Raw genomic sequence first — 53966 nt, forward strand, 5'->3', positions numbered from 1 at the left:
CTTTAGAAAGGTGCTATCAAAATGCCTTCTGTGAAACACGTGCCTCTGCTCATCTGCATCTGAGAAAAGTGTCAGTTTGGTGTGAGCTGTGATTGTATTATCCAGTGTGTACCACCAGCTTGTGCATTAAAGCTGTCAGGAATTTGTGAAGCCGTCTGTAGTACTCTCATCTTCACTAAATAATAATAAATAAAAAATTTTTAAAAAGCTTAACTTTCCAGAAAGAAGTGTTGTCTGCTGAAATTAATTTAGTAGATTTAAAGTAGATTTAGCTTAGGTTTGAGACACCTAAGCTTTGTTGTGTTAATTTTTTCCTCTTAAGAAGGGTCACACTCTGGATTTGGTACTGTTCTGGGTTGTCGTGGTGTGTGAGCTGGCTATAGAAAATATTGGGCTCTCAGATCATTTTTTTTATTATGTTTGATGTGACTCTTGTTGGGCCTACTCCGGGCCCCGAGTCAGTAGGCCATCATGCTCCGTCTATAACCGCACTGCCGGCCTCTGTTTTCAGAGGTCGAGTTGGTGGTCGCCTTTAACACTCGTAATGACTCGTTTTAGAGTGACGGGTGGAAGAACAAAACGATTTAAGAGTGTTCTTTCGGTGGCTGTTGGTTTAATGAACTCTTTATAGGTAGATTTTTGATATGAACTATGATTTGTGCAATGTATATTCAATATTGTTTGTGTATTATGTATTGTCTGTATGTCTTACCTTTTGCTGCAAAAGTAAACAAACACAAACAAACAGCCCTGGCTTAATGACGAAAGTTGGTTTCTTAGACAAAAATGAAGACAAGCTGAGAGGAAATGGAAAAAAGACAGGCTCCAGGTCTCATATGAGAAACTCAGAGGTTGTATGGTTTCATATCAACAGTTTGTTAAATCGGTCAAGGCGAGATATTTTTCTGACTTAATCTCTCAGAATCATCATAGACTGAATGTTTTATTTCGGGTAAAAAATGCAGTCTTGATTCTTTTCTGTCCCACTGTTGTTGATAAGTCTGGGAGAGCTTGTGAAAACTTTTTGCAATTTTTTATGAATAAGATTACTGCTGGGGCACACGGTGGCTTAGAGGTTAGCCTCACACCTCCAGGGTCCAGGGTTCGAGTCCCGCCAGGGCACACTCGATGTGTGTGCGGAGTTTGCATGTTCTCCCCGTGCTGTGGGGGTTTCCTCTGGTTACTCCAGTTTCCTCCCCCAGTCCAAAGACATGCATGGTAGGCAGATTGGCGTGTCCGTAGTGTATGACTGGGTGTGTAAGTGTGTATGTGATTGTGCCCTGCGATGGACTGTCACCCTGTCCAGGGTGTACCCCGCCTTGTGCCCGATGCTCCCTGTTATAGGCTCCAGGTTCCCCGTGACCCTGAAAAGGAGTAAGCGGTAGAAGATAGATGGATGGATGGAAGATTACTGCTATTAGAGCTAGCCTCTCTAATTCTGGATCCTGGTCGTCTTCAAGCCTCTCCTGACTCTCTTAAGTCTGTCCATCTAAAACTCCAATTTCGAAAAAGTTGGGAGAGTATGAAAAATCAAAAAAAAAAAAAAAAAAAGCAAACAAAAATAGTCATTTGAAAATTCAATTCACCCTGTACCATATTGAAAACACATTATGAACACATTATTGGGGGGGCAGTATCAAGGGCTTGCCTTAATGTGGTTCTCATACTATTTATAAGGGAGAACCTTTTCTGTGGAATTAGGGAGCTCTATTTCTTCCACGCAACGTATCTCTTCTGGGGATCCTCAAGGTTCTTGTCTTGGCCCTGTGCTGTTTTCCCTATATGTGCTCCCTTTGGGATTAATCTGTCAAAAACACAGTGTGGCATATCATTGTTATGCAGATGATACCCAGTTGTATCTACCTCAGAGATGTAATGATAACTCCAAACTTACATCTCTGCTTGATTGTTTGGATGAAATACAGGTGTGGATTGTATCCAGTTTCCTGCAGCTTAATGAGTCTAAATCTGAAGTGGTGTTCTTTGGTCCATCGAAGTTAGACAAACAGCTTTCTCTACATCTTGGCCTTTTAGCCACCAGTGTTAACACGCAGGTGAGGAATCTTGGTGTGATTTTTGATTCTGAGTTGAAATTTGATAAACAAATTACTGCCATGGTAAATGGTAGCTTTTTTCAATTGAGGGGCATTGCCAAATTGCAAAACTTCTTGTCAATTTGGCAAGATATGGAAACTGTGATTCATGATTTTATTTCATCCAGACTGGATTACTGTAATTCTTTATATCTGGGGCCAAGAATATGCTTTCACAGAAGCAGTTTGTGCAAAATGCAGCGGCTGGACTGTTGACTGGCAAGTGAAAATGCTCCAGTATTTCTCTGGTTTCTTTGCACTGGCTTCCTGTTGATTTTAGAGTGCAATACAAGGTCTTGCTAATGTTTTAAAGGTTTACACAGACTTGCTCCAGAATATATTTCCAACCTGTTACAGTATCATCGTGCTGCCAGACCTCTAAGAGCATCTCAGAGTTTCCTTTTAAATGTCCCAAAATCTTGATTGAAAACTAAAGATGATCATGCCTTCTCGGTGGCAGCGCCACACCTATGGAATAGCCTCCCCCTGCATATTAGATCCTGTGACTCAATTTAATGTTTTAAATCTATGTTTAAGACACGTCTCTAATCTGTTTCATTTAATTGTCCTTAGTTGCATGGAGACTGAATAGTGATGAGTTTTGTGTATAGTTTATTGTATGTGTGTACTGGTGTTTTGTAATTTTGGGAGTGTAAAGCACTTTGGTCAACTTGTGTTGTTTTTAAATGTGCTATAGAAATAAATGTTGATTGATTGATTGATTGATTAAGAAGAGCAAGTCATTGCTTTTGATTGAAAAGCTTTAGTAATGACACCATGGGAACAAATTAACATGAATTTACGGATATCAAATATATAGATAGGCCAAAACGGGCTGTCTGAAAAAGTATATGTGTAATTTCTGCCTTACATGTCTTTTTGAATTTGTTAATAAGTTTCGCAACAGTGTTGTTTGTGTGATGTGCTTGACATGTTTCATGTTAAATCCATTGCAACCTTGTGACAGTTTCCAGATCCTGCAATGAGAATGATTTCAATTCAATACTTTTGTCAAAGGCATTCTTAAAGGCTATATATATAAATATATATAAACGGAGTATGAAAACTTTGGAATACATTTTGTTAAAAAGACTTGCTCGGCTGGTATTACAAAAACATTCCCCATACCATTACACCACCACCAGCCTGAACTGTTGACAAAAGGCAGGTTTGGTCCATGGATTCATACTTTTGACACCAAATCCTGACCCTACCATCTGTGTGCCATAGCAGAAACTGATATTCATCAGATGTGGTGATGACATTTTTCCAATCTTCAGCTGTCTTTTTTCTGTGAGCCTATACCCACTGTAGCCTCAGATTCCTGTTCTTAGCTTACAGGAGCAGCCCAATGTCATCTTCTGTTGTTGTAGTCCATCTGCCTCAAGGTTCAACATTCACCATAATTGCAATGTGTGGTTATTTCAGTTGCTGTATCCTTCCTGTCAGCTCGACCCACTCTGGCCATTCTCCTCTGACCTCTCTCATAAAACAGGTGTACATGAAAATCACAGGAGATCAGCAGACCAGTTCTGGCACCAACAACCATGTCACAGCCAAAGTCACTGAAATCACATCAGATTACATATCTATCACATTTTTGCTTCGTATCAAAGTTAAGAATTTAATAATGAAAGAGCCACTGGTGGAAATAGTACTATTAAACATATTAGCCTGGGCATCACTGGAATGGTTCTGTGCTGGGTGGAATGCTATCTCTCTGACAGATCCTTCAAGGTATCATGGAGGGGAGATATTTCTGAAACTCAGCAACTCACAACTGGTGTTCCACAGGGGTCAGTTCTGGGTCCACTGCTCTTTTCTATCTACATTACATCACTAAGGCAGGTGATTGAGTCTCATATCATTGCTATGCTGATGACACCCAACTCTATTTGTCCTTCCAGCCTGACAATCCATCCGTCTCTGCACACATCTCTGCTTGCCTGTCGGACATCTCGGTCTGGATGAGGGAACACCATCTTAAGCTCAACCTGCAAAATCTGAGCTTCTTGTCATCCCAGCCTGTCCCTCAATCAACCACAACCTCACTGTACACAGCTCAGCTCAACCACACTCAAGCCAACCTGGACGGCCAGGAACCTTGGGGTGATTCTTGATGACAGCTTGACCTTTACAGACCACATCTCATCAACTACATGGTCCTGTAGGTTCATCCTGTACAACATCAAGAAAATCTGACCCTACCTCACTGAACAGGCCACACAGATACTAGTCCAGGCTCTTATCTCAAAACTGGACCACTGCAACTCACTACTTTCAGGCCTCCCAGCCAGCTCCATCAAACCCCTTCAGATGATTCAGAATGCTGCAGCACGCCTCGTCTTCAACCAGCCCTAGAGAACCCGTGTCACACCCCTCTTCATCTCCCTCCACTGGCTTCCTGTAACTGCCCGCATCAAATTCAAGGCCTTGATGCTCACCTACAAGACCTTTTCTGGAACAGCACCCTCCTACCTCAACTCTCTCCTGAAGGCTTACATTCCCTCATGCAGTCTGCGATCGATTAGCGACCGACATTTATTAGTTCCCAACCAGCGTGGCGCAAGGTCCCTTTCCAGAACCTTCACACTAACTGTTCCTCAGTGGTGGAATGAACTTCCAAGCTCAATCTGGACCGCAGAATCTCTCACCGTCTTCAAAAAACAGCTAAAGACCCACCTCTTCCGTGAACACCTAACCAACTCATTAAATAAATAAATAAATGAATAAAAAATTTGCACTTACAATGGATCTTGTATGGTAGAACTACTTGTATTGTTCTCTGCTTGATATATCGTTTTGCTTGTATTTTTCTCATTTGTAAGTCGCTTTGGATAAAAGAGTCTGCTAAATGAAGAAATGTAAATGTAAATGTATTACTTTGTTAACATAAGTCCAATAAGTAAAAAGTAATGGAGTATAAGCAATTTGGCTATTACTACATAGAATTTACTCGTTCACATACAAGAAATGGTTGGTATCCTCAGTGCTTTAATACTCATGTATTCATAATAGCATATTGTGTGATTTTCCAGCATGAACACAGTTCTTGCACTAAACGTTGTTTGGTCATCTGTTATTTTCATGACATCTACATTTTAAAATCTGATATGATTATATATCATTGGTAGTTTAGTTTGTGCTACAGGCAAGCTGATGTAAATATGTATACTATACAGTGCCCTCCACTAATATTGGCACCCTTGGTAAATAAGCAAAGAAGGGGAATTTTTTTTTATTTTTTTTTTTACCTTTTGTTCACAAAAATACTCTGCTTTCATTGATATAAAACAAGTGTAAACACAACACAGGTTTATATAAAAAAAACTTTGCTAAAAATATAGGTGTGCAACAATTATTTAATTATTTGTACCCTTTTAGTCAATACTTTGTGCTAACTCACACAAAGAGTGGTTTTCTGTGGCTTTCTATGGAAGGTAGTCATGGCTGAATAATTTCCTGTTCCTAGGCACCCAGGTGTACTAAAAAATTTAAAATATCAATGGGAATATAATTCAAATATATTTTTCACATAAGAATTCATAGAGGTGCCAATAATTGTTTAACAGAGATATTTTAATAATCCTGTGTTTGCTATTGTTTGATATCCATGAGAGTATAGTATTTTGCGAATTTTCTGAACAAAAGATAAAAAAGTTAAACAATAAAGATAATTTTTCACAGCCTTCTTTGCTCATATTTACCAAGGGTGCCAATATTAGTGGAGGGCACTGTATATATAAATGACAGGTTAAACGCGTTGTTAATGGGTTTTGCATGTTTATAATCGATTTTAATAGTCTCGGGCAAACTATGTACTAGGACGGATCTTTCACCTGTTAGCGGAGGATGATATTGGCTGTCGGTTTGTTTCACTTCCCACTCTGAGAAGAACACTCAGAAGAGTGTGTGTGTGTGTGTGTGAGAGAGAGAGAGAGAGAGAGAGAGAGAGAGAGAGAGAGAGAGTGAGTGAGTGAGTGAGTGTGTGTGTGTGTGTGTGTACGCTTCACTGAGCAGGGCACACTGCGCTTTGTTGCCCGTGGAGGCGGAGCTAGGCACTGAGGTGAAGCTCCGCATGACGGGAGTCGCATTGTGCGCCGAGATTTTGAGGAAAATGCATAAAAACCAAAACTCGACACCTAGGAAGCGGAAAAGACAAGGAAACGGACTATACTGAAAGAGAAAAGAAGCATTTAATTAAGTGCCTTTTTGTGTAAAAAATAAATGATTTGAAACTAGTAGGGAAGGAAGGAAGGCGGCGACAACAACGAGCGTTCTATTGTTATGGGTAAGTTATTATTATTTTTTTAAATTTAACTTGTGGTCCAATTTGTTATGTGCTATTTATGTGATCTGACAAGCAAGTTTATTGTGGAAAAGTTAACTTTCACATGGCGAGTTTTTGTCACGCTCTTTAGCAGGCAATGAACTAAAACGTTTCTAAGCAACCTGTTGTCTAGGAAACGCTCTCACAGCGTTATTCATTGGTGCTTCAAGCCCCGCTTTATATGAGCGCACGTGCTCGCTATGTTTTTGAACCAAGGACTCAGCAATGCATAGGAATGCAAAGGAAATAGCACATGCCATATAAAATGTTACCCTACAAAATAAAAAAGCCTATTGGGACTATCCTGTGACGGTTTCTGATGCTCCTCCCTGTTGCTCGTTCTCTGTCCAAAACAGTGAACAAAACAACCAAAGTTCATTATGCTTTTAAATACTGCATCAGAAAGTCAAATATATTATTATATTAGTCTAAAGTGTCTAATAAAGCGCATTAGAAAAGTGAAAAGTGTTATGGGCACTCTCCTCCAACTCGTTTGTTTTTGTTGTTGTGTTTAGCGCTGCTCTGCGGTTGGACGGCCACGGTGTGGTGTGGACAGCGCATGCGCAAACATCATGTTTCCCGCCGGCCGGCAGGTGCGGGACGCGGTGCATTGTTGTAAGATTTCCCGCCAATATTGCACTCGTCCCGGCCTCCTGGAGCGCGAGGACACCGCGAGCCAGTCTGAACTAGCAGTGATTAATGATGACTGTAGAGGCGTGTGAGCCAGAGAAAGGAGGTGCAGAGAAAATACTGACTGAAGTTGTGCTGCCCAGATGTGAATTATGGCAGGAAGTTTGGGGTTCTGACTACCTTTAATCCCCCTCCATAAAAATAAAAAAAGCAAAAGCAAAAAATTGGGGACAACGTTCTTCTAAATTCACTAAATTTTCTATTAAATGAAAAAAACATGGTTCCCTAGCCAAGTAAGAAAACACCTGTTACCTAAGTTACAGATTCTGACACCCCTACTTTCTGATGACCATACCATTTCATAACTGACAAAACAATTATATCCTATAGACACAAACATTATTTGTGTGTTAAATAACCTTCTGGTAGTCTTAGTCTTGCCATTTAAATGGGACTTAGGCTATATAATTTTGCCTAAGATATAATATGTGTTAGAATCACGTGTCACTGTAGCCTGTCACTGTAGCCTGTAAGTAATTGTCTCAATGAATGTAAAGACTCCTTGTACTGTTTCATATCTGAGACTATTCAGTTTTAATTATATGTATATTTAATGGTGGTCTATTAAAACCTGCACATTTTACAATATGGACAGATATTACACAGGGTGGCTCTTTACGTGTTGTTCTTGGCAAATCTGTTTCTTATATACTTTATAGTTGGTTTAATTTGATATGTACAATAACGACATGACAGATTTACTGGGAGAAGTTGCCAAGGAAATCTGTCCTAGATGTAAAAGTCAGTGATCATTAACACATGGTCATCTTTCCACATTTTCCCTTTCACTTGTTCTCACACACACACACACACACACACACACACACACAAAAGCATACATTTTTTCGCTTTTTACATTGACCTGAGGCACCTCTCTGCTACAATAGTCTCATTCATATAATAAAAAGTCAGTTGCTGATTTTCTCTACTTTGATTTAGCCTCTTCAGATTTAGAGAGACCTGGTGTCATTTTCTCTTTTTTGATCTTGTGTTCCCTTTCACACAAGAGCTCAAGAGTCTGACGGGTGCAGCGCTGGTGGCTGGTTTGCAGACCCAGAGCAAATGTAGGGACTTCGTGTTTCTGTATGAAGAGGCAGTGCAGATCAGGGTGGCCAGCTTTGATTCTCCTATTCCTCACACCTGAATGTGCATTAGTACTTGTTTATGCTGTGACTCAAAGTCCTCTGGGACAGTGTCTGTAAAAGGACAGATATAAATATTTTATAAGTATTCAGCCCTCCTGTAAAGCACCCATAATCCTTATTAGAATATTATTTCATCAGTAAAGATGATTATTTTGATTCTACTTCTCAGTCACTGCAAATCATTACATTAAAAATGGCATTGCACGATTCACTGGCTGTTTATCTGAGAGTGTTAAAAGTGGGGTACCATTGCATCTGTAGCGTAAGTTGGACCAGATGATGTTCTCTTGAGAAAAGCAGAAAACTCCAAGCCGACCTCCTCTCATAGTTGTGTCAACTATTACATCAGAGTCAGCCACCAAGTCCATTCCCTCATAAAGTTTTACTCTGCCATACACACAAACATACTTAAGTAAATATCATGCTTACTATATTTCACTAACAAGTCTGGACTTCATCTTGAGTTCTACAACAAACTTCTGAGTTTGATACTGATAACAATGCTAATAATAATAATAATAATAATAATATTAATGACAGTTTACAAAGTGCTTTCCAGACCAATACACACAGAAAAGAGAGAAAACCACATATAACAGATTATTTAATGTAATCAAGCAGACAATAAACAGCTAATAAGACAATATCTGAATAATTTCAAAATCCCCCACCAAATTAATAAATAAATAAAACCAAAAAAACCACATGATACATGATAAATTATGTACTATAAGGTATTAGTTGACAGTGGTATGTAACATACGTTGTTACTACAAAAGCAACTAACTGGTCGTTATAAACTATTTTAAACATTATGACGTTATAAACATTTTACATAATTTTTCCATAAAATGTTTACATGTATTATTATTTATTTATTTATTTTAAAAATTCTCTGAATGTACAGTGACCGTTGTTGAGTCTTTGTTAGCCAAACCTTAGCATTGGCTATACTGTATATTGTTTCATATATATTGTAAAAATGTGAAATACTATGAAACAATTTTTTTCCCAATATTGTCCACGCCTAATACCCAGTTATTACTGAGTAATAACAAATTTATATCAGAAATTACTCATTAATTAGATAATACTAAATACTAGTGGCATTAGACAGTATAGGTACAGAGGTAGTATAAGAATAAGTCAATGAAAAGTGCCTGACAGTTATTGCAGTATGGCATATCTATGCTAGGGTTTGGTGAGAGAAAAGCCATTGGTGCTTAAGGACAGGAGAGAAGAGTCCTGTAGGAGTTTGGAGGATGACGTGATGTTTTAGCGACGCTGGACTGAAGTGCAGTATAGTGTGTGTGTGTGTGTGTGTGTGTGTGTGTGTGTGTGTGTGTTTAGTTCTATTCACCACTCTAACTGAATACAAAGCAGGTGTTTCTCTGTGTGCCTGAAAGAGCTTGGAATTTCACAGAGAACTGGCTATATACACACAGTAGTCTGACAGAGCTACCCCCCACACCCCCAACTGCTGTAAGTAGTACTAGAAAGGAGTGTGACAACTTCTTGAAATCTAAATCCAAATCCCAGCCCTTTCATGTTTTTGGCTTTAAATGTAATCAAATTGTTTGATGTTGTTTAGAAAGTACCATTGCATGCATTAATATATAGCTTAATTATTATTCTCCTACGTCAGGTTTGGCAAACTGTTATTTTCTGAAACACTTGTACTTGGTCAAACTTTGTGAGCTCGAATGAAAACTATATGACATATCTTGTATATGTATAATACATTGAATCACACATGGTCCTTGTTCTGTGTCCTCCCTTTTCCTCACTGTCTCTACAGCCTGTCCACTACAGTAGTTTCCGTTGGATCTGCATATCAACAGGCACCAAGGAAATTCTTGCCAAGGATTTCATTGGCATGGCAACCACAACAATGGAAGGCCAGGAGGCCCAACCACTCAGTAAAGTCACAGAGGTTTTGGAGGGCTAGAGCTTTAGGAAAAGGGGGGAGTGGAACAAAAAAAATACAAAGACAAGCATCCAGACCCCCATCTTCCTGCCCACCAATGAGGATTTTGTGCACCTCAAGTTGGGATCAATGCATCTATTAACTGTATACAGAAGGGCGCCCTCTAATGTTTAAAGAAATGTTTTATGGAAAATTAGGTAATGACAAAATATTTCTGTACACTGAAGTACAAAATAGTAGGATTAAGACCTGGGTATTGTAGTTAAGATAAGCAATTTTACAACATGGACAAATTGCAATGAAAATTTAGGTCATGCTTTTTCTATTGGGTGCTGGTCTTTACCATTACCAGCTTTACACACACTCACCTGATGTAGCCAACCTGGGGCCGGTGACTGAGCTGCCAGCGATAGGAGGTTTTGTCTTTCCAGCCGACGTTGCGTGGGTCTTTCCACAATAACTTCGCCTCACCTTCTGTGTCTCCAGTGTGCCATAAAGCATTACGGAGATATTCGCCAGGCCCTGTATTGGACTTTACTGCCTATAGAGGGAGCCATAAATCCAAGTGTAAGCCCTTTCCTACATAATATGAGGTTACATGGTTCTCTATAATGAGGTCTCTAATCTACAAACACAATACAACATATTGATAATACAGAAACACATGGGAGATGCTTGTTAGGTAAAATTAATAAAGTTATTTCAATTAAACACTTCCAAACCAATAAAGTTGTGCTCAGCTGAATGGAATTTGACGTATAGCTACCTTGAGCTGGAGGCCAGGCTCAGCCATGGCTCTAAATGGCACAGATTGCCAGTATGTCTGCTCTGTCTGCTTCCACATCACTACGTAGAAGCTGGATGAATCCTGGTAGCCGAAGATGAAGCCAGCATAGTCATCATCAGTCACTGTGTTTACATGGAAAGTGCCTTCAAAGTCCACACCGTTAAATGCTGTATAGCCTGCAAATGAAAGGGAGGAGAGTTAGAACAGACAGAGGATGACAGAGTGCTGAAATGCCTAACCTGGTTAAACTCACATTTACAAGTGCATGATTGTGACTAATTCTATCAGCACTAAAACTACCAATGTTAGAAATCAACTGGTGTCTAAATGCTGAGTTTTTGAAAAGGGACCTACCGACTGCTAATCCAGGGTCGCTGTTCATCGTCTGAACAATCTCCATACCCTGAAATGTCAATAATCAACATAGATTTTTTTTTCACATTAGCAACTATCTGAGTATTCTTTACTAATGTGAAATTAATACAGTTAATTCATGTACATTGCAAATCCATGTGATTTTGCAAACTAGTTAAAATGGTTTTGTTCAAATTTGCATTATGCAAATTCTATTGCTAGTTTCAAGTTAATCAATGTTACAGGTCTTGGTTGAATTAACTATGTATTTTGCATGTCAAATAAGTCAAATACAAATAAGTGTATTATTCTCCATGAAATTAGCTCAGTACAAGAGTTCTATAGAAATTATCATTTCCCAGGCTGACCTGGTTAAGCACCACCCAGTTAGGATCAATTTGGGCATCACCCTCAGGGTCCAGTATGACAGTCTGATAGGCTCTGAAGTCTGTAAGTGTGACCTCAGAACTCTCTGGACACACGTCAATCAAATCCAGTACTGCATCATTGTCAAAGTCATTCTCACACACGTCTCCAACACCATTACCTGGGGAGATGGGGTGAAAGAAACCAAAAATCTTGACTGGGTTAAATGTGGATGTACTTGTATGTTAATATTTTAATGAGACTGCAAAAAAAAAAAAGATTTATAACATTCTATTTCACTTTTTTGTTGCAAAAATTAGTTAAATGTTTAATGCCATTGACATTCCGCTGAATATATGTGATACATTTTACACCAAAATATTGCTTTAAGTTTTAAAATAAATAAAGAATGGACGTTATCAACCAGAGAAATATCTGATAGAACTGTATAATTTAAAGGTTTCAATTTGTAATCTTATCCCTGGTCATAAACAGGCAATTAAGTGTTTCTTTTTTTGGCAAGACTAAGTGTGTTTCTCAGCTCTGTAGATGTATACAGGTAAAAAAAAAAAAAAAAAATTGATTATGCTAGCTATTTAGTTAAAGATAGAGAGTAGCAGCAGCACAGAAAACAGGCTGTCTGGAATGTTAAGCTGTGATTATCATGATCATAACACCAGTGCAAATAACCAAGAGATGAGTTCATTACCATCTGAGTCTTTCTGGTTGGGATTGGGAATAAGACGACAGTTATCAGGACCGAGACCTTCAGCAGTCTCAGTGTCAGGAATTCCATCATTGTCATCATCATCATCACAGTCGTCTCCGATACCATCGTTATCTGAGTCAAGTTGAGAGCTGTTGGGGATGTTGGGGCAGTTGTCTCGACTGTCTTGGTGCCCATCCCCATCACTGTCCAAACAACCATACAAGCTTAAATCAGATTTACAATAGGAATGTAACCAAATATGAATACATTATGAGGAAAGTATCATATTGCATCTGGTTGAGATTAGAGACATGCATCTGTACTGGGACCCTGCAGAAAGCAACAAAAATGTCACACAAGCAGGAACTTTTTTTCTTTCATATATGTTAGAGGTCAGACATGAAGCTTACAGGAAAAAAAATACCACATTAAGTAATGTGACCATTAGCAATGCATTTACAGCATTCATTCATTCATTAATATTTAATAACTGCCTGGTCAGGGTGGTTTAAATTAGGCTACTACATTGTTTAAGACTATATTTTGGGGAAATAGAACCAACTAAATTTGTTAGAAAATGTAGCAGGCAGGTTCAAACAAAAATAATAACTGTGCGGGCCAGATTTTTAAAAACCACCACCAACAAAAACAACAACAACAAAACAGCTATACAGCTAGTGGTATTTTGTTATACCCCTAATATGCAAGGCAATTATGAATCATGGTTTTTGAATTGTGAAAAAAAGAAAAGAAAATGCACTGTATTTCACAAATTATCCACCAAAAAAGATACCGATAAAATGTGAATGTAACATACCAAAATATTGATCAAAATCAATAGACAAATAGTTTGAAAATAAAATTTGCCATATCCTCAGCTTCCAGACCTGATATGAAGACGTGTAAGACGGTATGTATAAATATGGCAGATTTATTTATTTTTTTGATAAAAAGGTCAAGAACAATAGGCAAAGAAGCTTGGCCAAGCAATCTAACAGTTATAATAGAGATACACTCACCGAGCACTTTATTAGGAGCACTATATTAATACTGGGTAGTGCTCTCTTTGTTGCTCTTAGCACAGCCTCAAATCTTCGTAGCATAAATTCCACAAGATGTTGGAAACATTCTTTTGAGAGTCTGGTCCATGTTGACATGATTGCATTAAGTAATTTCTGCAGATTTTTCAGGTGCACTTTCATGCTGCAAATCTCCCGTTCTACCACATCGCAAATGTGTTCTATTGGATTCAGATCCGGTGACTGGAAAGGCCGCTAAAGAACACTGAACTCGTTATTATGTTCATGAAACCAGTTTGAGACGTCTTTTGCTTTGTGACATGATGCATTATTATGCTGGAAGTAGCCATTAGAAGATGATAAATTGTGGCCATGAAGGGATGCACATGGTCAGCAACAATACTCAAACAGGCTGTGGCATTCAAGCAATGATTAATTAGTATTAACTGGCACAAAGTGTGCCCAGAAAGCATTCCGCACACCATTACACCACCTCCACCAGCCTGGACTGTTTACACAAGGCAGGTTGGGTCCATGGATTCATGCTCTTAGCACCAAATTCTAAACCTACTATCTATGTACTTCAGCAGAAATCGGGATTCATCAGAGCAGGCCACACTTTTCCAGTCGTCCAGTTTTGGTGAGCCTGTACCCAACTGTAGCCTCAGATATCTGTTCTTTGCTGACAGAAGTGGACCCCGATATAATCTTGAGCTGTTGTAGCCCACTGCCTCAAAGTTCGATGTGTTGTGCATTCTGAGATGCTTTTCTGCTCACCACAATTGTACAGAGTGCTTATCTGGGTTACTGTCACCTTTCTGTCAGCTCAAACCAGTCTGGCCATTCTCAATTGACCTCTCTCATCAACAAGGTGTTTACAACCACAGAGCTGCTTCTCACTGGATGTTCTTTCTTTATCGAACCACTCTGCGTAAACTCTAAAGACTGCTGTGTTGAAAGTCCCAGGAGATCAGCAGTTATATATGAGAAATACTCAAACCAACCCGTCTGGTATTAACAATCATGTCTTGGTCAAAATTACTGAGATCACATTTTTCCCCATTCTGATGGTTGGTGTGAACATTACCCGAAGCTGCTGGCCCGTATCTGCATGATTTTATACATTGCACTGCTTCTGATTGGATTAGCTAATAAGATATTTGCATGAATGAGTAGGTGTACAGGTGTTCCTAATAAAGTGCTCAGTGAGTGTAGATGAGAGCAAATACAAAAGAGGTTGGAAGTAGTTATAAAGTTGCAAATGATGGGCATAAAAATGATCAGAACTTATTTGTACAACATTAAAAAAGAAGAATCTAACTTTTGAGAGGATTTTACTATTTCTACTTTTAATATTAATCATGGCTGACTCTGCACTCTGACCCCAACTAACTAACAAGCTGGGACATGCGAATTTCAATGTGCTATAAAAGTATATGTAACAAATAAATGTTGCTTCTTTGAACACTATTACCATCAAAGCACGTTACAGAAATATGTGACAATCAGCACAGCGGGTAAAAAGTCTGAGGCCTAGGTGGCGCCACAGTAATACATAATGCTCACACATTGCACGTGAATAAAAGCGTGTGTGTGTATGTGTGTGTGTGTGTGTGTGTGTGTGTGTGTGTGTGTGTGTGTGTGTGTGTGTGTGTGTTTAAACTTACAAGTCCTGATTGGTGTCACACACATCTCCTACCAGGTCATTGTCTATGTCAGTCTGCAAGGATATAAGTAGCATTATGTTAGAATTTTCTTAGCACTTGAATTGGACTCAAATTACAAATAGTGAATAATTCCAGCAAGTGAAGATCATTCACTAATGAAAAACTAAAACAAGTCCTTAAAAAGTTAAAATTCTAGTTGTTTTTCTTTCAAAATTCTAGTTGTTTTTCTTTCTTTTTATTTCAAAGGTCAAATGCATACAAAGCGGTTCCTGTCAACTTATGCACAGCAAAAAAAACAGATGGATATGGAAAAATTCTAAGTTTTGGATCATGATGCAATCTGTTTGGTACAAACAAACCAAACATTACTCACCCAGTGCATACAAGACCACTTCCATTTTTATATTCCAACAAAGAACTAAACTAGTCCTGCGATGGCATTTTTAAACTGAGACATTAGACCTTAGGCTGGTGCTTTGTAAACTGTGAGGACCTGCATTGGGTTGTTCATCTCAGGACAGCTGTCACAGGCATCTCCAACTCCATCTTGATCCCGGTCTGTCTGCATGGGGTTCGGCACTTTGGGACAGTTATCCAGCACATTTTGAACACCTGCAATGCAATGCAATGCATGCAGACACACACATCAGATACGCAGTCTCAAACACATTACAGCTGAACAACAGGTGTAGATACAAAAGTATTGTGAATAATTTCTTGAAAACTAATCATATATGTTTACTTTGATCTAAAAACTAATATTATCCACTAACTTGACCTAAATTACAAATGTGACATTAAGGAATAAAAATAGTACTTATTACTGTTAAAAAAGGAAACAAGTACTTTTCTTTAAGCATATTCTATATTAGGTCAATAAAAACAGCCCTTGTAAACATTTTTTAAATATTCCTTATTTAAAGACATTTGGCCCTAGATGATGAAAAACACAAGATCAAGCACAAATAATGTCTTGTTAATAGGGAATGAAAGGAAAAATCCACAATGAATTACTTACATATTAATTTTAATAATGAACCTTTTCATCAGTGGCGTCATTATTTTGTAATGTAATTTGACTGTTTTAGTTTAAACTTTAATTACTGCCATGTTGAAATATTTTTTACTTTTATTAAAAGTTTCCTACATTACCCACATTGCCATTCAACTACCTGCTGATACTGGTGCCTGTGGGAATTAGCACTCCCTTCAACTCTAAGCAATGTATTTTAGTCCTTTAGTCTGTCCAGCTCTCTTACCTCTTCATCTGTACATTCTGCTCAAACAGATCAGGTTCAAAAGCTTCAAATTTCATGCTAATATGATCAACACTATCATACTCATCATCCTGGAGATCACTAACTAGCTGAACCAAGTCTCTGCTGTAGCTTAACTGCATCATATAACTTTGAGAGAACAGGAACTGTGAGTTTAACATTTAAAAATTGCTAATTTTTCAGAGAAACAACAAAAATACACCAACAGCAAATAAGCACCAGAATCCCTAAGCACATCATATATATTTGTAACATACATAATGTAAACATATTTAACAGATGTGGGAATGTGTTTCATGGTGGTGTTTTCCTTTAATTGAGGAGAGATGTCTGAAACACAGGAATTGTACTGACCGTCTCCATCAATATCTTGGTCACAAGCATCGCCCTCTCCATTGTTGTCTGTGTCTTTCTGGTCAATGTTGGGCACATTGGGACAGTTGTCACATGCATCACCAAAGGAGTCTGTATCTGAGTTCTGTTGGTCTTTATTAGGTACCAGCCGGCAGTTGTCCTAAAATAAGGTGATTAGGGGAAAAAAAAATTATGCATAACCTACGCATGGACTCGTTACTCTGTATTTCACACAGTCAGTAATTAAACTTGGCATAGATAAATGTGGAGGCGTTTCAATGACAGAATAGTCATATAATAGGCTCCATCGTTATACCTCCACATTCTTAATGCCATCCCCATCAGCATCCTCATCACACTGGTCACCTATGCCATCATTATCTGCATCTTCCTGGCCTGAGTTTGGTGTGTGTATACAGTTATCCTGTACAAGAATGATAATGAACATAACAAAAATAGACACATAAATAGGTGAGAAATTAACAAGACAGATGTTGTGAAATATATGAGAACTTATATGTTGTGTTCTATTTATTATGACAAAGTATGAACTGTTTAAAAATGTTACAATGAATCCTTTATGGTTAATAAAAAAGGTGAATAAATGCTATACACTCCTGGGCAAAAAAAGGCCCAAGCCCAAAATGGCAAAATATTAAGCTTTTAACGGTCTTAACAATCATTGATCAGGAAATTAGCAAGAATTAAACAAATAAATAAAGTAACTTAGTATGGGATAGCTTTCCCCTTTGATTTATTTACATGTTTAAGCCTTGTAGGTAAATTTGTGGACAGCTTTTTATTTTTATTTTATTTTAATAAATTTTTTATTTTGTACACCCAGACATGCGCTACTTTGAATTTTACATCAAGCATCTTAATCATTATCATGATTTTCCTTTGCGTATAAGAAGACTATATAAGTGAAATTCCCTGTTTCTAGCTTTTCCCCAAATATTCACAGGAGGTCTCAGGAGTGCATTTATTTAATTCTTGCTAATTTCCTGACCAATGATTTGTTGTTAAGACCATTAAAAGCTTAATATTTTGCCATTTTGTGCTTGGCCCATTTTTGTTTTTTGCCCAGGAGTGTACATTAGGTTTGTTGGTGTGTTGTAGCACAAATTGAATTAAGCACTGAGAAAAAAAAGTGTAATTAATCCCCATTAATGTTATAAAGAATTATAATCCATAATTTGAACACAGAAATCAAATGTAAGACGTTTAAATTGACTACAATTTCCATGAGCACAAGGACACAAAACATATTTAGATGGACCTATGTATACTACAAATTTTTATTTGTAATAGGACAGGATAAGTTGTATGTTTATACAATTGTTTGCTTCTCTTAGACAGTTTCTATGCTAACTAATCTAAGACCATTGTTGTTTTTGTTAACTATTAAAAGCTTAAGAACATTAAAAGCTTAATATTATGCCATTTTCTGCTTGGTCCATTTGGTCCCAGGAGTGTATACCAACTAACTATCCTCTGAGGTAAGTGGATGGTTGGGCCATCCTTGCAAATTGCTACACTTGCAAGCCAGAAGGAAACTAAATTGACAACTTGCTATAATATATCACCAAAATGTTTAACTATGACGGTTTTAAGACCCATGCACTCTTTTACTTTTAGCTGCAAATATGAGAAATTCAAATATATGGATTAAAAAAATATATACTGTAGTACAGGCTATGTGATGACTTCAAACCTGTTTGCAGTGCTTGTTATTGTCCATGCAGGGCAGAGCACGGTCAGGGTAGCCATCAATATCTGTGTCTATACCACATGTGTTTCCATTACCAGCCCAGCCAACATTACACTGAAAAACACAGAACAGAAATACGACATAATAATAGTATACACACATTCTCCATCATACCATACATTCAACATAAAGTCCAAGTAAACACAATGTTTATGAGTAGGCACAATGTTCCGAGAATAAGGCCTCATTTGAAACAGGTGTGATACTTTTATCTGTTTCCAAGGTTGAAGTGATTTTAGTTGTTAGCATACCGCGCAGGATACGTCCCCGTTCCTCTCAATGATACAGTGAGCATGGGAGTGACATGGGTTAAAGTCAAGTTTAGCACAGGACTTCCGAGGAAAACAGCCTGCCGTCTGATTTCCCACATAGCCAGGTTTGCACTGCCCACATTTAAATGACCCCTGAGAGAAAATGAGGAAGAGAGAGTGTGTGAAAGTGAATTGGAAGTCTCTTGGCATTACACTGTATTCCAACTGACTTCACCAAAGCTTCCCATGCATTATTAGGAAATTGGACTGCTGAGGTCTAAATAAGAGCCTTAATACTTACAATGGTGTTTATGCAGACAGAATTGGCTGTGCATGCATTGGCAACTTCCACACATTCATCTATGTCTAGACATTCCTGCGAAGGAAAAACCCATCAGAGAAAAGAGCAGTGTGACAGCTATTACTTAAGTGCAATACCATCTATGTATATCTAAATAACAAGGGTTTGTTTTTGTTTTTACCCCATTTTTAGTCATTGTCAGTTCCTAGTTCTCCCAATTGCATGACAACTGCTAGGAGGGAGAAGTCTAACATGGTGAAGGCACCAGGTTTTTTCAAACTGCTACTGACACAGTGTCAGTAACTGCCCTTTTCCATATACATGAGCTCAAAAATCTCTATGATTAGCAACTATTGTCTGGATTGACAGGAAAGTAATGACCTTCCTGCCTCCCAGAAAGCAGGGCAAATTATGCTTTCTTTGACCTCCTTGGATGGTTGTAGCATCATCAGAATTCAAATTGACAATCTCCCTATGATAGAATACTTTTCTGCCACTCTGGAGCCCAAGACCTATCTGACAATCTGGAGCCCAAGATTATGTAATTATGTGAGTTATGTATTATGTGAGTAGGGTTGCCACTTTTTCAACATGCTAAAACCAGACACCCTATGCCCTAACACTCAAGCTCAAAATTCCGTTAGATACACTGTTAATGTTTCTTCCAACTATAATTTGCATTTGACCATGCCACTATCATCTGTGTCTTGTTCTTCTAAACAATTTCGTAGAATTCAGCACACAAGAATCCAACATTATATCGAATGCAGATTTCTTCCCTGACAAGACTTTTTTTCTTTTCGGTTCTTTTTTGGTGATTTCTTCCTTCCTGCATTTTTGCACTTCTCCTGCATATTTAAGACAGGGACTGTGACTTGTAGCGGCTCTCTGTATAATTGGCTGTTGCTTTAAAATAAACACCAATTATGTGAAATGGCACAATTGGCATAATAACGTTCAGTGTAACAAAAGAACTGACCGATTTTATTGCTTGTTTTTTCATACTGGACACCAGCCTGAAAACCACATGGTTGGCAACCCTATTGTATATATAAGTGTGATTGTGTGTCTTCGTGAGCACCTGTTTGTGGTTCTGGGCATATTCTAGACCAACCCCTAAGATTGGTTTCCCCCAATATCCAGGAGGGCAAGGCTCACATCTGAAGCCCTTCACTGTGTTTACACATGCAGTTGGAGAGTAGCAGGGCTGAGCCAGTGAACACTGAGAGAAAGGCAGAAACAAAACACCAGCATATGCATGCCTTGTATTTTTATATTCCAATGTTTGTATTTATTATAGCAACAGACTCACTTCATCAATGTCTTGACAGTGGGTTCCATTGCCGGTCATTCCTTCGGGACAGGGCCCACAGCGGTATCCTGGGAACTCAGAAGACTCCATGCAGGGAACACCCTTAAAGCAGGGGTTAGGCTGACAGCGGGAGCGAGGCTCATGGAACCCTATATGACACATCACACAAAATAGAAACTCACTAAAATAGATGGTACCATGGTTACCACTTCAGAATTAAAATGTCCTCACATTTATCTGTCTACCATTCACAAGGTTAGCACCATGACAGTTACAGGCTAATTAACATAAGAGCTATTGCAGTATTAGGGGTAGACTTTTAGAGCAACTGCTGAAGATTGCAATTATCTCATCGTAGTCTAGCCACTCGAGAAACCCACTTTTCTTTTTAAATGTAAGATCAGACTACTTCTCTACCTACACTCCTGGTGTTGAAAATCTAGCTTCATGCAATTTCTAATATGTTCTTTTTTCCCCCACTGATAGACGGTACAGATAAAAGTAAAAAGATACCAGTGAAAATAAGTTTCCATGTTATAAACTAGTTTTAGTTTACTGCTTTATAAATGGACTTTTCCCAGTCACTCGATTCAGAACAGAGAGTTGGTTCCTCAGAGGAGAAGACTTACCGCACACTTGGCACTCCAGTATGGTATTCCTAATGAGAGACATCTCCTTCACCTACAGTAGTCAGACAGATATGCAGATCCACAGACACAGTCAAAACACAGAAAAAAAAACAGACATTTATCATGATCCATTCTTAAACACACACACACACACACACACACACACACACACCTGTTCTCTGATATCTTGTCGAAGCTCACCCAGGATCTGATTAAAGATAATGAGTTGTCCAATCAGAACTTTGGTGTGATCACCTGTGACCAACAAACATAATTCTGTATTATATGCACCAACAAATACAGATGATCTATAGTTGGTTTATAGCACTCACCGAGAATGGAGGTCACTTCCCCATTTACTGTGAATTGAAGCAAAGACAGAGATGCAAATTTATAAAAACAGAATACTCCTAGAATTCACTACAGACATTCAGTAATACTCAGAGACTATCTTAGAGTACACTGACATCATTAAAATCAATATTATTGTACGTTTTATTGTCCAGATGAGCATCTGATGGTGTGTTACCTATATTGTATGAGGAGGAGTCACCCTGAAAAGGGCAGTCAGTCAGAGCACCTGCATTAGCTACAGTCCCCCCGAGAGCTAGTTTTAGGCTCTCCACTGATCCCTGTTACCAAACACAAACATTCTCAAACAAATAATAATATCCTAATTTACTCACTGAAGTTTCCCTTCTCCTACAGCTTCAATTCAAAATAGAAATGTGGGGCAAATTAAGTAACTTTAACAAACCACTGTACATGACCACAACACTTCTGCTGATCATCATGCTTTTAATATGTGCTATGAGAGATCAAGTAAAATGGTATCTGAGCAAAGCTATTATACCTGAAGCCGAGCATATGCCTTGTAGCCATTTCTTATCTCCACCAACTCTGCCTCCGCAGGCAGGGCGACCAATGGAGGCAGGCGCTGGGCAGAGTCAGCCAAGCGGCAATTGACATAAAGCTCAAGGCTGAGGTTTTCTCTTTGCAGACCTCCTATGCGGAGGATGATGGACTGAGCACGCCCGTCCGCCAAATTAGAACTTTGCAGATTTACTGTGTGCAGCTTTCCGTCCTCACGAACATACCGCACAAGAGCTGTCAGAAAAGTAATGTTGTTATTACAAACTTTATTAAACATTGATATTACCAATTATAAAGTAGACAGTAATAGTTCAAAGATTATAGTGTATTCAACACACTAATTATGTTATTAAAGGTAATTTATGTAATGCAATGGGGCCTTTGAAGAAGGTAAAAGAACATAAGTATGTGTATGTTTGTATGTGTATAGTAACAGAGTATAAAGTCTTTCATTTGACGCTCATGTAGATAATATTACTAGGAGAGTCTTCTTTCATCTCAGAAATATTGCTAAGATAAGAAATATAATGTCACTACATGATGCAGAAATATTAGTTCATGCTTTCGGCACCTCTAGGCTGTATTACTGTAATGTCTTACTGTCTGGATGTTCCAGTAGGTGCATAAACAAACTCCAGTTAGTCCAGAATGCAGCTGCAAGAGTCCTAAGTAGAACCAGAAAGTATGACCACGTCACACTGCATTGGCTCCCAGTAAAATCTCGCATTGATTATAAAATTGACCTATAAAGCACTGAATGGTCTCGCGCCACAGTACCTATGCGACTTTTTGGTTTTCAATGATCCGTCACGCCTACTTAGATCAAAAGGTGCAGGCTATTTGACGGTACCTAGAATAGTGAAGGCTACCGCAGGGGGAAGAGCTTTCTCTTACAAAATCCCACAGTTATGGAACAGCCTTCCAATTAGTGTTCTGGTCTCAGACACAGTCTCAGTGTTTAAGTCCAGGCTGAAAACATATTTGCTTACTCAAGCTTACCATGAGTAGACTTTCTGTTACGCAAAATACACAGTCTTATACATTTATTCATTTAGCAGGATAGTAAGCATACCTGACAATCTCTTCCTCTCTTTCCGTCCCTCTCCCTCTCGCCTTCTGTCGAGCTACACATGATTTTATGGATATGCCAGTGATCCTGACCCTTTCTGCTCTCCGGACCTGCCTGATCCATCCTGATGCCCTACCTCTGGTTGGAGCTCTCACCAATTGGATGCTACATTCTGCTACTGAGGACGACCCCAAACAATGCAGCCTGGAGATTGCTGAGGATGGTGCTTCTTGAAGTACCATGGAAATGGTACTTCAATGGTACTCAATTCCATATGAACAGTTGCGCTATGGTGCTGGAACTATGGTTGCTGCTATGGCCTTAGGACTGCAATTACCACAAACAATTTTGCACTCAAGTCTCCTTTAGTGGACAGTGGACTAGTTCAACAATCAAATTTCATATAAAAACCATAATGAACTTTCTTTTACTTTCACACTATCCGTTGTTACCCAGATGTGGATGGGTTCCCTTTTGAGTCTGTTTCCTCTCAAGGTTTCTTCCTCATATCATCTTAGGGAGTTTTTACGTTCCACCATCGCCACTGGCTTGCTTAAATTCACACACTTAAAATCTGTATACTATGTTTATATGTTTCTGTAAAGCTGCTTTGAGACAATGTCCATTGTTAAAAGCACTATACAAATAAAATTTATTTAAGTGTATTAAAAGACTACACTCTGGTGACCTCAATATTGGGTATTTTTTATTAGTGTAACGGTTTGAGCATTGTTCTCACATGTATTGTTCTCGTTTCTCCACCTTCTTGCAGCACTATACAAACAGAAGAACCCTGCTCAATACTGACCACCACATCACATATAGATTTACTCTTATGTCTATAAGTACCTTTGTTGATTTTGCCCATGATGGCAAGCTCCAAGTACTTTTTATTGTCCTGCTTATTGTAGAAGCCGAGTAGCACTCCTCCAAGTTTGGGTGGCAGGCGGAAGGTGGAGACGATGTAGAGATCACTGAGAGTCTTCAGTGCTCCAGACATCTTCTCCACCGCAGCCACATTCTGCTTGACATCCTGCAGAGCCAACATGTCTATCACTGAAATACAGGAGGAATGGATTTTATTGCTTAAGCAGGCATTTTCAGCTAATACTCAATTATGATAAATGCATAGTTTCAAGGAATATTCCTGGACTTTTCCTATTTTAACTTGCATGTTTCAGTGTTTTGGAGTGTTTATATATATATATATATATATATATATATATATATATATATATATATATATATATATATATATTTTTTTTACTTTTGCTCTTTCTACTTTTGAGCCCCATATACGCACTCATTTTAGATTAGAAAGTTTGTTTTCTTTTGCAAATATTGAATTGCATTTCAACAGCTCTGTATCCTGTGAAAATTTTATTTTATATTATTTGCTCATCTGGTTTGTAACTCGTTAATTCCTTGCAAAAATATTTATATAAAAAAAGAATTAAATATGAAGGGTGTTGTGAGACTATAAGAATATAATTGCAACTTTCCATTCTAAATACAATCGTAGGTTTGACATCTAGCAAGCAGTAATACCACTCTTACATGGTAGGGTTTTTTGTTTTTTTTTTGCCTGAACCACTGTCCATGAGTATGGGCCTGTTGTGGAAAGTGCAGAGGTTTTTTTTTTTGGTGATTTTTTTTTTTATTAACCCAGAGCCTAGACATTTCCAAGCCCAATGGCCAAAGAATCTATAAACAACACATCCTCCCAATTGCAGAATAAAGTAATGAGAAAGATGGGAAAAAATTTCCTTCTGTATAGCATGAATATATCAGTGCACTTTTAACAACAAATGTACACACAAACATTATATACATACTATTTATCTCACCATCTCCTCTTGGGGAAACCAACTACTTTTTACTTTTATTTTATTTACAGCAATATTTAGGTATTTGCAAGTGTAACTATGCCTCCACTTTGACACAGCATTAAGCATAATCAACCATATAAGCATTAATCCGAGCATATAATCTCTGACAAGTGTCAAATTTACACCATTTCGAGACTCTCAATGCCTTCTTAAGCAGCAGGTTAAAGACCCCTGCTGTTGTCCAATTGCTCTCCCTCTTAGTCATTTCTCACATATTGACTCACTTACTATCAAAATGTTTATACAATGGCTTGTGGTAGGCCAGCAGTGCTGCAGCCAGGACAGGGCTCTCTCTCTCTCTCTCTCTCTCTCTCTGAGAGAGAGAGAGAGAGAGAGAGAGAGAGAGAGAGAGAGAGAGAGAGAGAGAGAGAGAGAGAGAGTGTGCGTGTGTGTGTGTGTGTGAGTTTGTGTCTGTCTGAGGTAAAGACGGAAGGAAAGAATGAACCAAGGAGACAGTACTCAGGTCCAGGGTAGTGGGAAATCTCTAAACCTCTGTGTTGTCTCGCTCTGTGTTCATTCCACCCTGTTATCCATCTCTTGAGAAAGATGCAAAGGACTTCAAGGGTAGATGAGATAAGATATCTAGAATATGTCAGACATATATGTGTTGAGATGCATAAAGTATTCCTGGAATGCATATGTGTACTACTAGGCTGCTACTACTACTACTACTACTACTACTACTAATAATAATAATAATAATAAGAAGAAGAATACTAATACTTACCTATAAAACCTATAAAAACACATTTTGAAATGTTCTTGCTGTCTCAAAGGGTCCTATATGGAAACTTTTCGGAAAGGGAAACCCTCTGTTGTAGGCTGTATCCTACAATACTTTTACAATACTTTGTTTGTAAAGAAAACAATATTGTTTCTATTATTTCATGAAGTTTATTTTGTAAGCATGACATGATTCATTCGAACAACCACAGCTGTAATGTCTGAGGTTGTTGAGGATGCGCAATGCGTACAAAGAAAAATGGATTTAATTTTTTGTTGTTGTTGTTCGTTTGTTTGTTTTTGCATAGTTTCATATTACAACCTTCTGTATTGTCTGTATATACTTTGTACCCCTGATGACAGATGTGTAGACACATGTAAGTATACAGTAGATCAGAGCAATTAAACAAAAAAATGTAGAAAGTATTTGTCACATGCAGTCAGTTATGTTTGGTGGAGAGTTTTGTTTTTGAACAAACTTCTTAAACGTGTGAATCACTTCTTCCATTTCAATCAACTTGAAAAGACTATATTATAAATTATAAAGAAGTCCTACGTGTGCTTGTTATAGCAAGCAGCTAGACATACCCAGTAAACTGTTTGTTTTTTAAAAAAAAACTTTTTAAAATAAGTCTAAAGAGAATGGCAGTTTTTGTTTACATACAGCAGAACATAAGACAGGCTATGGGAGTAATAATGATACCTTGGTTGTCTTGTTTCTCCAGAGGTTCACACAAGCAGGAGATCTGCAACATGGTCAATACAATCCAAACTGGCACACATCGCATTGCACCCATGATCTCGGATAAAACGAGACAAGAACAACAGGCTGATCTCCAGTGGGAAAAAATAAATAAATAAAATAAAATGAGTTATAAAACTGAGAACTTTTCCTTATCAAACCAATGCGAGTGAAGTTGTGTCTGCCGCATTCAGAGCGCGCTCCTTCCGACCAAGTGGCTCGTGCGCTCGAGAGAGAGAGAGAGAGAGCGAAAGCGAGAGAGAGCTAGAGCACCACTTAAGCGCGCGCGGCGGTGGGTGTGTATCGGGCAATTAACAGCGGTTGACTTTATGACTCATTTTACTGATTCGGTTCTTTCGAGCTTTCCATATAATTGAAGCTTTTTTTGCCATCCCAAAACATGTACAGTGCTGTGAAAAAGTATTTGCCCCATCCTTAATTGTTCTTTTTTGTGTGTATACATCAAACTAAATAATTTTAGATCGTCAGACTAAATACAAACATAAAATAAAGGCAACCTGAGTAAACACACAATCCAGTTTTTTTATTATTATTTTTTAAGGTTATCCAACATCCATCATCCTTCTAAAAAAAAAACAAACAAACAAAAAAAACGGAGCCCCTGAAGTGACCTGTCCAAAAAAATTATAAATCACAGAAACTTTCGCGTGGACACGAGAAACTTTTCATGTGCGCACCCGAAACTTTTCACGTGCACACGTGAAAAGATTCTCTTGCGCACGCATAAAAGTTTCCGGTGCGTGTATAGCTCTTTTCTGATTGCGTCATTGTCACAGAGAGGATGAGATAGGGATGAGAACGTAGATCACTGATCTATAATATATCTGTAATGTACATTTTGGTTTGGAAATGTTTTTGTATCGAAGGCCAGTTTAAAATTTATCTGTATACATTCATGCACATCCATGCTCTCGGTTTCTTTATGTGTAAATGAACTATGGCAATGACGCAAACGGAAGAGAGCTATACACACACTGGAAACTGTAACGCTTGCGCACACGAAAAGTTTATGGTGCTCTCCTGAAAAGTTTCTTGGGGGTACACAAAAGTCTTTGTGATTTTTATTATTTATTTATTTATTTTTTGCACGGGTCACTTCAGGAACTCCGAAACAAACAAATTGTCCCCTTAAACTTATAATCTGGTTGTGCCACCTTCAGCAGCCATTGTGGCAACCAAATACTTCCGATAACTGGAGATCAGTCTTTCACAGTCTTGGATCAGTCTTGGCCTATGGACACTCTTCTTTGCAGAAATGCTTTAGTTTCGAGCATGAACTGCCCATTTAAGGTTCTGCCTCAGCATCTCAATTGGTTCAAGTCAGGACTTTGACTAGTCCGCACCAAACATGAATTCATGTTTCCCTTATTTATTGCAAGTTGCCCAGGCCCTGAAGCAGCAAAGCATCCCCACACCATCACACTTCCACCACCATGCTTGATCATAGGTATGATGTTCTTTTTGTGGAATTCAGTGTTTGGTTTACGGCAGATTTAACAGGACCCGTCTTCCAAACAGTTCCACTTTCGACTCATCAGTCCACAGAACATTCTCCCAAAAGATTAGAGGATAATCAAGGTGTGTTTTGGAAAAATTCAGACGAGCCTTAACGTTCTTCTGGGTTAGCGGTGGTTTTCACCTCGCAACACTTCCATGGATATGATTCCATTTTTGCCCATCGTCTTTCTGATAGTGGAGTCATGAACAAGAGAGGCTTGTAGTTCCTTTGATGTTGTCTTTTGTTCTCTTGTGACTTCCTGGATGAGTAGTTGCTGAGCTCTTGGAGGAATTTTGGAAGGTCAGTCACTTCTGGGAAAGTTCATTACTGTGCTGAGTTTTTCCATTTGGAGATAATGGCTCTCACTGTGGTTCTTTGGAGTCCCAGAGCCTTTGAAATAGCTTTGTGACCCTTCCCAGACTGATGTATTTCAATCACCTTCTCCATCATTTCTGGAATTTCTTTGCCATTATTGTATTACTGCGGAAGACCTTTGAACCACCTTCATGCTGTTGAAAAAGTTCTATTTAAGTGTTGATTTGATTGAACAGGGTTTTCAGTAATCAGGCCTAAATATTTTTTACTTAGTCTAATGTGTTCGTTCAGTATTATATTATGGTGGTGATGATTTGGAGAAGAGCCCTGTTAGTGAAATGTGATTTTTAAACATGTCATCAAGGATGAAGTAAAGGACTAAACCAAAGAATATATACATCCCAAATTATGAAACAGTTCCCCTACAAAAATAGTCAAATCTTGAGGATTTCAGAAATGCAATGTTTTGGGTATGTTATTTTAATGATGGAAAGACAACTTAGACAATTTGGAAATTGAAAAACTGTCCCAATATATCTGTATTCATAATATAAACTGTATCTCTGACAGTCAGCAGGTTAAAATAGTCAATAGTGGACATTATATGGCCTTGAAGAAGTTAAAAAAAAGCTATTTAAATGAATAGTTCCTGGAGAATACAAGAAATATATTGTCTGATGATTCTGTACTCTATTCCATTAGATGAGGAAACAAGGCATAATCTGAAGTTAAAATAAACCAGATCTTGTAATAGCACTCCAAATGAGAGTCTGTCACTTGAAAAGGAAGCTCGAAGACCTGAAAACATGGAAGTATAGTGGCCTCTAAATTCAGTTTTAATTAAATGGAAACTGTCCAGAAAATTAAATGAGATATTTGAGCTGCTGAGAAATTTGGTAAAACACAGTGCTATATTATGAATGAGGAGTTTAGCCTTTAAAAGTGTAATACTCCTTGATTTTTTTTTTTACAATACATCAAAAAACTGGCCTTCTCACAAATGTAATACAACCTGCCAGATGCAGAATAACTATGATACTATACAATATATCATTGTTGTTTCTGATTATTGGGAAGCAAATCAAACTTATTTAACTAAAACAACTTTTCTGGACTTCTACAGCACACTGATATAGTAGAAGGAATAAAAGAAAGGGACAGATGTTGAGGTTATGCACATAACGATCATACACATGTTCTGACACACCAGTGCTCTTTTCACTCATCCCTAGTAAAATCACTCCTGTGATTATTTGTGCTGTTCACAATTCAGTAGTCCAGTCACAAACCTCTCTGTGTAGGGCAAATAAAGGCACTGTTGAAATAAAGCAAGTACACTGGCATTTCTGAGACCCAGGAGTTGACCCCTTTATGCAAACACTTGCCCCCTAATATGACCTCAGAAACCTTTAAGAGCCCTTTTAATACACAGAGCTTTGAAACCTCTTAGCTGCAATTCACTGTACACTGTTAAACAGAATGTTGTTCTTGGAATTATAAAACCTGCAGTTTATAATAATGATTCCAAGATGGGTTTAATAAAAATTCAAAAACTTTTTTAGCCAGGTTTTAGTGAGGGCAGGCTTGAAATCTCCCTCCCCTGCTCTGAGAAAATGTTTATTTTTGATTACTGCTGTGTTGCCACAGCAACCGCTTTTAACAGCCTGTGCCAAGGAAATATTTCTGCTCATGCTTCATTATTGCTGGAGATTTGGAAATGAATGGCTGGTTCTTGCCCTTTTCAAACATCATTACACAATTTGAAATGGTGTCTCCTAAAAAAGCACACTATACATGAAGTAACGTGCCTGTATGTAATGGATGGCTTGTTCTCTTTCAGAGAGAAAAATCGGAGTTTCCAGAAAAATGTTTGAATGTTTAGCTCTAGTGAGTCTAAAAGGGTGACTCATGTTTTAGTTCCTGAATTAAACTAAAAGCAGATAGAAACATGACATGCATGTTCAGGCATTAAACTCAATCTTTCCTGTTCTGTCTGAATCGGAATATCTCATACAGAACAAAGATACAGAATATTTTTCCTATACAGTACATTTTCCAGATCTGTTTTTTTGGGGTTACTAAATGGTCATTAAACAGCTCCTGTTGGAGAGAGCACATAAACCTTGAGCACACACACACACACACACACACACACACACACACACACACACACACAATCCCCCAACCCCTCCCCCCAAAAAACAAAAACAATAAAAAATAAAAATAAAAAAAAAACCTTTGATTGAGCAGAAGCCATGGTGGGATTCCTGAAGCGTGCTGTAATACACAGCTGTGTGTCCATAGGGTGCAGTGGAGAGACAGACCTCAGTTTGGCAGCTCCAGTAAGATGTTTACTGGCCTTCACAAAGAGGTAGAGAAAGGATGCTCATCTGGATTTTTTATACTGTGTTGCAAATACAAAGTCTACTATAAATTCTCATATTATAATAGCTTGCCAATAAGTATTGCACAAAACACTAAGACAAAATGATGAGCCAAAGATGTTTCTCAAATAACACTTATCACACATATGGGTCATATCAGGTGATAATCAGGTAATCACAGACCCTTGGCCATAGAGTATATATACAATACTGTGCAAAAGTCTTAGGCACCCTATTTTTTTTAGTACAAACTTTGTTATAGATTTTTATTTGATGACTTCTACATTATTGAGTCAGTACAAAAAACATGTTAGATTTCTGAACATTAGTTTTCCAGCACAAAATTAAATGTTACAGAAAAATGTTTAAATGTCAGTAAAGAAAGCAGCATATTATGTACGAGACACTTTTCAGACTAAAAACATAATGAAGGCTACTGGATTTTGCTGCAAAAATAAGAAGCAAGTGCAACAGTCAATGTCTCCAGAAGAACCGTGTCTGGTTCTGCAAGATGCTCAATAAAACTTACAGCTCATTTCCTTATAAAACTACACTAACTGTACCAGAAACTACTACTAATAATAGCAAATGGTTGTCACAGCAAATATCGACTTTGCTTCATTTATTTCTGTTTACTGCTGTTTATAGTATTGAATTTCATTATTTTAGAAGACTTCTTTGCCCTACAGCATTTCTTTGTATGTGCCTGACTATTTCACAGTACTGTAGATAGGAAATTCCTATATAAGTTTTTTGTATATACAGATACACAGAGAAAGCTGCCAGAAAAACTCACCAACTGGGCAACGTTCGTTAGTAAACTCCTGCATCTCTAGCACCTGAGCCCCTCTCACTAAGACAAAGGAGACACTAATGTTAATGGTGTTTGGGGACTTATCATAATCTGATAACCCATTAATTGAAGGCTAATAGCTCTAGCAAGCCTAGAACGATTTGTGCTATGGCTGCCGTTATCAATCCTAATATCCTGAACAGCAGCTGTACCGCACACATGGTGACCGAACTGAATCTGATTGGCAAGCATAATAATGTCTGCCACATGTTGAGTTAACAGGGTGGCTAGCAACTTCAATGAATCAAGCTTCGTGAAAAAAGATCCATGATACTAAGAAGAGGCCGTGGGGTAGAACTTTGAAATTCAATGCCTGTCCTTGGAAAGCAAACCTTAAACTTCATCTCCAAATTCATATAAATTCACATTTATATCTGGATTTTTGTAAAGCTGCTTTGTGACAATGTCCAATGTTAAAAGTGCAATATAAGGCAAATTGAATCTGTATTACCTTCAGACCCATCAAATTTAGTATTGGACAGAAACCAGCATCCCAGAACTCAGAAGTATGTTGTGTAGATGCCTTGATTGAATGCTCTTTTGTCCAAAAGAGAACAAAAGTCTTGGGTCAGAGCAGCAATTTTGTTGGCAATGTTTTTGGCTGTAAAGCATCCCATTGCCAGGCTCTTCATGGGCATGCTCTATGGTATGGCTTAGTGGCTGTGAGCAATTAGATGCCTTCTAGTGGTGTGGGGCATTTACTTGCTCAGCCTTAGGCTTGTATAAGGCAGATGGACTTTTGAGAGCTGTGGCAATGGGTTGTGGCACATAGATGGTTCCTTTTTTTGTTATGCTGGTGATTATGAAACTGACACCCTCCTATCCAGGGCCAGGGTCAGGGTCACTCTTTGGCCTTGCCAGCAAAGATGCCCTAGAGAATGCAGGCTTCACAATCACAAACCCAGCACAACCAAACACACCATTTATCAGTAGAGCCTACTAGTTGGCATCTCCAAGGTCATCTAAGACCCATTTTTAGACACTGCTGATGCCAGAGTTCATTATCAGACTACAAAGCCATTACCAGTCTGGAAGAATCTCTCTGACAAGTCTGTAGACTTAGTATCCTCATGCTCCTCAGATGATGAATGGGGAGGCTAGACAGCAGCGGATGTGAAATACTCTGAGATGAACCAGACCAGCTGGATAGAATGAGAGACAAGTGCCACTACTGATCAACCACATAAAGTAAAAAAAAAGAAAAGAAAATACACTCACCTTGGCTATCACAAGTTTTGGAGGACAGGTTTGCTGTAGCTCCACATGGTACATGTAGTCTGATGTGTACAGGAAAGATAGCTATATACAAGTTGTATTTAATACTGGGTCATATGTCAGTATATGACTGTTGGAAGGTCTCAGTGTGTGTGCTGGCGCAAAGTAAAGTATCCAGGTGATTCTCACCATTCTCAAATATTTCCAAGAGGAACCATGGAAGTACCCAAGAGGAGTTCCTTGTTAACTTCAACCAAAAAAAAAAAAAAAGTAAACACTGATTAATCTGATACACATTTAACCTACTCATATTTTAGATTCAAATTAAATGAACCGTTACTGGTAAATCTGGTTTGTTTCTGTGCTAAAGGGATTTATGGTGATGTCTTTGGTGCTCGACGGATTATACTAACTGATCTGAGCAGCCTGGCCATTTCTATTATAATCAGTTTGTTTAATAGGCCACCAACAAATCAACAAAACAAAACAGCAACTCGACATCAATACCATTTGAATCCTTAATTGAATCCTAATGTCACTTTTTTTTTACTTTCACAACAGCAAAATCTAAAATCACAAGTATTTGTTCTATTTCTGAGCATTTCAACCAGACAAGTGTGGAGTGCACCTGAAATAGATACACATCTATCTCACTTGTGTAACACACTATAGCTCATCAGCCAGGTCATCAACTTACTAAATACAGGTTGACCCCTTTCTGTAGACATCTACCCCAAATTACTACAAATAAGATGAGTCACCCAACTACACATTTTTAATGCTGAATTTGATTTAGAATGGCATGCAGGTAAGGAAATGTATTATATAAGAAATGTAGCAGGTCCCCTGAAGTACATACATTAAAAAACTGTGATAAATGGTAGGAACATAAGACAGACAGATTATTAGTGCTGAGGGGAGGAAAGCTTTGCACACCAAACACTTATAGAGACATATAGGCACCAGACAAATAGAAGTACTTCCTTTAAACACTTCTACAAACTCCTCATCTTGCAAACAAGTACACACAAGCAAATACAAAACACACACATACATGTACTCACCTGCACACATACAAAGTACAGTATTACAGCTAAATCTGCATAAGTATGTTCATCAAGCCAAATTCTCAAGCTAGCACTCTAGTGCTAGATATGAATAAACTTTCTGGAATAATCACATAATAATAATAATAATAATAATAATAATAATAATAATAATAATAATAATCACAATTACACACCAGACATTTTGATGCAATTTTTTAAATACAAAAGAAAATGCAATAAACTTCTAATGTTTTGTTGCAACCAGGTAAATAACACTTTATTAAAGCTCTTGTTTCAAATGTTAACTTACAATGTGCTTTTAAACCTTTGGATAAAACTTAAAAATATCAACAATAATAAAAAAATAAATAAATAAATCACTGACCTAAGCATTAATGTCCCCTGGACATCATTACTGGTTTGAACATTGCAAAGATCAGCAGGAATGTGTGTCTCAGTGGACAAGGCAACAAGGTAAAAGAGGAATGTGCAATGAACAGAGACTATTAATCAAGATGAGATGTTATTAGTTCCACCAATGGAATTTGACCAAAATGTTTACTAGCAATATGTCAATTAAAATACAGAGCATTTACCAGCTAGTCTATAACCCACAGAAATTAGACTCGAAGTACAGGCCATATCCAATTTTCACTTTCAAGTCAGACATAGTATATGTCCTTTCATAGTACATTTCAGATGTTGGACAATGAAAAGCTCATGTCACTATGTAGAAACTAGATATCTTTATAGCACCACATAATAAAGAACTGAAAAACAGTCAAACAAATGTCACATATGCAGGGAAAAACAAAGCAAAGCCCAAATCCTATTCAAAATTCTCTAATTAGAAAAAGACACATTGTAATCTTAACCAACCTCATTGTGTAAATCTCCAGTGAAGAATTCTGTCCACCAGGTAAATTAAATGTCCCCATTTGTTTCCCAGTCCTCATCCATCACTCATCCTCTTCAATCTGAAGGTCAGTTGAGGCGGTGTTTCCTGTTGACCCCTTCTCCTTCACATGCTCAATAGCAACAATTCCCGTGAGGAAAGCATAGCCCAGCATGGCTGCTACAGCTACCAAGACGGACAGCAGCTGCTTGCGTCTCTTATAAGGTTCATGGTCAAACTCACTTCCCTCCTGAACATTGGATGCCGACTGACCCATTCCTTCTGTCAACAAATAAATCATTAAAATCTCACATTTGTTCATTCGTCTTCAGTAGCTGCTTTATCCTGAGCTGGGTTCCGGTCATTCTAGGACTAATCCTGATAACACTGGGCACAAGGCACCAAACCATACATGATAACAGTACACCACTTCATCTCATCTCAATCTCAAATACAACCAAGGATATATACACATGCCATGTCACACATTAGGCAGGATGCTATTGGTTCTTGTGCAGCAAACACTACTCTTCTTAATAGTGACAGGAACCTCACCTCGAATCTCATCAGGGAAGTACAAGGATAGGATGTTAGAGCAGAAGTTGGTCAAGTTGTCCATATCCTTTAGGTGCTGCTGCAGTTTGTTGCTGGGCAGCCTGATCTTCAGTATCGGTGCCAAGTGGCCAAACACATAGGCATCAAGGGAGGAGGGTCTGGAGGGTAAATCTCACAGTGAGCTTTCTATAGTCTGCTCTTCATAGCTAAGAGGAAGTTATCAAGCTTTAGCAGTTATTGAAGCTTTTCTACAGTAGCGTGTCGAATGTACACTCATTGAGCACTTTGTTAGGAACACCTGTACACCTACCCATTCATGCATTTATCTAATCAGTCAATCATGTGGCAGCAGAGTGATGTATAAAATCATGCAGATACGGGCCAGCAGCTTCGGGTAATGTTCACATCAACCATCAGAATGGGGGAAAATGTGATCTCATTGGTTTTGAACGTGATGTGATCGTTGGTGCCTGACGGGCTGGTTTGAGTATTTCCATAACTGCTGATCTCTTGGGATTTTCACACACAACATTCTGTAGAATTTAATCAGAATGGTGCAATAAAGAAAAAACTTCTAGTGAGCAGCAGTTCTACGGACTGAAACACATTGTTGATGAGAGCGGTTAATAAAGAATGGCCAGATTAGTTCGACATTCCTGTTCTTGGCTGACAGGAGTGAAACCCAATGCGATCATCTGCTGTTGTAGCCCATCCACTGCAAGGTTTGAAGTTTTGTGCATTCTTAAATGCTTTTCTGCTCACCATGGTTGTAAAGAGTGATTATTTGAGTTACTATATCCTTCCTGGCAGCTCGATCCAATCTGGCCATTCCTCTGACCTCTCTTAATAAACAAGGCGCTCACTCAATGTTTTGTGTTTTTCTCATCATTCTAATTAAAATCTAGAGACTGTTGTGTGTGAAAATCCCAGGAGCTCAGCAGTTTATGAAATATTCAATCCAGCCCATCTGGTACCAACATCCATGCCATGATCAAAGTTACAGAGATCACACTTTTATTTCATTCTGATTTTTCATGTGAACATTCCCCAAAGCTATTGAACTTTATCTGCATGATTTTTTACATTGCACTGCTGCCAAATGATTGGCTGATTAGAGAACTAGATGAATCCTAGGTTTACAGGTGTTCGTAATAAAGGGGCGGTAAGTATAAGGGTGTTTTCACACCTAGTTTGTTTGAGCCCTCCAAACGCTCTCGGAGCAGTTCAGCGTGTATATGTGAACAAACCAAGTGATCTCAGAGCCCCCTAAAAGGAGCCAAAAGCGAACTGTACACAGACTGCCTCCGGAGCTGGGCTGAGTACGGTTTGTTTGTGGGTCTGTTTGTGGTTCGATTTCGTCGTGATATGTGAAAGCAATGAGGTCCCGGTCCACTATGCATTTCGTTTCGACATGTGTACCTGGAGGCTTGCCGTACCTGAAGCCATGTTCCGTCACTGCTGAAAATACCACAAAACTTTTCAGCATGTCAGGGCACGGGATTGTGTGGTATCAGGAGGAGACCTGTATACTTCTTGAAATTTGGAAAGACGACTGCATTAAATGCCAACTATCCTCAATACATAAGAACATAAAAGTGCTTCTTTTGTTTTCTCAAAAAATGAAGGAAAGAGGCTATAACAGAACAGCGCTACAATGCCGGGTAAAAGTAAAAAAAAACTATAACAGAAGTACATAAGCACCCGTGATAAAATGCCTCAAAGTGGAGAGTCTGCTGAAATGATTCCTGTCCCTTCTATGACGACTTGGATGAAATTTTGGGTGCAAGCTGGGGTCTGAGTTCTTCTGAAGAAAGGGTCTGAGATCACTTCATTGCTGAAGAGCACCAAAAAAAAAAAACGGGTTCTCTTTTGAGTCCACTATATTCTGAACACCAAAAGCACTGAGGTCACTTTCGGCTGGTTCCCTTTCCGGTTAACTTTAAGTGAACTGGGTTTGGTTCTTTTAAAACTAACTATATGAAAGCCCTAAGTATTATCTGATAACTTGCATGCATTTATATCAGCCTCGGGCGTTTTTCACAGCCTCTGAGCTTTTGGATCTTCCCTAACCCATCCCTACTGATGATATCTGTTACAAGTTAGAAGTCATATATATTCTTCTTCAAATTAGGTCTGGAGATAAATTTGCTTCAGTGACTCCTTGACAAATAGGGCCCATAGAACCTATTTGTAACGGCTTACAAATAAAGTAGTCATCACTTTAGGAACCAGTGATGTTACACAAAGAAGGAGAGAAGCTCATTCAAATGAATTTTCAAAAGCTGTAATTTAGACTTTGTGCTTTGATGAACTTACGAGTCCCCAAAGAAAAATCTGTTTGAGCCAAGGCGTTGAGAGAGAAGATTCATGCACTCCAGAGCATCACTGTACAGCTACAAAGAGAAAAAGAAAGAGGGAGTTTTTTGCTATGCAGGAAAAACATTCACTATGTCTATGACATCATGATAAAATAAATCAAACTTGCAGGTGTTTAAATGAGTGTGTGTGTGTGTCTGTGTGTGTGTGTGTACAGAAAGAATCTGTGGTATGCAGAGCAGCAGTACTTCTCTCAACACCTTTGCCTGTAATATTCTGATGATCATCAAGATCTTGTGTGGTTGGATTATGTCATTATATTAGCCGTGGAAACAAACTTGGCTGCAGGGTTGATCCCCAGCTGCATGTATGGACACCTGGGTTTTAGATTACTATATTACATATTCCCACTCTCAAAGCCTCCAAACTTCAACCCATAATTCCATGCATCCGCACCTCTTTCTCAGCCTCCTCGCCGGCCTCCAGAGTGCCGTTTCCCCGCATGAGTCGCACTCTCTCCAGCTGCCTAGACTGCATGCAGCTCGGCAGGACAAAGTTCAGTGGAAAGGAAATGTTCTCTGCATGCCAGCGACGTGTCACCTCAGCATAGTTCTTAGGATCGATCCATAGAGCATAAATCTACAAATGTGTGTACAACAGACAACAGTAGAAGAGAAGGGAGAGAAGAACGTGAGTGGATTCTCATAAGATCACTCTTCATAAAAAGAAAAAGAAAAAGGAAAAAAAAAAAAAAGGCAAAATATATTAACAGCATTCTAATCAGCTTTATATGGAGGTCCCTTCATAACAGTAGTTCAGGTGATGGAAGAGTTAAAAATTGTCCCTCTCCAGCCCACTGCCTCCAACTGAGAGGAAACTGTCTGGAATTGTTATACAGCAGCAACTAAATACCAGAGATAATAAACCAGTCACCATTTACTGGCTAATGAATTAGAGGAGAACACGTGGAGAGAGAGCATGTAAGGACAAACGGCATATAATGAGAGGTTATGAATGGGAACGAGTATTATATACCAATATCTTCTTCAATACTGAGGGAACACTGGGCCCCTTTGCTTCTGTCCACTTTCTTATCATTTGCACCATTTTGATCTTGCTAACAACAGGACTGGATCATGTATCTCTGCAAACTAGCTTCTGTGCTCCTCGTGTGAATCTCACCAGAGCAGGCATCAGCTTTTCTTCCACCAGAGAGATAAAAGCGAGTGTGTCGGCACCTTCTTTTGCGGACAAGTCGTAATCTGCGTTGTATTTCTGAAATAAATACGACAATTTCGCACATTAGCAGTCATTAAGTGTTCAGTGTCATGATAATAGAAAAGAAAGCACAAAGCTAGAGCAGGCTATTTGAGAAATAAAACAGGAAAAATATACCACAGCACTTTGGAAATGATTACAATTACTTTATTAATGAATGACATGACATTCCTTTTAAAAACATTTGTAGTTACATTTAATGTTGTGGAATGTCCACAAGACAAGTTAGTTCCTGTTATCATCTACAGTATCACATCTATAAATAATCATTTCAACACTAGCTTCTCTTTTTCTCCCTCACGCTTTAAGTTAGTAAAACGAAAAAGTAGCTAGTCATCTTAGCAAGAAACCAGAACGTGCAAAAGACTCCTATGGTGGAAAACTTACTATCTCTTTACAGAAACCTTCACCATATGAACAGTTATGTTTTTCTTTTTTAAACAACAAGACGTTTTATAATCTGTTAATTATTCACATTAGATTATTGTGGAGTGTCCGCAATACAAGTCACTGAAAATGAGTTGTAACTAGAGAAATGATAATATATTAAAACAAGTGAATTCATATAAACCTGCAGTTTGATTTACAGCCAGAACTACTGTCAGAGCTCCGCTGCTATAAAAAAACAACAACTAACAAACAAAAAAAAACACCTACTGACCAATTAGATCAATTTTATTTGTTAACATTGTAGTGTAACAAGCAACTGGGTCATGACAATGAGATAAGAAGATCATAATACAGTTCTGTGAAAAGAAATTTCCCCTGTAGTTACTGATATGATTTCTTATGTTTTTGTGTATATGTCATACTAAATTGTTTCAGAAATTAAAATAAACTCTAAGATAAAACAAAGGCAACCTGAGTAAACAAAAAAGACAGTTTTTAAATGATAATGTTATTTATTGTAGCAAAAAAAAATTATCCAATACCAACTGGGCCTGTGTGAAAATGTATTAATGAACTGTTTGGAAGACAGGGGTCCCGTGACATCTGGCGTAAACCAAACACAGAATTCCACAAAAAAAAACATCATATATACGATCAAGCATGGTGGTGGGAGTGTGATGGTGTGGGGATGCTTTGCTGCTTCCGGGCCTGGACAACTTGCAGTAATTGAGGGAAACATGAATTCTGCTCTCTACCAGAAAATCCAAAAGGAGAATATCTGGTCTTCAGTCCGTAAATTGAAACTCAAGCACAACTGGATTATGCAGCACGACAATGATCCAAAACATAGGAGTAAATCCTAGTCCAAGAAGTAAGTGAAAGACTGACCTCCAGTTATTGGAAGTGTTTGGTTGCAGTTATTGCTGCTGAAGGTGGTACAAACAGATTTTAAGTTTAAGGGACAATTAGTTTTTCACATGGGTGATAGATGTTGGATAACATTTTTGCTTCAATAAAAATAAATAAAAACTGTATTGTGTGTTTACTCAGGTTGCCTTTGTTTTATGTTGTATACGAAAACAGAAGAAATCAAGAAATACTTTTTTCACAGCACTGTGCATGTCAAATGTCATGAAGTAAAAGAAATATTCCATTATAATGGTTTGGCTGATTTCATTGGGAATAGAGGGGCCTTTTTCTGGTACAGCTACTGTCCAGAAAGAAATGTCCTAGAACAAGAAATGTTCAATAAGCAATTAGTCCATTCCACACAGATGAGAAAAGCATAGAAGGTGACAAAATATTTACAAGATGATTCTGTCATTGTCTGACTGTTTTACAACTTAGAGCTTTTGTTAAAATTTTATATGTGCCTAGCTAAAATGGGCCAAGAGCTGTGGGTGATAAGTCAAGGACAGTGGGTTACCTGTTTCCTGAGCTGGATGATAATTTTGCTGGGTTGAGAGAAACTCCCATCCTCTTTGGTCTTCAGAGCAGGGAGTGAACCTGGGAGCATACAAACACATACAACACACCATTACCACAACACTGTACTCACATTACTGTACTGTATTGCTACTGTGTAATTCTCATACCAAATGCTGGTCTGTGTTACTATATTACTGACAGAATTAGAAAATTAAAGCATGTGTTATATAGGATACACTGAGCACTAAAATTCCTAATTCCTTTAGCTGCTATGTCTATTTCACCACTGTCAACGTCCAACAAAAGATCCAGTTCAGATCAGTCTCAGTTTTCTGGGATTAGTGGCTTAGACACTTTCTGCCATTGGAGGTAACCTGATCAGCCTAAAAGCACCATACTTACATTAACGATGCATGCCTGCCCAGAAAACAATCATTAAAATCCCTTGAAAAAAATCTGCTTACCTGTGGGACTCCTCCACGGGTTGGAGATCTTGTGAACTTTCAGTGGGGTTCCAGCAAATCGAGCATAAGCCTGGAAGCATAAAAGATCACTTAAGAATCCAACAATGTTATGAGTAAGACTTGTGTGGTAATCCAGGATGGAGCGGCACTACATTGCAGAGGTAAGCATCTAGCTCATTTAACACACTCTATTCAACTTGTTAAGCCTTTATGGGCAGAATTTGTTGTATTAGTAAAAGAAAACCACAAAAGGATATGGTCCTAAAGGCCCTTTTTTGGCTTTAATCCATTCATAAGGCACTGGTTAAAGCAGCATTATTGAACAGTTAGGAATTTAGCAAACTCTTTGATAGAAATGATTTTCCAGCTAATGAGGTAAAAGTGTAATTAGAGCTAACCTGTAGTACGTTGATAATGTAGGCACAGCCTTCCATGCCTGGAAAAGATCTAAATTAATTCCACATTTAATCAAATTATAGTCAGGCCAGACTGGAAGAGCACCAATGGACCAACTGGCATAGAAAGCAATAACACTCTCTACACACCCCACAGGACATCTGTGGATGGGAAACACAGCCAGGACATAAAACGACCCAGAAACAGACACTCTGTGTCTTCCTCATGAGTTGGCTAGCAAGGTACAAAGCTTAAAAACCTAATAAATATCATAAACCATAAATAATAACAACCTGTTCTCATACAAGTCAGACAGAAACACAGACAAATAACCATTTCAAAACCCTTTTCCACTGGCAGCCTTATTTTTAGCATAGGAAATTTAGGAAAGAATGTGACACAGTTCAACAGTTCAGCACATAAACCCACATGTACCAAGACTAATTTTCAGTTATGTTAGCAGTGGAGAAAATGTGCACATGTCCAGAGTGGTGTTTACTGAGGAGAGAGAAAAAGCCAGACTGGGCCAAGAGCCTAAAACGAGCAGTGTCTTAGGCAAGCAGGAATCTCAGCTTTAGAAATAGGTGACAATTCAAGGAATTCTCGAATACTTAGCCAGAGTTTAGAGAATTCGGATATTCCTTATAACAAAGCAGAGTGAGGCCATGATTTAGTGCAATAAGGATTTTGGGTTAAGTAGACTTGGCAGAAGACGACAGGAAGCCATGCTCTGCTTATTTTATCTTGATAAAGGAAGCAGTTCACAGCTCCTCTGGCAGAAAAGGAAACAGCCACTCAACACATCACTGCATGTGGACCAAACTTCAACGACTTGTAGTTCGAGCTGAAGTTCAATTGCTCTCGAAGATGTTATAGCCACAGAGCTATGTGTTCTTAACTACCTAATGGCAAACATTTAATACATCACTAATAACATGTCAAAAGCATCCAGCAAATTAATCTTTCTATTTCTTAAGTCCAAGCAAAACTCGACTAAAAGAAAGATGTAGAATAACATATCTTTTTAAAAGATTTCCAATTTGCGATCATGACAAGGGTGTAAAGAGTACTCCTAGATGAATTATATTAAGACAGAGACAAAAGAGGTATTCTTTATAGCTCAACAAATACTTTGGGTGACACATACATTAGAGTGGGGAACCATGAAACCCACTTGCACCTATGTGACATTTCAGTTGCAAGCCTCATTTTTTTTTTATGTGGACAGGAGAGTCACGTAGCCTCTCTAGCATAAAGTCTTGGCAGATGATAGAGAGAGAGAGAGAGAGAGAGAGAGAGAGAGAGAGAGAGAGAGAGAGAGAAAGAGAGAGAGCGTGAGTGAGAGAGAAAGAGAAAGATGGGGGGGGAGTGAGTGAGTGAGAGAGTGAGTGTGAAGGGAGCGTCATGGAAAACACTGCTAAATTTCTTCCACAATGTCTGCAGGTCTTGAGGTTATTTTTTTAAAGCTGTTTGAGAAATTACAAAGAGAAGTGGATGGAGGAAAAAGCAGCAAGCCAGAAGGCAAAAAAAAAAAAAAAAAGTTCAATGGTGGTAAAATTACACTGCGTCTACTCAATCTACTACAACCACAATCAAATATGAAAATCATTAGCTTTCATTTCATTTCTAATGTTAAAAAAATGTTACTGCAAGATCACTGTGACAGTAAAACCACCCTAGAGTCTTGAGCACAATAGTCTATGTTATAATAAAAAAATACAATAAAGCGACACAAATCTTTAAAAAAATAAATAAAATAAAAAATAAAAAAAACACCGTCTTTGAAGGGCTGAGAATTATTTTCAGTTTTCTACTGAAACGTCAGTTGTTGTTTTTTTACTACAGACCACATTGAATCTGACATAATAGCTATTACGTTTCTAAATTAAAAGAAACACATTTCACCCAATTAAAAAGTTAAGAATAGTTTTAAATGGCCACTCAAATGGCCACTTACTGTCAGGAAGTCCAGGAAGTTTCAGATTAGTTGAGACTGATTGTATATATTTTACACTAGAGTTCTGGAACTTTCTGTCTTTTTTGCAGTTTTATAATCCAGAAATTAGAAGTCAAATGAAATCTAAGTGTCTTTACTGTCACTGTGCGGCTCTGCATTACTGCCTAAACGAGCAGAGCAGTGGAAACAGACTCGATGCGACACAGCCAGTTGGAACAGCACCATTACCATCAAAGACTGACATCATGCCGTCAGATTATTGGAGAATTCCTCCACAGTTTTAAACTGCATGCCGTAAAACCAGAGACATGAATGCCCATGCGCCGTCCAACAGAAACACGAACAGGAAAGTTGCTGCAGGCCAAACTGCTTCTGCTGACAGCTTAGTTTACAGCACAGCACCAGTTCGTATAAAAATGCCATAAGCACCATTCCAAATGGACTTTCTGCTATAAACCATGCTAAGCTGCAATTTCACCACAGTATAAAATGTGAGATTTAACACTGAAAATAAATCATGCATACTGAATGACTGTATGATTTAGTACTGGGTGTAATGTGCAATCTCTTAAAATACGATCATGAGGTGTCAATAAAATATTGAAACGGAAACTGGACGGCACTGAAATTGGTCAACACAGGCTATACAGTTAAGATCGTTTTCAAATGGCAACTCACTAAAGAGTCACACAATAATAATTTAGCTTGCTGGCCGAGCTTGAGAGATTAATTTAACTAAAGTCTTCAAACCCTCACTGGATTCAGCTGAAGGTGAGCCTTTATGCAGATCACACCTCATTTATTCTTTAAACACTTTAGCTATGAAGGAATTTCTAACATATCAGCAATGAAAAAAATAATAGTTTGGATGGGAAACTAGAGTGCATTTGAACATTTGCTCCTCTGCTGCCTCTTCCATACTGTTAGTTTATTAATTGCAAGAACAACCCAGAAATCATATGGAAAACTGAATGGAACCGGGCTATAATTTTCCAGACAGCCTGTGTGAGAGTACACTGATGTGTCACGAACTGCTTGCTGTGTCAGGAATCAGCCTATAGTTACAGACCCCACAACAGGGGGAAAAAAACTGCCACAGGCATTTTCCCAACCACCAAGAAGAGGAAAGTTCTTCTGAACCCACCTCCTGCAAATAAGCCAAATCATTTGAAAGTTAAGAAAAAAGTGGGGGATCCTGAAACAACGGAAATTAATTCCATGTGGCTACTATGGTGTTACAGAGATATGGACAGGGATTTCCTGGTGAGTCTGAGACTGAATGGAAAAGTAAGAAAGTGAAGAAACTCTTTCCATGATTTGTTATTTCTCTGGAATAGAAGAAGCCCCAGAGCCACAGAAAAGACCTCACACTGTTCATTGTTTTAATTATGAGTTCACTAAAACAATGCAAATATCAGCCAAGATGTAAAAGCGTAATTTTTAAGATGCAAGTGTAATTACCATTTATTTATTTATTTATTTATTTTACAATTCCAAAAAAGCATTAGTCTACACACATTGCACAGTGAGCACAGCAGCACTCTATTATGGACCAAACATACTATAAAATCAAAAACATCCAGGAAATGAATCTTTCTATTATTTATGCTATATAAACCCTAAAAAGCACCACAGTGAATGCTCAGAGTCAAGTATCAACAGCACAAAGTGTTCACTGCGGGAATTTCAAAACAGAAAACCCAGAATTTGCCAATATTAGACACTTGGGCCAATAGAAAAAAAAAAGAATGCATGAGTAGAGTCATGTCCTTCTGGCAGATTCAGCAGGAGGACATGCTTATTAACGTTTCAGGACACCCTGTTTTATAACAGCAGTATATACATTAGGGATGCAGTGATACACGCCTTTTTTTTAATATTTATGAATCATAAACAATGCAAAACAATGTGCACTTTTATCTGCATAAAACTGTGAATAAACCAAAAATGGCCACAAACAAATGTTTAATATTGTAAGAAAAATGTACTTCACCATATCCTAAAAAGAAAGAAAGAGAGAAACAAACAAATAAATTCTCAAAAAAAAAAAATTCACTTGATTGAATAAATAAAGTCTCTGACCTAAGAAAAGGATCGATTAAAATATACTGAGCTCTGTAGCAGTGCCTGAGATGTCATTTTAGATAGAAATAGAACTCCAAAGTCGGCTAAAATACCAGCTTTCCACGGCATCTTTCTCGGGCACAGTAGTAACAGGGCTGGTGTTGGTTAAAAGCTACTGAAGAGCTCTTTTTAATGTTTATAATGTGGTCATATAACCTAATAACTTCCAGAGCTATCGGTCACTTCACAAGTGCAGACAATTCCCGTATTGGTAATGGCACAGGTTCTCCATGAAAGAACACAATACGACCAGTGTGCTGTATATACAGTATCTCACAATAGTGAGTACACCCCTCACATTTCTGTAAATATTTGATTATATCTTTTCATGTGACAACACTGAAGAAATGACACTTTGCTACAATGTAAAGTAGTGAGTGTACAGCTTGTGTAACAGTGTAAATTTTCTGTCCCCTCAAAATAACTCAACACACAGTCATTAATGTCTAAACCACTGGCAACAAAAGTGAGTACACCCCTAAGTGAAAATGTTCAAATTAGGCCCAATTGTCCATTTTCTCTCCCCAGTGTCATGTGACTTGTTATGTTACAAGGTTTCAGGTGTGAATGGGGAGCAGGTGTGTTAAATTTGGTGTCATCGCTCTCACACTCCCTCATACTGGTCACTGGAAGTTCAACATGGCACCTCATGGCAAAGCACTCTCTGAGGATCTGAAAAAAAAGAATTGTTGCTCTACATAAAGATGGCCTAGGCTATAAGAAGACTGCCAAGACCCTGACCTGCAGCACGGTGGCCAAGACCGTACAGCGGTTTAACAGGACAGGTTCCACTCAGAACAGGCCTTGCCATGTTCTGAGTGCTGCCAGCATTGCTGCAGAGGTTGAAGGGGTGGGGGTGGGTTCAGCCTGTCAGTGCTCAGACCATACACCGCACACTGCATCAAATTGGTCTGCATGGCTGTCGTCCCAGAAGGAAGCCTCTTCTAAAGAGATGTACAAGAAAGCCCGCAAACAGTTTGCTGAAGACAAGCAGACTAAGGACATGGATTACTGGAACCATGTCCTGTGGTCTGATGAGACCAAGATAAACTTACTTGGTTCAGATGGTGTCAAGCGTGTATGGTGGCAACCAGGTGAGGAGTACAAAGACAAGTGTGTCTTGCCTACAGTCAAGCATGGTGGTGGGAGTGTCACGGTCTGGGGCTGCATGAGTGCTGCCGGTACTGGGGAGCTACAGTTCATTGAGGAAACCATGAATGCCACCATGTACTGTAACATACTGAAGCAGAGCATGATCCCCTCCCTTCAGAGACTTGGCCACAGGGCAGTATTCCAGCACGATAACAACCCCAAACACACCTCCAAGATGACCACTGCCTTGCTAAAGAAGCTGAGGGTGAAGGTGATGGACTGGCCAAGCATGTCTCCAGACCTAAACCCTACTGAGCATCTGTGGAGCATCCTCAAATGGAAGATGGAGGAGCACAAGGTCTCAAACTTCCACCAGCTCTGTGATGTCGTCATGGAGGAGTGGAAGAGGACTCCAGTGGTAACCTGTGAAGCTCTGGTGAACTCCATGCCCGAGAGGGTTAAGGCAATGCTGGAAAATAATAGTGGCTACACAAAATATTGACACTTTGGGCCCAATTTGGACATTTTCACTTAGGAGTGTACTCACTTTTGTTGCCAGTGGTTTAGACATTAATGACTGTGTGTTGAGTTATTTTGAGGGGACAGAAAATTTACACTGTTACACAAGCTGTACACTCACTACTTTACATTGTAGCAAAGTGTCATTTCTTCAGTGTTGTCACATGAAAAGATATAATCAAATATTTACAAAAATGTGAGGGGTGTAATCACTTTTGTGAGATACTGTATATTTTAACTCAATGGGATACATAGGTTGGGACCTCTGGTGTGCAAACAGTGCAATTGCATTACATAATTAATAGAATGCTGATATTGCACATTTCCATGACGCACATCATGTCACAATGTGTTTTGTTACATCCCTAATGTTTATACATACAAAAATTTTACCAATGGGTTAGTGGACACTAACAAGAATTATACAAAAATTTTACAAAATTTGCAGACAGCACAGTTTAGTCAAAATACTGTCTATCACTCACAAACAGCAATCTACCGAGCTGAATAGCTGTTCACTGAACCAATACGGTAACACCAGAATATCACACCCAAAAATCCAGTCTGTCCGTGGCTTAATGCTAACTAAATCACAAGACCTTGTTTTAATGGTTGAAATTTAAAGAACACAAAGAGTAAATAAGAAACAAACAAGTATACTGCTGCAGTTATCGGAATCAGCACAGAACATTTATGCACCTGTACTTTCTAGCATGCAGGGATTTTACATGTGCAAACTGTGTTAAAGTAGAAAACAACTGGAACTTTATGAAAAATTTCCTAAAAGTTCCTAAAATATTTATGTGCCAGTGCAGGGGTCCGTTTACTGGTTTATACTGATGTTTACTATTTTGATTGAGTGCCAGCCATTTATTCCCCATTTGTACTATCCTAGACATAAACTAATTATTTGCACTAAAGTTTGTGTGACATTCAAAATCCACCAGTGCGGAATATGTGCATTACCACTTCCTGAATCCCCCTCTTGGCACAGATATCATGATACTGATACATGATAATTTTCCTGGTTTCAAGTACAGCCATCAAAGTCCTGGTTTAATACAACATTAAACTTTTATTTTAACCAGTGTTTAAATTCACACCAGCTGTTAGAAGCATCATAAAAACACACACCCATGTGTCCTGCAGTGCAAGTCTCCTTACTCCTACATGAATGAATCTGGAAAAATTAGAAAGTGTGAAATTGATTTTTCTTAGCTGTAGTTGGTTTATAGTAGGTAACACAGATATGTGTAGACATGGTATATAATGCATTTTGTAGGAAAAAAAAATCATTTTTAAAACCATTAAAATGTGTGTGCTTGTGTGGGATGCAATCATCCATAATGAGTATATACAAGCTCCCTGAACGAAAAAATACAGCAAAAGCAGCTCTTTATTGCACACCGTCAAAGCTTAAGGCACCTGGACAAATGTAATTTAACAAAAAAGTCGGTGGTTGGCCACACTATGAAGTTGTTTAATTGTGCTTCATGCACAAGTAGAGCACAATACTGAGACATGATGAAAAGTGTGCGGCCAAATCTGTGTGTGACTTCACAAGCATTAGGTAACTCGGGTGTTTCTCTGTGTTCTTGTGTGTCTTCCACTGACGTAATTTTTTAACGCCCAGGATTTATTCTAATACTCAAGAACCCAAGTCCAGTGCTCTTGGTATTAAGAAACACGTCTAGCATGCCAACATTTTGATTAAATATATGCAAAAATAGATGGCCGCCTCACAGTTCCAGGGTCCCTGGTTTGATACCGAGCTCAAGTTAGTGTCTATATGGGTTTCCTCCCAGCTCCCAAATACATACCAGTACGTGGATTGACTAAGATAAATTGCTCCCACGTGCGAACGAGTGTGTGAATGTGTGTGTATGGTGCCCTGTGATGGACCAGCATCCCATCCAAGGTGTATTCCTGCCTCATGCCCAGTGTTCCCGCGATAGACTCCATATCCACCTTGACTCTAACCAGTATAAAGTGGTTACTGAAAGCGAGTAAGTGAATGAGATTTAGAAAAATACACAGCCGGATCTGCTTTCACGTTATTATGGGTGAAATTTTATGGCTTACTAAATGAAAATGAAACATTTATCATAACATTACAATTCCTAGATCTTGAATAATTGCTTGCTCTGCAAAAGTGAAGTGTGTTTTGTATACTGTGGGTCTAAAGCATGTATTTATTCGTCTTTTTGTGTCTCTCCCTTAATAACAAGCAGAACAAAAGTATGCCAATTACGTTTTTTTCTGACAGAAGCACTCCATACTGGTTTACTGTTTGTGGTTGTCCATGTTTTTTTTTTTTTTTTAATTATTATTATTATTATTATTCCAATTATCGCTGTTGTTAGTCGGTTTCGTGCGCGTGCTCAAACCCCAAACTTATACATAAAGTCAAACAAGCTGAAAAATATCGAGGTGTAAGTGTCTGCTCCCAGAAAGCCTACTCGCGTCGCCGAGCTGCTCAGACTTAACGATTAAATGTATTTTGGGGTTTCGAGAAGACTGTAAATTTGAGAAAGAGCAGCTCCGACACCATGTGACGTCTCAACTCCCATAAGCACTACATTATATTTTACATTTGAAAGTTTAAGTCATTGAGATATTTAACACACGAAGCCTTAGTCTCTGAGCAAGACACGTGCTTTCCTAAAAGAAAGACATATATCTAAACTGAGTGAACGATAGCACCTTTATTAAAATCAGTCTGCTTATTTTTAACCTTAATGCAATGGGATTAAGATGATTAACACCCAGTCAATGCTGAGTAACAAAATACCCGATAAAGTGTAAACGCGTACTATTTTAGATAAATCCGGTTAAACAAGTAGTACAGAATAAAACAATATAAAAGGCTTACCAAAACTATTAGACTGCCAGTATCAACAGAAGGTAAACCCCAACTCCCTTTCCAGCAAAACAACTCTAAGGGGGCCGCCATCTTGTTCAACTCAAAAAACCTTTGACTCGGAAGTAATCTTTTACAGAGCTGCAGAAAACCACAAAATGTTCGGGATATTCTTTGATCCTTTTCCCCGACCGATAGATAAAACGGCGTAGTGTAACACCCCCGGATGTGTTTTTTTCCTTAGTTATAAAATAATTGAATATGTATATTATTATTTTATTTTTTTTAAACGATTGTCTACCTGACCAGGATAGGTTACTGAAGATGATTGAATTCATGTCTTGAGGGCTACATGTAATGAAAAGTCTCATCTGCGTTTAGAGAAAACAGAATGGGTGGAGCAGCAAATCATAAAAATATGTTTTAAAAAAGTTTCATTATAAACAGAATCATACACAGTTACTGTATGAAACATGCCATGTTATATGCAACAATTCTAATAGCTTTGTTTACTGTAAAATATATATATTCTAATAGCACATGAATATTTGCCCAACTGCCACTGCTCATAGGCAATTCCTCTTTTTGTTGAAGAAAACGTCGAAATCTCTAGCCAAGATGCTAGTAGGTGATGTTTTTATCTGTCGCTAACTGTTAGTATACCAAAATCTGAAAACAATTTAGGCAGATTATGGTGTTATACATGAGGATATTGTTTTATAGATGCAAAGGGACCCTAAGCTAGACATTAATTTGCATCTGTGTTGCAACAGTTCCAACACTGCCGCTGGCAAGACATGGGCCAGAACATTCATAAGACATGACATCACATGCTGTGTTCAGAGATAAAGGGTAGTTCTGTTTGTTCTTTTAAAGGCCAGAAAGGTCTCCATGTTCCTGCACTTCTTGGAAAACTCATCTGAACTTGGTCTCTTTCACTGCTGCAATGTTGCTCAGTCTTGTTCCTTCAAAAATAAACCACATTCACAGCCACTTTGTGTTCTCTTCTTTTAATAGAGAAAAAAAAAATTCCAGCACAAAAATTAGGACAATTACAAAAGAGCAAAATGTAAGTCTAGTCTAGAGACAATGTACTTCAGTAGCCTATGCATAAAGGAAAATCTGCTGCCTTCTAGTGGGGAACTGGCTGATAGACCATGTCTTGATAAACATGGCCAGTTCTCGATTTCCTGCCCAAATGACTCAGCTCATATTGTATACGACAATAGTTCTCAAAGTAGGGTTATATAAAAAAAATATATTTTACAGTGGTGGAAACTACAACCCACCATTAGTTATTATACTGTATTTAATACTGAGTTCTTATAGCTATTAGGCTGATTTACTGGTCACCTGAATTAAATGGGTTTAATTGAATGGTATCAGGAATAAAAAAAACTCTCTAGGTCCAATTAATAGTCCAAAATGTTATACTTTTAAATAATGAGCCTAATACCGTAAGTGTGACAATCCCTGGTATATTATGTATCAATATATTATATATATATTGCATAAATGTTTTTGCAGTTTAGTTTTAAATTTAAATCACATGTAGTACTGTAAATGAGCACTCTTGGGTTGCTGTAGCAATGCTTCACAGTTCAAGTCCTAAAGACCACATGACCTGTAGATTTTTGTTTTCCCCCCTCCTAGTAGATCTGTTCCACCTCAGTCAAGTTAAAAGGGCTTTATAATTATTAATAATGAGTGAATTTTTACAGGTTTGCTGTAATATGGAAAGCAAGAAACATTACAGTGCATGGAGCCTCCAGAACTGGAACTGAGCACTGAATCTTTTTCAGTTGCAGATGCTGATATGAATGACATTTAGCAAAAGATTGTAAAAGTAAGTTCATGAAAAGCTATATGGTAAATTATGGTGCAAAAATAAACCAGAAGTATAGAATGTACATGACCTTTCAAATTTACATTTAGGGCATTTGACAGATGTCCTTATCCAGCGCGACTTACAGAAGTGCTTTGACGTTTCTATCAATAAACACATCCTGATACTGATTCACTAGGTCATGGACTAAGAATACCATCAGTCTAAAAACTATTTTGGGGAGGTAATAGATTAAAAAAAGCAGACAAAACAATTATTTGAAAAAAATGTTAGATTTAAACAAATGTTACATTCAACCAAAATAATTGTTACCACTGAAGATTTAGGCTCAGGAGTTTGCAACACGGTCATGTCTCCTGGTTACAAACGTCAGGGTAGCATACTGGGTCTCAGTGGAGGACTGGGGAGAATGATTGCAGATACATTAAAGTGTTTATTTTTGACAGTAAAATAAGAATTAGCAGACCCAGGGAACTATTTCTGTATTTTAAATTTTTTAATGTACCTTTTTTCCTCTTTGACAAGTCCATGAGATCTTGTTATTTATTAGCTCTCAAAATCACCAACATAATTTGGTAAACAGATTCACAATTTATACAAAATGTGGTGTTGACTTATTGGCCATGAGTAAATGGCTATTATAGTTATATACTATTTACTAGCACAACATTCCTGTAAATATGTCAAATAAATACATACATACATACATACATACATAAAACCATTAATATATCTGTACTTCTTATTCTTACTTGTTGATGTTGCTGTGATGCATTATTGTCACTCCCAAGCATCAAAATAGCTGAAGAAAATGAACACCTCAATGTTAAATTATTGCACCAGTATACTGTATATTACAAACACGCCTTTTTTTTTCCAGATTTCATACCTGAATATAAATTTTTTCTATTTTAAAATGGTATCTACAGTACACTGAGATACTTAATATTTAATATTTATAGGCTATCGATAATATCTTATTCCAGATATAATAATTTCTTCTTTTTTACATTGAATATTCATGACATACCTCTTCTGTATATGCAGGCACATATGGCTAGGATTGCGAAGATGATCAGAAGTGAGATTCCTCCAAAAACAGCCAAGGGGACCAAACACTAATGTTCCTTGACTGCAATAAACCATTAAACAAATGGTTTATAGATGATAGAGATAACTTAGTCATAACCAATAAGTGACACAGTGGGTGCATTCCCGAGTTACAATACTCACACCTTGTACCTTTGAATAAAATTATTAGTGGTAAATAAAGGTAATACGACTCCAAAACTCTCATTTCTTAATGAGAAAGAGAAATTCTTGAATGAGTCATTATAAGTCTTGTTGGGGAAAAAAAAATTAGTTCCACGGAAATAAATCGAAAAAAATTAAACTTCATTTAGATTGAAAAACAAATGAACTCATATTAACAAAATAAGGCTTAATTCTGCAATAATGATAATCAAGAAATAATACCTTGTTGTGACACTGTCTTGTGGTCATGAGTGTTCACGTTCTGCTTGTTGGTTATATCTGGAGCTGAAATAAACAAAAACTGACATCAAACACAAATTACAATAGACACCAGAAGAGCAAACTTATCTAAATTTTTAATTAGTAGATAACTTTATTAAGGACATTTACCCATGACTATCAGCGCTGTTCCATTACCCATATAATCCACACCTTCATTTAACAGTAAACAATAAAATGTGCCGTTATCTGAAGGACTGGTTTGGGAAATTTTCAGTGAACATAGTGTGTCTTGCTCAGCTTTTGTGGTAATGGTCCTGAAGCCTGGGTTGTAGATCCTAAGGCCATTTTCTTGTTGGTACAGGAGCCATCTGACAGAGGAGCACTGACCAAATGCATTTGCTATATCACATGTTAACGTGACATTTGTACCATCATCCACAGTCAAACTGGGAGACTGAAAGACCAGAGTCCCTCCTATAACACACAACAAATTAAGAAAAAAAAACATTTTCGATTGTTTTAGTGAAGAGAATTTACACATATATTTATTTATAGAAATGTATTTAAGAAAATAAACTACCTTACCAGCATATATAAGTTGAAAGAGAAAAATCAGAAAGACACTATAAAGCATTATGTTTTCTTGACTAACCACTTCTACTGATACTTAAGAAAAACTGCTAACATTAGCATGTTACCTTCAATCAAATCAAAACTTCTCATGTTTTGTGACCTCAATTTAAAAACCGCAAATAGG

The 53966-nt window shown here is 38.1% G+C and overlaps 2 protein-coding genes and 1 long non-coding RNA gene across 4 annotated transcripts; 1 reads left to right on the forward strand and 2 right to left on the reverse strand.

The window, feature by feature from the left end:
• Positions 1-7385: 7385 nt before the first annotated feature.
• Positions 7386-26697, reverse strand: thbs3a (thrombospondin 3a). The gene is made up of 23 exons (XM_017475119.3): positions 26240-26697; positions 23774-23980; positions 21836-22089; positions 21512-21614; positions 21315-21341; positions 21155-21237; positions 20983-21034; positions 20354-20502; positions 20123-20263; positions 19042-19116; positions 18741-18893; positions 18433-18543; positions 17035-17142; positions 16719-16878; positions 15581-15699; positions 15088-15140; positions 12402-12604; positions 11695-11873; positions 11327-11375; positions 10952-11148; positions 10554-10726; positions 8506-8645; positions 7386-8309 (listed from the first exon to the last, which is right to left on the reverse strand). The coding sequence occupies exons 1-23, from the start codon at positions 26331-26333 to the stop codon at positions 8248-8250; spliced, it is 2892 nt and encodes a 963-aa protein (XP_017330608.1). The 5' UTR covers positions 26334-26697; the 3' UTR covers positions 7386-8247.
• Positions 9601-10735, forward strand: LOC128633033 (uncharacterized). Its single transcript, XR_008396719.1, has 2 exons — positions 9601-9740; positions 10057-10735. It is a non-coding gene; the product is annotated as an uncharacterized LOC128633033 (long non-coding RNA).
• Positions 26698-33811: 7114 nt separating the features above from the next.
• mtx1a (metaxin 1a) lies at positions 33812-50035 on the reverse strand. 2 transcript variants are annotated; one of them, XM_017471772.3, is made up of 8 exons: positions 49900-50035; positions 40940-41009; positions 40474-40553; positions 38562-38654; positions 37836-38018; positions 37380-37456; positions 35064-35221; positions 33812-34787 (listed from the first exon to the last, which is right to left on the reverse strand). In XM_017471772.3, the coding sequence occupies exons 1-8, from the start codon at positions 49978-49980 to the stop codon at positions 34573-34575; spliced, it is 957 nt and encodes a 318-aa protein (XP_017327261.1). In that variant the 5' UTR covers positions 49981-50035; the 3' UTR covers positions 33812-34572. The 2 variants fall into 2 exon arrangements, with proteins under 2 accessions (XP_017327261.1, XP_017327251.1); XM_017471762.3 differs by having other exon boundaries at positions 33812-34790; positions 49900-50034.
• Positions 50036-53966: the final 3931 nt, after the last annotated feature.

Source organism: Ictalurus punctatus, chromosome 1 (assembly GCF_001660625.3).
Source record: "Ictalurus punctatus breed USDA103 chromosome 1, Coco_2.0, whole genome shotgun sequence".
Lineage (NCBI taxonomy): Eukaryota > Metazoa > Chordata > Actinopteri > Siluriformes > Ictaluridae > Ictalurus > Ictalurus punctatus.

What these genes read in the sequence shown, in the direction of transcription:
- thbs3a (XM_017475119.3), bottom strand. Translation starts at nt 26,333, where the DNA reads ATGGGTGCAATGCGATGTGTGCCAGTTTGGATTGTATTGACCATGTTG. An exon ending in ACTGTCAAGACATTGATGAA is followed by an intron (nt 20,264 to 20,353) that starts GTGAGTCTGTTG and finishes CCTTTCTCTCAG; the next exon opens with TGTTCACTGGCTCAGCCCTG. An exon ending in CCCCAGGTTGGCTACATCAG is followed by an intron (nt 8,646 to 10,553) that starts GTGAGTGTGTGT and finishes TGTGTATGGCAG; the next exon opens with AGTAAAACTTTATGAGGGAA.
- mtx1a (XM_017471762.3), bottom strand. Translation starts at nt 49,980, where the DNA reads ATGGCGGCCCCCTTAGAGTTGTTTTGCTGGAAAGGGAGTTGGGGTTTA. An exon ending in CCCGTGGAGGAGTCCCACAG is followed by an intron (nt 40,554 to 40,939) that starts GTAAGCAGATTT and finishes GTATGCTCCCAG; the next exon opens with GTTCACTCCCTGCTCTGAAG. An exon ending in AGATTTTTCTTTGGGGACTC is followed by an intron (nt 35,222 to 37,379) that starts GTAAGTTCATCA and finishes TTTACCCTCCAG; the next exon opens with ACCCTCCTCCCTTGATGCCT.